General features: G+C 46.4%; 3 protein-coding genes across 11 annotated transcripts in view; 2 read left to right on the top strand and 1 right to left on the bottom strand.

Annotated features, from left to right (window-relative positions):
- Ldb1 (LIM domain binding 1) overlaps positions 1-332 on the bottom strand; it is a 16501-nt gene extending 16169 nt beyond the window's left edge. The window contains exon 1 of one of the 2 annotated variants that reach the window (XM_042689299.1): positions 1-332. This exon is cut by the window's left edge and continues 168 nt beyond it. The gene's annotated coding sequence lies outside the window, so the exon portion shown is untranslated. The other variant, XM_042689300.1, reaches the window with a different exon arrangement.
- A 10993-nt stretch (positions 333-11325) lies between these two features.
- Pprc1 (PPARG related coactivator 1) lies at positions 11326-30607 on the top strand. 5 transcript variants are annotated; one of them, XM_042689480.1, is made up of 15 exons: positions 11326-11483; positions 16492-16680; positions 17492-17638; positions 17755-17847; positions 17979-19820; positions 20526-20811; positions 21927-21980; positions 25279-25336; positions 26123-26193; positions 27087-27810; positions 29148-29282; positions 29385-29451; positions 29568-29689; positions 29911-30062; positions 30349-30607. In XM_042689480.1, exons 1-15 carry the CDS (start codon positions 11331-11333, stop codon positions 30450-30452), a joined length of 4197 nt encoding a protein of 1398 aa, XP_042545414.1. In that variant the 5' UTR covers positions 11326-11330; the 3' UTR covers positions 30453-30607. The 5 variants fall into 5 exon arrangements, with proteins under 5 accessions (XP_042545414.1, XP_042545412.1, XP_042545413.1 ...); XM_042689478.1 differs by having other exon boundaries at positions 17979-20811; positions 26126-26193; XM_042689479.1 differs by having other exon boundaries at positions 17979-20811; positions 29391-29451.
- A 4262-nt stretch (positions 30608-34869) lies between these two features.
- On the top strand, positions 34870-46254 carry Nolc1 (nucleolar and coiled-body phosphoprotein 1). Of its 4 annotated transcripts, none has more exons than XM_042689373.1 (13): positions 34870-35037; positions 37033-37088; positions 37203-37345; positions 38330-38463; positions 39451-39616; positions 41158-41285; positions 41402-41537; positions 41976-42104; positions 42298-42408; positions 42516-43211; positions 43721-43827; positions 44299-44391; positions 44545-46254. In XM_042689373.1, exons 1-13 carry the CDS (start codon positions 34918-34920, stop codon positions 44701-44703), a joined length of 2178 nt encoding a protein of 725 aa, XP_042545307.1. In that variant the 5' UTR covers positions 34870-34917; the 3' UTR covers positions 44704-46254. The 4 variants fall into 4 exon arrangements, with proteins under 4 accessions (XP_042545307.1, XP_042545308.1, XP_042545306.1 ...); XM_042689374.1 differs by having other exon boundaries at positions 37203-37348; positions 39454-39616; XM_042689372.1 differs by having other exon boundaries at positions 34871-35037; positions 37206-37348.
- Positions 46255-68896: the final 22642 nt, after the last annotated feature.

Below are 68896 nucleotides of genomic sequence, written 5' to 3'. Positions count from 1 at the left end.
GTGGCCCCAGGCTGCAGTGAGAGGCCTGTCAGGCGCGGAGCAGACAGGAAGGAAGCCAGGCAGGAAGGCGAGCTGCCTCTGCGTGTGTGCGCGCGGGTGTGCGTCCCCGGGAGTGTGTGTCCGTGTGCGCGCGTGTGCGCGTGCGTGTCTGTGCGCTGCCGCCGCACACCCGCCCCGCCGCCGCCGCTGCCGCCGCCGCCGCCGCCGCCGCTGCTCGTGCCCGCGGTCGCCCTCCAGCAGGCGCCGGCTCTCCAGCCCCCGCCGAGCAGGGCCGGGCTTTATTAATATGCTAATTGCCCTGCTTAGTGGGAGGGGAGAACCGTGTCAAAGTGACCCGGGAGAGCGCGCAGGGAGAGACGGCGTGCGTGCGTGCGTGCGTGCGTGCGTGCGCCGCGCGGCGGGCTGCCGGCGAGGGGCCGGGAGCCATCAGCAGAACAGCTCGCCTGTGACGCAGCTATTAAAAAAAAAGAGACTGAGGCAGAGACCCCAAAATGGGAGGGTGAAGGAGAAGGCGGTGGGAGACGAAATCTGCCACTGAGTGTCTGTGCCCCTGATACTCGGGGTTAGCGAGGTGGAGCGGGAGGAGCCTGGGCCGTGAGGTATTAGGTCTGCGCTCTCGCTCTCTCCCTCCCTCCAGCACCCCCTCCCCCGGAGAAAAAAAAGGACTGTGGACCCCATGCCCTAGCTCTGTGTGTGGAGACCCCAGTCTTACTCTGGAGACCTCGGCTGCATGCTCCATCCACCCTGTGCTTTCTGGGAAAAGCAGCATTTATCCTAAAGCTAGCAAACCCTAGACTCAGACCACTCCTCTGGCTTGCTAAACCAGTTGGGACTGGAGCTAAAAGGGTTAATTTAGCCAAGTCTAACCCTTCCCAGCCTAAGGCCTTGAAACTGCGTTTTGCAGGGAGAGTGGGGGAAGGGGAGGAGGCAACAGATGACCAGTAGGTTGTACTAGGGGTGGCGCGGGGTGGGAGTGGGGGGGCGGGTGTAGAGATACGCAGGACTTCTTGCCAAACACGCTTTCCCTTCCCCCTTTTCTCCTTCCAACCCTGCTTCTTTCACCCACAGTTCTCTACTCTCTTTTGGATACAGACCGGAGAACAGAAAGCAGATGCCTCCAGTGCCCCCTACCTATAGGAACAGAGACCATGGTGGGGGCGGGGGGAGGGGGGGCAGTGTTAGAATCTGTATAGGAAGCATTCTTTCCCCAGGGAGAACTCTCCTAAACCTCCTGGTACTCCTAAGATTCTCCTACCCATTTCCTTAGAGGGGAGGGGCTCATTCCCAACCATTCCTAAATGCCTGGCCCTAGCTGCCTCATAAACAGGAAATACCTAATAAGTGAGAGGAGAGAAAGGGGAGCGGCCTGCAGGAGAGGGAGGCTTGGGGTCCCCAACTTCTAGCTTCTCTTTCTCAAGCTGGGTGGGCTCCTGGTTTAGACTCTTGAGAGCCTGGTCTAATAACCCCTCCCTAGAGCATCTGGTCTAGATTGGATAAGGGGGGGGGCTTCCCTTTGTTACTTTAGGGGGATTGGTTGAGAAGGCTTTTCCTTAACTCAGGCTCTGAGTCTGCACAGCTGGTTTGACCGGCTGGGGGAGATTACAGATGTAGAGGGACCTATAAACTGTTTATGAGACCCCTTTTTCTTCAACTTAGGTCTTTGCTGAGGGGCATAAAAAAGATGGAAGGATGAAGTCTAGACAGTGATAAAAAGGTCTTCCTAGGAATAAGACCTACTCCTCTGTCTTTAGGATGAAGGGAGCTCCACAGTGTGGGTTACTCTACCTTCAGCTCTACCCATCTCCATCTCTACTCTCTTTCAGATACTAGCATTACAGGGAGCAACAGAACTGGTCTGCAACTTGGATACCTAGGTTTGAATCTCAGCTTTCCCCCTTGCTAACTGAATGACCTTGACAATTGATTGCCCGACTCTGAACTTAGCTTTACCCTCTGACATTAATACCTGAAGCTTGATGAGATGCAAACCAGACAATGTATATATACCCAGTTTCCTAGCTCAGTACTCTCCCACACACAGTACTTACAAGATATATTAACATTAGATATATATATTCTGCTTGTTTTGAGGTTGCTATTGTGACTGCCTGGAAAGGACTGGATATGACCTGGTCATATAACTACCTTGACCCACTCCTCCCCCCCCCCTTCTCTAGTGCTGTCTGTGTATTGGCCTTAGCTTTCTGTCACCACTTACCCCTAAGGTCATCCATTCCATACAACTAGCTTGGTCAGATTCCATGATGATCACTGTCACTTGAATGGACCATGAGGATTATAACCTACCCTACGAAAGTTCTTGTGTCCCTTCTAGATTGGCGTTGTGGAATGTGAAAGAAGGCAAAGAAGGAAGAAAAAATAATTCACATTGTTGGTTACTCACTATGTTAGGCCTTTCAAATCTCCAGTTTGTTTCATTCATGAAGACTTTTGGAAGGTGATATTTATTGCTTGCACTGAACAAGCAAGCAGACTGAGGTTCAGTGGTTAGGGATATAGTGCAGGGCATGTATAGCAGATGTGAGACCCTGGGTTTTGTCCCCAGCACCTCAAAACTGAAGTTCACCCAGGCACCTCTGGCTCAGGAGGCTGAGATCTGAAGATTAAGATTTGAGGCAAACAAATCCATGAGACTCTTTTGTTTGTTTGTTTGTTTTTTGGGTTCGGTTGTGGGGCCTGAACTCTGGGCCTGGGCACTGTCCCTCAGCTCTTCAGCTCAGCCCCCATGAGACACTTTATTTCCAATTAGCCCACAAAAAAAACTAGAAAACATTGGGCTGGGAATGTGGCTTATTGGTAGAGTGCTTTCCTAGCGTGCATGAAGTCCTGGGTTCAATTCTTCAGTACCACATAAACAGAAAAAGCTGAAGGTGGCACTGTGGCTCAAGTGCTACCCTTGAGCAAAAGAAGGGGCTGGGAAGGTGACTTAGTGGTAGAGCGCTTGCCTTGCATGCCTGAGGCCCTGCGTTCCATTCCTCAGCACCATATAAGCAAAAAGAAAAAAAGCTGGAAGTGGCACTGTGGCTCAAGTGGTAGAGTGCTAGCCTTGAGCTGAAGAGCTGAAGGACAGTGCCCAGGCCGAGTTCAGGCCCTATGACCAGACCCCAAAAAAAAGCTCAGGGCAGTGCCCAGGCCCTGAGTTCAAGCCCCAGTACTGACAAAAAAAAGAAAAAGAAAGCTGGGCACCGGTGGCTCATGCCTGTAATCCTAGCTACTCAGGAGGCTGAGATCTGAGGATCACGGTTCAAAGCTAGCCCAGGCAGGAAAGTCCTTGAGACTCTTATCTCCAATAAACCACCAGAAAACTGGAAGTGGCACTATAGCTCAAGTGGTAGAGCGCTCGCCTTGAGCTAAAGAGCTGAGGGACAGCGTTCAGGCCCAGAATTCAAGCCCCACGACGGACAAAAAAAAAAAAAGGATGAGTGGATCAAAAAATGTAGTACCAATCCACATGGAATTTTACAGTCATTAGAATAATATGTCATTTGCAGAGAAACAGATGGACCTAGAACAAATCATGTTAAGCGAGGTAAGCCAAGCTCTGAGAGACAAGGGGCCAATGTTTTCTCTGATATGCGGAAGCTAGATCTAAAATATATCAGAAGCCTGATTCTGGTAACTCATGCCTGCCTGTAATCCTAGGTCCAGGGCCAGAGATCTGAGGGTCATGGTTCAAAGCCAGACTGTAAGGTCCGCTCCTGGATGGTGAGCAGACTCCACCCTCCTCGGAGCAAAGTCTCCACCCAGTACCTGCGTTACCTAGGCAACTGGGACACCTGGAAGAGGTCACATCTGCATCCGCTGAGGTCACATCTGAATTTGATGTGGCCACACCTTTCTCCGCCCATACCCTACATAAGGCCTAGCCCAGGCCCAGACTCTCTCTCTTTCTCTCTCTGTTCGTTTCTAGCTCTTGCTCTTCTTTTCTAGCTCTCTCTGCTCTCTCTCTGCTCTAGCTCTTTCCTCTCTCTTTCTCAGCCGCGTGGAGTGCCAACCTTGCCTGGTCCCAGTAGGTCTACTGAATAAACCTCCCCCTTACCTGAATACCACGTGCATGCTGGTGCAGTTTTTACTCGGCTACCTCTTTTTAAAACCTAACACAGACCAAGCAGGAAAATCCCTGTGAGACTCTTATTTCCAAGAAACTACTCAGAAAAGGCAGGAAATGATACTGTGGCTCAGTTGGTAGAGTGCTAGCCTTGAGCACAAAGCAGCTCAGAGACAGCACCCAGGCCATGAGTTCAAGCCCTAGGTCTGGCAAAAGAAAGAAAGGAAAGAAAGAAAAGAAAGAAAGAAAGAAAGAAAGGGTTGGGAAGGTGGCTCAGTGGTAGAGCACTTGCCTTGCATGCATGAGGCCCTGGGTTTGATTCCTCAGCACCACATAAGCAAAAAAGAAAAAAGCCAGAAGTGGCGCTGTGGCTCAAGGGTAGAGCACTAGCCTTGAGCTGAAGAGCTGAGGGCAGCGCCCAGGCCCAGAGTTCAGGCCCCATGACTGGACCCCCCCCCCCCAAAAAAAAAGAAGGAAGGAAGGAGAGAGGAAGAGAGAGAGAGAGAGATTGGGATATGGTAGGGAGGAGTAGAAGGTCTTTAATTTCATAACAATTATAGAAAAAGAGCTTTTGCTGATGTGTGGGGTTTTTAAATTTGTATTTATTTTTGTGCTGGTATGGGTTTTGAACTCAGGGCCTGAGTACTGTCCTTTAGTTTTGGGGGATTTTTGTTGTTGTTGGTTGTGGAGCTTGAACTCAGGGCCTGAGCCTCTTTGTGTTCAAGGCTAGCTCCTTACCTCTGGAGCCACAGTGTCACTTCCAGTTTGAGTGGTTAATTGGAGATAAGAGTCTCACAAGGACTTTTCTGGTGGGCTGGCTTTGAATCGAGATCCTTAGATGTCAGCCTTCTGAGAAGTTAGGATTATAGACCGGAGCCAACAGCGCCCAGCTCCTTTAGCTTTTTTGCTCAAGGCTCGTTTTCCCATTTAAACCACAGCTGGACTTCCAGCTTTTTGGTGATTAATTGGAGATAAGAGTGTCTTGGAGGGCTGGGAAAGTGGCTCAGTGGTAAAGTGCTTACCTTGTATGCTCATGGCCCTGGGTTTGATTCCTCAGCACCACATAAACAGAAAAAGTTGGAAGTGGTGCTGTGGCTAGCCTTGAGCTGAAGAGCTGAGGGACAGCGCCCAGGCCCAGAGTTCAAGCCCCATGACCGACAATAAATAAATAAATAAGATCTCATGGACTTTTCCTCCTGGACTACCTTTGAACCTAGATGTCCTCAGAAATCAGTCTTCTGAGTAGCTAGGATTATGGGATTACTGTATAGACAGGAACTACTACCATACAGTATGCCTTTGGCTTTATATGTGAGATAAAATTCATACAAGATTAACCATTTTATTAGTTTCTCTCTCTCATTACCCCTTTTTTCTTTCTGCTTTTCTCCCTCCCCCTCCCTCCCCTTACTTTCCCCACCTCCTTCCTGGACTGGAGTTTAATTTAAAATCTTACACTTGCTAGGCAGGCACCTTTGATCCACATACTCTTTTTGCTTTAGTTATTTCTCAAATAGGAGCTTGTAAATTTTGTCTAGAACTATACTTCTCTCTTCCCTTCTAGTGGGATAATAAACATGCACACTGGGCTTATTGGTTGAGATGGAGTATTACTGAAGCCCCCCACCCCCATACACATACACTGGCCCCTATCTTCTATTGTCTGAAACCCTGAGCTTCCTAGTTTCTGTCTCTGTTTTTTTTTTTTTGGGGGGGGTCCGGTCTTGGGGTCTAAACTCTGGGCCTGGGCGCTGTCCCTCTTCAGCTCAAGTGGTAGAGGGCTAGCATTCTACCACTTGAGCCACAGTGCCACTTCCAGCTTTTTTCTTTTTGCTTATATGGTCTGAGGAATCAAACCCAGGGCCTCAGGCATGCAAGGCAAGCGCTCTACCACTGAGCCACCTTCCCAGCCCTCTGACTCTGTTTTTGTTTTTTGGTTCTTCAATACGAAACACTGAGATTTATTCTGTAGGCCAGATGGAACTAGAAGTTTGTTTGTTTTTTGCTGGTCCTGGGGCTTGAACTCTGAGCCTGGGTGCTGTCCCTGAAAGCTCCTTTTTGCTCAAGGCTAGCTCTCTACCACTGGAACCACTTCCTCACTTGTGTGGCTTTTTCTGTGATTAATTGGAGATAAGAGTCTCACCTACTTTTCTGCCCAGGCTGGAAATCCTCAGATCTCAGCATCTTGAGTAGCTAGGGTTACAGGTGTGAACAACTGGGACTAGTATTTTTATCTCTGCCTTTATTCTTCTTCCTCAGCCTCCTAAATAAGAGTGTGCTGGGATTACAGGAAAGTATGAGAATTTTTTTTTTTTTTTGCCAGTCATTTTCTGCTGAATCAGCTATCTCTTTCTCCCTCTCCCTCTCCCTCTCCCTCTCTCTCTCTCTCTCTCTCTCTCTCTCTCTCTTTCTCTTTCTCTCTCTCTTTTCCTTCCTTCCTTCTTTCCTGGGGCTTGAAGTCTGGGCCTGGGTGCTGTACCTCAGCTCTTCAGCTCAAAGTGAGCACTCTACCACTTGAGCTACAGTGCTACTTCCAGTTTTCTGGTGTTTTATTGGAGATAAAAGTCTCATGGACTTTCCTGCCTGGGCTGGCTTTGAACCACAATCCTCAGATCTCAACCCCCTGAGTAGCTAGGATTACAGGTGTGAGCCACTGGTGCCTGGCTTAGATTTCTTTTCTTGTTTTCTCTTTCTGTCTTTCCTTTTTTTTTTTTTTTTGCCTAATTTAAACACACAGGTTCATTCTTGTTTAGTTGGTTTGCTCAATTGGTGTTTTACTACTTGAGCCATACCTCCAGTCTGACATTTTGGTTTTTTGTTTTGTTTTGTTTTTTGGTCAGTTGTGGGGCTTGAACTCTGGGCCTGGGTGCTATCCCTGCACTCTACAGCTCAAGGCAAGAACTCTACAGCTTGAGCCACAGCACTACTTCTGGTTTTCTAGTGGTTTATTGGAAATAAGAGTCTCCTGGATGTTCCTGCCTGGGCTGGCCTTGAATTGTGATCCTCAGATTTCAGCCTCCTGAGTAGCTAGGATTATAAGCCTGAGCCACCGGTGCCCGGGCTCAGTCTGAAATGTTATGCTCATTTTGGAGATGGAGTTTCAGACTTTTCTGCCTAGGTTGGCTTTCACCTAAGATCTGAGATCTTTGGATTTTAGCCTACTTTGTAGCTAGGATTATGGGTGTGAGCCACCAGCCCAGCTCTCAACCAATCATTTTAAAGCGATCAAATAGCTTTGGAAGCTCCTCCTCCCATTACTGGAGATAAAACCCAGTTGGTAAGTTCTGTAACCCTGAGGTACATTCCTAATCTTCCAAAAGGGGTAGGCTCTGCTTCTTCTCCTTCTCTTCCTCCTCTTCCTCCTCCTCCTCCTCCTCTTCCTCCTTTTCCCCTTCTATTTTGATGCCAGTCCTGGGGCTTGAACTCAGAGCCTGGGCACTGTTCATGAAGGTTGTTGTTGTTTTTTTTTTGGTCAGTCATGGGGCTTGAACTCTGGATGCTGTCCCTCAGCTCTTCAGCTCAAGGCTAGCTTAGCCACAGCATCATTTCCAACTTTTTCTGCTAATGTGGTACTGAGGAATCAACTCAGGGCTTCATGCACGGCAAGCACTCTACCACCGAGCCACCTTCCCATGCTATGGACCAATGCGCAGCATTCCCAGACCTTCATGAGGTTTTTTACTCAAGGCTAGCACTCTACCACTTGAGCCATACCTCCACTTCTGGATTTTTGTAGTTAATTGGAGATAAGAGTCTCCAATTGGGGCTGGGAATGTGACTTTTGGTAGAGTATTTCCTAGCAATCATGAGGCCCTGGGTTCAATTCCTTAGTACCACATAACATTTTTTAAAAAAAAAAGCCAGTGGCTGGAAAGGTGGCTCAGTGGTAGAGCGCTTGCCTTGCATGCCTGAGGCCCTGGGTTCAATTCCTCAGCACCACATAAGCAAAAGAAAAAAGCCAGGGCTGGGAAGGTGGCTCAGTGGTAGAGCACTTGCCTTGCATGCTCAAGGCCCTGGGTTCGATTCCTCAGCACCACATAAGAAAAAAGCCGGAAGTGGTGCTGTGGCTCAAGTGGTAGAGCGCTAGCCTTGAGCTGAAGAGCTGAGGGACAGCAGCACCCAGGCCCAGAGTTCAGGCCCCATGACCTGACCCCCCCCAAAAAAAAAAAAAAAGCCAGGCGCCTGTTGCTTATCACACCTGAGGATCGTGTTTCAAAGCTAGTCCGGGAAGAAAACTCCGTGAGACTCTTTTATCTCCAATAAAACACCAGAAAACTGGAAGTAGCACTATGGCTTAAGTGGTAGAGTGCTTGCCTTGAGCTGAAGAGCTGAGGGACAGCGCCCTGGCCCAGAGTTCAAGCCCCATGACCGACCAAAAAAAAAAGTTGGCTCCTTGCTGGACACTGGTGACTCACACCTAATCCTAACTACTCAAGAGGCTAAGATCTAAGGCTCATCATTTGAAGCTAGACCTGGCAAGAAAGTCTGCGAGACTTTTTTTTTTTGCTTGGTCAAAGGGTTTGAACTCTGGGCCCGGGTGCTGTCCCTTAGCTCTTCAGTATAAGGAAAGCGCTCTACCGCTTAAGCCACATAACCATTTCTGGTTTTCTGATGGTTAATTGGAGGTAAGAGTCTCACGACTAGCCTGGCACTGGTGGCTCATGCCTGTAATCCTAGCTACTCAAGAGACTGAGATCTGAGGATCGCAGTTCAAAGCCAACCCAGGCAGGAAAGTCCGAGAGACTCTTATCTCCAATAAACCACTAGAAAACCAGAAGTGGCACTGTGGCTCAAGTGGTAGGGTGCTCACCTTGAGCTGAAGAGCGCAGGGACAGTGCCCAAGCACAGAGTTCAAGCCCCATGACTGACCAAAAAAAAAAAAAAAGTCTCACGACTTTCCTGCCCAGGCTGGCTTCGAACTGTGATCCTCAGATCTCAGTCTCCTGAATAACTAGGATTAACAGTTGTGAGCCATCAGTGCCTGGGTTGTCTTCTGTCTTCTTCATGGCTGGTTCTGTGGTCTGGGGAACTTGATGATAGCATAGTGATCAAGCTTGTTTCTCCTGGGAGCACTCTTCAGAGGGTATTTGGGCTGTGTCTGGAGCTGCCGTGTCTTGGGACCCCAGAAGATGGGTAAAGTGCGTATCTTCTTCTTTTTTGTGGCTGTAGATGCCTTCTTATCCTTCAAAGCTAAGCAGGAGGGGCAGTAGCTCCCTTCTATGCTTTGGGTGCCATCTTGGTGAAAAGATTTTTTTTGTTTTTTGTTTTGTCGGTCGTGGGGCTTGAACTCTGGGCCTGGGCACTGTCCCTCAGCTCTTCAGCTCAAGGCGAGCGCTCTACCACTTGAGCTACAGCGCCACTGCCGGTTTTCTGGTGGTTTATTGGAGATAGGAGTCTCACAGTCTCTCCTGCCCGGGCTGGCTTTGAACCTCGATCCTCAGATCTCAGCCTCCTGAGTAGCTAGGATTACAGGCGTGAGCCACCAGCGCCCGGCGATTTTTTTTTTCTTAAAGTTGCTTGTGGGGCTTAAATTCAGGGCCTAGGCACTGTCCCTGAGCTTTTTCTGCTCTATTACTTTAAACCACAGTGCTATTTGTTTTTTGGTGGTTAATTGGATATAAGAATCTCATGAAGACAGGTGCCGGTGGCTCACACCTGCAATCCTAGCTACTCAGGAGGCTGAGATCTGAGGATCACGATTCAAAGCCAGCCTGTGAGACTCTTATCTTCAATAAACCACTAGAAAACCAGAAGTGGCACTATGGCTCAAGCGGTAGAGCACTCTCCTTGAGCTGAAGAGCACAGGGACGGTGCCCAAACCCAGAGTTCAAGCCTCATGGCTGACCAAAAAAAAAACAGAAGAGTCTCATGGACTTTTCTACCCCAGGTGGCTTCAAACTGTGATCCTCAGATAGCCTCCCTAGTAGCTAGGATTACAAGCATGAGCCATCCCCACCTAAGCCATAGTTTTTCTTCATGTTTGAAAATGGTGGGGATTAACCTAGAGTCTCACAGGTGACAAGCTGGGCAAGCAGGCTGCCACTGAATTACATCTCCAGCACACTTTTTGTGGGTTTATTTTATTTTTTTTGTTGGTCATTGGGCTTGAACTCTGGGCTTGGGCGCTGTCCTGCGCTCTTCAGCTCAAGGAGAGCGTTCTACCGCTTGAGCCAGAGCACCACTTCCGGTTTTCTAGTGATTTATTGGAGATAAGAGTCTCATGGACTTTCCTGCCAGGGCTGGCTTTGAACCTCGATCCTCAGATCTCAGCCTCCTGAGTAGCTAGGATTACAGGTGTGAGCCATTGGCTCCCGGCTTTCTTTTATTTTTTAAAAGTAGGTATCAGGCCTTGAACTCAAGGTTACTGCTCTACTACTTGAGCCAAAGCTCCATGTATGGCTTTTTGGTGATGAATAGAGATGAGTATTACAGACTTTCCTGCCGGGGCTGGGTTTGAAACTTGATCTCAGCCTCGTGAATAGCTAGGATTTACATGTGTGAGTACCAGGCGCCTGTCTATGGAGTGGAATATTGAAACTCTATCACAAAAACAGAACAAGAGAGGCTGGGAATGTGGCTTAGTGGTAGAGTGCTTGCCTAGTATGCATGAAATCCTGGGTTCGATTCCTCAGTACCACATAAACAGAAAAAGCCAGAAGTGGAGCTGTGGCTCAGGTGGTAGAGTGCTAGCTTTGGGCAAATAGAAAGAAGCCCAGGGACGGTGCCCAGGCTTTGAATTCAAGCCCTAGGACTGGCAAAAGACAAAACAAAACAAAAACCAGAACAAGAGTAACTTGTAGCAAGTCCAGCAGTGTGGAATTACGTGGAAGTTAGTGCTGGTCTGCAAGTGTCCACTAGAGGGTACTGTTTCAAAACAGAGGCCCTTGTGAAATGAAGTGAATGGAATGTACTGCAGGTGGAACGTCAGACTGAGGGCGTTCCAACAGCTGGATGAATGAACGAAAATAAACAAATGCTAACCGTCCTTCTCATTACTAAGATCTCTTCAATTTTGGTCTCCTTGTGTAACAAAAATTAAGCACTTAAAATATGCCTAGAAAGTGTGCTACCTGGCTTTCTTTAAGAGACTACGACTCCCAGGATCTCTTGCGCGACACTCGGGCTCTCTTCTCGAATGTCACTCGGGCTTCTGGGATTCGTAGTCTTGCAGTGTCCTTCGGGAGTTGTAGTTCGCTTCCCACAATCGGCAGGGCGAGGCGGCGCCTGCGATTAGAGCAGCGCTGGGCGTTCAGGGGCCAAGATGGCGGCGCGCCGGGGCCGGAGAGACGGAGTCGTGCTGCCCCCGACTGGGGGCCCCGGCCCTGACCCCGGCGGCGGAGTCCGCGGAAGCGGTTGGGGGAGTCGGAGCCAAGCACCGTATGGCACGGCGGGCACCGTCAGCGGTGGAGAGCAGGTGAGAGGTTGTCGGGCGGCCCGCGGCTGGCAGCAAAGCGGCGTGTGCCGGGCGGTGACACGTGGACGCCACGGGAAAGGGAGGAAGCACTTGGGAGTCGATGCTTGATGGCCGCGGGAGTCAGGTTGGACCGGGTAGACCTCAACCGTTTTGGGGGGCTATGCTGGCAGAGACAGGATTCCTACAGCTGTGCCTGGGCAAGCCGGCGGGACCGAAGCGGGCATCGGAAACGTGTTCCTCATTTGGGGGGGCCGGGGACCCGGCATTGGAGTCGAAGGCCAGGTCCTTTCTCTAAGGATGCCGCTCCGGGCTCCACCAGCCCAGCGCCGCAGTTCCTTTTTCGGAACACGTGGGTTGGGGGGGGCAGAGCGATTTTCCCGGGAGAACTTGTCTGTCTCCCCTCCCCCTCGAGGCGGCGGGGAGACCCACGTGGGTTGGGCTCCGGGCGGAGAGGGGGGCGCAGGGCGCGGGTCCACGTGGGGGCGGGGAAAGGGGTGTCCACGTGGCTCCCGGCCCAGGCTGGCGGGCATCTACTATCCACGCCGGAGCCGCACTGCCGGGAACTGGGTGTGTCTCAGCCGGTCCCGCCATCTCTGGCCTGTGCTGGGGGCCCCTGGCCAGAAAGGAAGGTAAAGGCTGCCCAGAGCCTTTGAACTTTTTTCCCCGGTCTGCATCGCTTTTTGACAGCGGGTGGTAGACTTTCCAGATGTTCGTGAAGTCTCTTCCCTGTAATGGATGGCAGGGTGTGATGGGAGAATTGAGTCTGTAGGGCTGTGGAGGAGTGAGCCTGACCGGCTTGGGGTGGGTTGTGACTCACTGGCACTGGCGTTTAGGTTGCCTCCCGTTCTGCCTTCTTTCTCATTTGTGATTCAGGGGTGTGGGGAGTTGTCAACGTAATCCTAGGACAAGCTTAAGAAAAGGAGAGGTGCCTCTGTCACTTTTTTCTCTAGCATCTCTTTGGAGGAGGCAGCTAAGGCCTGCTTTTGTGAATTGATACAGAAACCAGGATGTTCTAAATTTAATGTTCTCTGGAATTTTTTGCTGGGGATGGGAGAGGTTGGAAGAATTTGAGAACTCTTCAACATTGGTTGAACATTTATTGGATGAGGGAGAATTCTTTTGGTCACGGTTTTCTTGGTCTTTAATTCTCCACACTTGCAAAGTGTTAAAGCCCCACTCTTTAGTAAAACGTTTCTAAAAGTTCCCACCCATATTGGCCGTGGACAAGAATTAAACTGTTTCTTTTCTCTCTTAAGCAATTTAGCTGGGTTCTTCACTTCATTTTTCTATCTAGGTGGGAGTTGGGTTGTGTGTATGCTACCTGGTAATATGTTCAAACAGCTATTCTATGTTTGTTTTTTCTCAGAGGAAAATGGTTTCTGGAATATGAATTTGGAATTGATCACTTTCTTACCTTTTCAGAGATTGGGCTAGTGGGCTTTTCCTTTAGGGCAGAGGCAATAGGGATCCAAGATCCAAAGTAATATTTTCTATGTACTGAGATACATAAGTTTAGGCACAGAATAATATGATCATTGCCCTCTAGGATTTATTTTTATTTACTTTTTTGCCGGTTGTGGGTCTTGAACTCTGGGCCTGGGCACTGTCCCTGAGCTCTTCAGTTCATGGCTAGTGCTCTACCAGTTGAGCCACAGTGCCAATTTTTTGGTGGTTAATTGGAGATAAGAGTCTCAAGGACTTTTCCTGCCCCGCTTCTAACCTCAATCCTCAGATCTCAGACTCCTGAGTAGCTAGGATTACAGGTGTGAGCCACTGGTACTCTCTAGGATCTTAGGTTTTAGTCAAGACAGGTAGATACTGTGCATGAACAAAAGGAAAGTGAACGGTATTTAGGATTACTGCCAGCAGTAGTAATCTATTTTGAAGGGTATGGGAGGGAACATTTTTGTAGGTGTGTGCTAGTCCTGGGACTTGAACTCAGGACATGGGTGCTGTTCCTCAGCTTTGTTGCTCAAGGCTAGTGTTCTACCACTTGAGTCACAGATCCACTTATGGCTTATTGTAGTTAATTGGAGATTAGGTTCCCGCCAGGGCTGGCTTCCAACCATGCTCTCCAGATCTCTGCCTTCTGAGTAGCTAGGATTACAAGTATGAGCCACCTGTGCCCCAGCATTTTAATTTCTTTTTAAAGCTTACATTAGTTATACAGGAGATTTCATTGTTACCTTCTCAAACATGTTTACAATGTATTCCAGTCAATTTCACCCTAACACTCACCCTAGCGCCCCCCCACCCGTTCCAGGAATGACATTTTAAGCTGAGAAAGCTGAATGTGGTGTGAAAAAACTTTCATCAGAGGCAATGGTGTGAAGGGTGAGAAGAACATGGCTTATTGGAGGAACGAAGAGACCTATATATCAGGAATGGGAGAGAAAAAGCTGAAGACCAGGACCCCTGTAATCCACATTAAGGGGTTTAATGCTAAGTGCAGTAAGATGCTACTGATGATATTTACAAAGGTCTCAGGAAGTGATTATTAATACATAAAAAAAGTTTCTGGCTGTTTTTTTTGTTGGGTATTCATGGGGCTTGAGCCACATCTCCAGGCCAGTTTTCACCCCAGGCTGGAGGAACAAGATTGATGTGGGAAAGTCAGTTGGGAGGGTGTTGAAGCTAGGAAGTATGCTGATGGCTGGTCCTGTTTGGGTAATTTTGGTCAACTGGGAAGTATGCTGTTTGAGGGATGGGTGTTTATATAAGAAAAGGTGTCTTTCTGGGGGCCTGCCATTACCTCCTGAGAGTGGAGATGAATGATTTGTAGAGCTGGTCATTGTCTTAAGATTCTGTGCTAGTAGCTGGGGCTCTAGTAGGGAGGAGGCAGGGCAGGGTTAGTTGCAGGCATCTTGCTCACCTGCGTCTATTTGCTGAGCCAAGTACTATTCAACTTCTGGTTGTAATTACAGGCTTGTAAAGATTTGGGAGGGGTTAGTGCTTGAAACCTGCTGCCTTTCACTTCATCTCTGGATCTGGTCTCCTTAAATGTTCCTAGTTTTTTTTCCCCCATGGGCTCCAGAACTCCCCAACTTTTTTCGGAAGAAGAGGGGAATAGGTCTTTTTCTTTTGGAGGAAGTGAAGTGCTTAATTTCCCCTTGCTGAAGAAGAGTCTGTCTTTTCTGTGTTTGATCTTGTCCTCAGGCCTTTGGACCATGTTTCTAATAGTGGAGATAGTCAAGACTGTAGCTTCACCAATACCACTTTTGGCCCCTGCCTATAGTTATGACAAGTCTGAGTGGGCCCTACCTCATGACAAGGCTAAGGATGTTGCTACCTCTCAGAGGAATGAGGAATTGGGGCTTCTCCATCTATAGAATCAAGTCTCCTCATTGGCTCTCACCAGATGGAGGTGGGAGAAGGGACCATTCCCTTGGGATTGGGGATTTAGCTCAATAGAGTATGCTCAGAGTGAACAGGGTCCTGGGTTCAATCCCCCAGTACCAGAAAAGTGTGAAATGAATGAATACTGTGTGTAGGGCAATTGAGAAGTATAAGCACATTTAAACTCTTGGGAGTCTGGAAGAATATAAGCTAATAGAATCTAAAGGATTATTTACCCTGAAGGAACATGAAATTCAATTTTAGAAGATATGCAAAAAAAATGTCATGGGGTTAGTGGAATAGGATGAGATTGTCAGAAAAGTGAACAAAAAAATGTGATGTGGTATGAAGACAGATCGACATGGTCTGGGAAAGCCTGAGGTATCTTCTAGAGGAAGGTAGGATTTGAACTCAATAGCAAACTGAGACCTAAGAGAGGTTTGACTTAGGTCATCAGGTTGTGGTAGCTGAGTTGTCTCGGCAGCTTATCTGTCTAGTATATGTCCCTCAGCCAGATCCTCTCTCCACTGCCAGCACATGTCTTCTGAGTAATATTTTTTTTTTTTTTTTTGGTCGGTCGTGGGGCTTGAACTCTGGGCCTGGGTGCTGTTTCTCAGCTCTTCAGCTCAAGGCGAGCGCTCTACCACTTGAGCTACAGCGCCACTTCCAGTTTTCTGGTGGTTTATTGGAGATAGGAGTCTCATGGTCTCTCCTGCCCGGGCTGGCTTTGAACCCCAATCCTCAGATCTCAGCCTCCTGAGTAGTTAGGATTATAGGCGTCAGCCACCAGCGCCCGGCTTCTGAGTAATAATTTAAAATTTATTTTTGAGATAGGACCTTGCTGTGTGCAGCCCAGGCTGGCCTTGAGTCTTAAGGCTCCTGGTAATATAGTTATGTGCTACCATACTTGAGCTAGTTTTGGTCTTTTTTTTTTTTTGTCAGTCATAAGACTTGAACTCTGGGCCTGAATGCTGTCCTTCAGCCCAAGGCTAATACTTTACCACTGCGCCACTTCCGGTTTTCTGAGATAAGAGTCTCACAGACTTTCCTGCCCTGGCAGGCTTTGAACCTTGATCCTCAGATCTCAGCCTCCTGAGTAGCTAGGATTACAGGTGTGAGCCACTGGGTGTCCAGCTAGTTTTGGTCTTTATCATGTTTATTTTTTTTCTCCCCAGTTTCATAATCTCCTTTGGTTCTATCTGTTTGTGAATGGAAATTAAACTCTTGCGCAGAATGCCGTGTTGGTTAGGAGTTTTTTTTTCCTCCCGGTTGTAGGACTTGAACTCTGGACCTGAGCCCTGTCCCATAGCTCTTCAGCTCAAAGCTAGCGCTCTATTACTTGAGCCACAAAACCACATCTGGTTTTCTGGTGGTAAATTGGAAATAAAGAGTCTCACTGATGTTCCTGCCTGGGCTGGCCTTGAACCTTGATCCTCACATCTCAGCTAGGATTACAGGCGTGAGCTACCATTGCCTGGCTTTTACTTAAGACTTTTTGCTCTTGGGTTGTACTTATTGCTGCCTGGCTAGCCCAGAGGTTTAGTGATGGTGGCTAAGTTTGGATTTATTTGTTGTTAGTGGTTAGGGTTTGAGTATCTGGTTTATGGAGCATATCTATCAATTAGCTTCATTCTATAGGAACCTTTTTTGACCTTTTCCTTTTTTGCCCCAGGTATTGCTGCATGATGAGGGGGGTGATTCTGGCTTTGTCAATCTGTCAAGGCTGGGCCCGTCTCTGAGGGAGAAAGATCTGGAAATGGAGGATCTGATACTGCAGGATGAGACACTACTGGAGACCATGCAGAGCTACATGGATGCCTCCCTCATTTCCCTCATTGAGGATTTTGGGAGCCTTGGAGAGGTGAGTTGAGGCTAAATTTGGGGCTACATTGTAGGCAGAAGTTCTGCATTTAAGGCTTTACCTTAGAGTTGTTTTAGGCATGGCTCTGTTATGGAAGATCCTTGATTTGGTGCCTGATCTGATTAAAGTATATATATCTTTCATTGTGTCTAGATGGGAGTTAGCTACAAGTTGCCAGATTATGGCCCAAGTAATGAATCATTAGGCTAGCTAGGACTGTGCCCTAAGGCCTTTCCTCTTATCTAAGCCTTTGATCTATGTGTCCTGAGGGTTCTGATCTGTTTTTAAGCCAAATTCCACTCTAGTCAAGAATTGTTTGCCTAGCATCTTACATCTTACCTGAAGTTGGGTAATGTGTGTGAAACCCAAGCTTAAGATCTGTTAGCTCTGGAGAGTTTGTGGATGGTAAATGAGATTGGAACCCATGTCTCCTATTTGTTTTTTTTTTTTTCTCTCTCTCTTTTTTTTGGGGGGGGGGTGTCAGTTGTGGGTCTTGAACTCTGGGCCTGGGTGCTGTCACTTGAGCCCCAGCACCACTTCCGGTTTTCTGAGTGGTTTATTGGAGTCTCACGGACTTTCCTGCCCTGGCTGGCTTTGAACTGTAATTCTGAGATCTCAGCCTCTTGAGTAACTAGAATTACAGGCATGAGCCACCAGTGCCCGGCTTACCTCCTGGTTTTTTGATCCCTCTTTTTGGCAAATTAAGCTGAATGAAGCTTGGAAGGTAGGTTCTCTTAACATCTCAGCAACTTAGTTCACTTTACATTATTAGAGATGTTGGTAGGAACTTCCTGTTGTCTTTCTGGAACAGAGCAGGTTATCTCTGGAGGACCAGAATGAAATGTCACTGCTCACAGCTCTGACGGAGATCTTGGACAATGCAGATTCTGAGAACCTGTCTCCGTTTGACAGCATTCCTGATTCGGAGCTACTTGTGTCACCTCGGGAGGGCTCCTCTGTGAGTGTGGGGCCAGGGGGAGGGACATGTGGCTGGCACAAAGGTTATAACTACATCTGTGGCCTGTTCATGTATCTCTGAAGCACAAATTGATTTCAGATCTCTTTCCCTCTTAGTTGCACAAGCTGCTCACACTCTCTCGGACACCCCCAGAACGTGACCTTATCACCCCAGTTGACTCACTGGGACCTGGCACAGGCAGTAGTAGAGTGAGTGGGGTAGGCCTGACCCAGGGACTCTTGAGGGAATTCACAGGTGGGGGGAGGGTATGTGAGGACTGGTCTGGAAAGAGTTCCCATAGAAAATTCTTCCTGAGTCTTTCTTGTCTTCTCTCCTGCAGGTTGAAATGTCTCTTACAGACTCTTCTTGGGACTTTTCCCCACCTTCCTTCCTGGAGACCTCTTCCCCTAAACTGCCCAGCTGGAGACCTGCAAGATCAAGACCACGTTGGGGCCAGTCCCCTCTTCCCCAACAGCGCAGTGATGGAGAGGAAGAAGAAGAGGTCGCCAGTATTAGTGGCCAGGTGCTTGCTAGGGAACTTGATAGTTCTGTGAGCAGTACCACAGACTTTCCCATGCACCTGGCCTGCCCTGAGGAGGAAGAGAAATCAACAGCAGTAAAGGCAGCAGTGCCAGTACCTGGTGATGAGAGCATCTCCTCCTTGAGTGAGCTGGTGCGGGCAATGCACCCGTACTGCCTACCCAACTTCACCCACCTGGCATCACTGGAGGATGAGCTTCAGGAGCAGCCAGATGATTTAACACTGCCGGAGGGTTGTGTGGTTCTTGAGATTGTTGGCCAGGCAGCCACAGCTGGTGATGATCTGGAGATCCCAGTTGTAGTTCGGCAGATCCCTGCTGGACCCCAGTCTGTGCTCTTGGATGACTCACTGGAGGCTACTCCTGCCTTGCAGCTGATCATGCCCACTTTGGAGTCAGAGACAGAGGCTGCTGTGCCCAAGTTAGATACTTGCCCTGAGAAAGAGGGGCTCTTGCTGGACTCAGCCTCTGTATTGGAGCCCAGGGAGGTCATAGAGCCAATGATACCCAAAGGGCCTTCAAACCCACCTGTCAAGGCAGTTCTGGGTTCCCAGAGAGTTCCCAGAAAGAGCAGGAAGAAGAAGAGCAAGGAGCAGCCACCAGCCTCTATGGAAGGTTATACCAGAAGGCTGAGGTCATCCTCCCGTGGGCAGACTACAGTAGCTACAGAAGTGACCTCTCAGGCAAGTGGCTTGCAGAAACAGCCTCAGGAGGAACTTCAGAGAAAAGCTGGGCCTCCCCAGGGCAGGGGGAAACCAAGGGCTTGGGCTCGGGCCTGGGCAGTGGCATTGGAGAAGCCTGGCTCTGAGAACTTGGAGAGAAATGCTGGACAAGGCAGTCCTCCTCAAGAAGATTCTCCAGATCTTTGCTCCAAGGTGGTCGATCCTAATCAACCTAGCCCTGTGCCAACCCATAGCTCCCTGGTTGACTCTGTTCAAGCTGACCCCATGCCAGTTGACTCTGCGGAAGCCAATCCCACTGCAGTTGATCCCAATGTAACTGATCCTGTAGCTGGTGATCCAGCACCAGCCAGTTCAGAGCTGGTTGACCCTCTCCCAGCTGACCCAGTGCTGACTGGCCCAATCCTGGCTGACTCATCGGAGACAGCAGCTGACCCTGTAGTGGTTGTTCCCATCTCAGACAACTTGCCACCAGTTGACCCTGTGCTAGTTAAGTCCAGACCAACTGACCCCAGACGAGGTGCAGCAGCATCAATTCAAGGGAGTTCAGCTTCCCATCTCCTAGACTCAGAGTCTTTAGACCCTCCAAAGATCATTGTCCCTGAAGTCAAGGAGGTTGTAGGTCCTGTGAAGGTAGAAAGTACTAGCAATACCACAACCCAGGAAGCTAGACCTCGGCCTCTCAGCCTTTCTGAGTATCGGCGACGAAGGCAACAACGACAAGCAGAGGCAGAAGAGAAGAGTTCCCAGCCCCCAGCTGGGAAGTGGCCCAGCCTCCCAGAGACCCCTACAGGGCTGGCAGACATCCCTTGTCTTATTCCACCAGCCCCAGCCAAGAAGACAGCTCCTCAGAGAAGCCCTGAAGCTCCCCCAGAGGTTTGCTTTGTGCCCGTGGCTCCCAGCTCTTCTCCTAGTCCTGAGCCATCTGCAAGCAAACCCATGGCCTCAACTTCCACTGAACAGGTGCCATCCCAAGAGATGCCACTGCCAGCAAGACCTCCCCTTCCTGTGCAGTCTGCGTCTCCTGTTGGGCCCATGCCTCCCACAATGCCCACTCCTTTGCCTTTCCCCCCTAGTGGGCTGGGCATGCCCCCTATGCTGCCCCTTCCCTCAAGTGGGCATGGGATCCCCAGTCTGCCCCCACCTCCCTTGCAGCCTCCTGCACTTCCAGTGTCTATGAGACCCATGCCACCTGATCCCTTTACTCACTATGCCCCTGTGCCACCCTGGCCTTGTTACCCTCCTGTGTCCCCTTCTGGTTATCCTTGCCTGCCTCCTCCACCATCGGTGCCCTTAGTGTCTGGTGCTCCTGGTGCCTATGCTGTGCCCCCCACTTGCAATGTGCCTTGGGTACCTCCACCTGCACCAGTCTCACCTTACGGCTCCAGCTGTACTTATGGGCCCATGGGATGGGGCCCAGGACTACAACACCCTCCATTCTGGTCTGCTGTTCCCCCACCTCCTTTGCCCCCAGCCTCTGTTGGGAGAGCTGTTCCCCCACCTAAGGTAGAGCACAGTGGCATTCCAGCCAGCCCTTCTGAAAATGTACTTCCTGTGCCGATGGTTCCTCCCCTCAATCTTGAGTCAACCAATCCCATAGCTCCACAAATAGAACCCACCATGGTTGAGGTCAAGCCAGTGCCTGCATCTCCCCCTCTGAAACACCAGGTATCCTCCCTGGTGCAAAGCTCCCAGATCAAGACTCCATCTCTGCCTGCTGAGGGTGTAGCTGTTGAGGAACCTACATCAGAGAGGCTAAAGCCTGAGGCCCAGGAGACCAGGCCCAAGGAGAAGCCCCCCTCTCCTGCTATCAAGGCTGTTCCCATAACAAGGCACAACACTGTCCCCAAATTGCCTGCTGTCCACCCAGCTCGTCTAAAGAAGCTGTCCTTCCTGCCTACTCCATGTGCCCAGGGTCCTGAGGATGTGGTACAGGCTTTCATCAGTGAGATTGGTGAGCTTGGGTTTAAATCCTTTGTGCTTTTTTTTGGCTGGTCCTGAGGCTTGAACTTGGGGCCTGTGCTCTGTCTCTGAGCCTCTCTGCTCAAGGCTAGTGCTTTACCACTTGAGCCACAGCGCCACTTCGTCTTTTTCTGTTCATGTGGTACTGAGGAATTGAACCCAGGGCTTTATGCATTCATGAATGGTAGGCAAGCGCTCCACCACTAAGCATATTCCCAGCCCTCCTTTCTGCTTTGTAAGTGCTGCACATGTACCACATAGGGGCATATAAAGGCAAACTGGTGATTTGGAGGCTTCCAGAGACCTGTGTACTCATTTTGTATGTGTGTTCTCTCTCTCTCTCTCTCTGTAGTCAGTTTATATGTGTACACACACACACACACACACACACACACACACACACACACACACACACACACACACACACACACACACACACACACACACACAGAGCCTGGGCACTGTCCTTGAGCTTTTTTTGCTCAAGATTATTGCTCTTATTACTGCATGCCACAGCTCCACTTCTGGTTTTCTGGTGGTTAATTGGAGATAAGAGTCTCGGGGACTTTTCTGCCCATGCTGGCTTTGAACTAGGATCCTCAGCTCCCAGCCTCCCAAGTAGCTGTGACCTACCAGTGCCCAGTTTAGGGTTTTTTTTGTTTTTTTTTTTTGCCAGTCATGGGGCCTGAGCTCTGGGCCTGGGCGCTGTCCCTCAGCTCTTCAGCTCAAGGCTAGCACTCTACCACTTGAGCCACAGTGCCACTTGTGGCTTTTTCTGCTTATGTGGTGCTGAGGAATCGAACCCAGGGCATCATGCATGCAAGGCAAGCACTCTACCACTGAGCCACTTTCCCAGCCCTAGGGTTTTTGTTTTTTTTTAATTCAGAGCCTGGGCACTGTCCATGAGCTGCTTTTGCTGAAGGCTAGCACTCTACCACTTGAGACACAGCCCCACTTCTGATTTTTCTGTGTACGTGGTACTGAGGAGTTGAATCCAGGGCTTCATTCATGCTAGGCAAACACTCTTATCACTACTAAGCCACATTCCCAGCCCCTTAGGGTTGTTTTTTAATGCTCTTTTTAATGCTCTGTTGTTTACTTCTATAGGAATTGAAGCATCAGACCTGTCCAGTCTGTTGGAGCAATTTGAGAAATCAGAAGGTGAGAAAACTTGGGTGGTTCATTTACCGAAAAGCACATTCACACTTTTTTGGTAGTATTTGGGATTAAAGCAAGGCTTCTCACATACATAGCTGTATACTTTAGTTATGACTCCCCTCCCCTCTCCTCCCTCCTTCCCCCCTCTCTCTGTTTTTCTTTTTTATTCTTTATTTTTAGGCTAGTACTGGGGGTTTAACTAAGGACCTAGGTGCTGTCCCTGAGCTTTTTTTTGTTTTGTTTTGTTTTTGGGTCCGGTCGTGGGGCCTGAACTCTGGGCCTGGGCACTGTCCCTCAGCTCTTCAGCTCAAGGCTAGCACTCTACCACTTGAGCCACAGCACCACTTCCAGCTTTTTTCTTTTTGCTTATGTGGTACTGAGGAATTGAACCCAGGGCCTCAGGCATGCAAGGCAAGCGCACTACCACTGAGCCAACTTCCCAGCCCCGTCCCTGAGCTTTTTTGCTTAAGACTAGCATTCTATCACTTGAGCTGCAGCTCCACTTCGGGCTTTTGGGTGATTAATTACAGATAAGAGTCTAATGGACTTTCCTGCTGGGTTGTCTTGAACTGTGTTCCTCATATCCTCCTGAGTAGCTAGGCTTTTTTTTGGCTAGTCCTAGGGTTTGAACTCAGGGCCTGGGCACTGTCCCTGGGCTTCTTTGCGTAAGGCTTTCTACCACTTGAGCTACAGCACCACTTCTGGCTTTTTCTGTTTACGTGGCACTGAGGAATAGAACCCAGAGCTTCATGCATGTGAGGCAAACACTTTACCACTAAGCCACATTCCCCCTCTTCCCCCCTCCTCCCCCCCATAGAGTCTAGGATAAATAAGGGAAAGTGAGGAAAATAAAAATAAGAGTTTAGGGAACTTTGCCTGGCTTCTCTTGAACTCTCCATTCTCCTCTGCCTCTTGAGTAGCTAAGGTATGAACCACCACTATGCATGGATAGCTTTTTGTTTTTTTTAACTACTAAGGAGTGGGCTGGGAATGTGCCTTAGTGGTAGAGTGCTTGACTAGCATGCATGAAGCCCTGAGTTCGATTCCTCAGTACCACATACATAGAAAAAGCCAGAGGTGGCGCTGTGGCTCAAGTGGTAGAGTACTACCCTTGAGTACAGAGAGGCTCAGGGACAGTGCCCAGGCCCTGAGTTCAAGCCCCAAGACTGGCAAAAAAAAAATGTACTATGGATTGAGCTCAAGTATCAGTTACATGAATTAGTTCTTTGCCCTTTTTTGTTACTTCCTTTTGTTGATAACTTCCTTTAAGATCAGCCTTGTAGTTGCTTTAGTTGTAGTACAGGGGAGACCTCTGATTGGTATTGAGAGACAAAACTTCACCTGTGATGGGCTTAAAGTAGGCCTGTTTAGCAAATTCAAGGCCTGAATTCAAATCCCAGTACTGCCAAAAAAAAGGTTTACCTGTGACATTAAACTCAGGATAATGGTGCTATATCTTCCAAATACTAGAAGACAGTGAGGAGGTACATTTATGTTGGGATTGTCTAGGAACAGTTTTGAAGAGGGAAATGCTTCTCAAACTGAGCCTTCAAAGACAAGATTTAGAGAAAGAGTGTAGTAAACAACAGGAGAGGAGATATAAAAATGATTGTATATGATATACTTGGAAGGCAAATACGTAGGTTAGTTTTCTCAAGATAAGGCATAGATTGGAGACTGGTGGCTCTTGCCTGTAATCCTAGCTACTCAGGAGGCTGACATCGAGGAACTTATTTCAAAACCAACCTAGGCAAGAAAGTCCATGAGACTTTTCCAACCACTTAACCACCAAAGAGCCAGAAGTAGAGGTGTGGCTCAAGTAGTAGAGTGCCAAACGTGAGTGAAAAAGCTAAGCGAGAGCTGGGCGCGGGTGGCTCACGCCTGTAATCCTAGCTGCTCAGGAGGCTGACATCTGAGGATCGCGGTTCAAAGCCAGCCCGGGCAGGAGAGACCGTGAGACTCCTATCTCCAATAAACCACCAGAAAACCAGAAGTGGCGCTGTAGCTCAAGTGGTAGAGCGCTCGCCTGAGCTGAAGAGCTGAGGGACAGCGCCCAGGCCCAGAGTTCAAGCCCCACGGCTGACCAAAAAAAAAAGCTAAGCGAGAGTTGGGAGCTCGAGGGGTTGGGAGGGAAAAAGCTAGGAGAAAATGAGAAGGGTGACACTGTTCAAAAAGAAGAAAAATGTGCTTATTACCCGACGTATGTAACTAACCCCTCTGTACGTCACCTTTACAATTAAAAAAAAAGCTGGGGCTGGGAAGGTGGCTCAGTGGTAGAGTGCTTGCCTCACATGCATGAGGCCTTAGGTTCTACTCAGTACCACATAAGCAGAAAAAGCTGGAAGTGGCGCTGTGGCTCAAGTGGTAGAGCATTAGCCTTAAGCTGAAGAGCTGAGGGACAGCACCCAGGCCCAGAGTTCAAGCCCTGTGACTGACCCCCCCTCCCAAAGAAAAAGAAAAAACTATGCGAGACCACTAAAAGCAAGAGTATAAGGCCATGAGTTCAAGCCCCAGTACTGGCACACACAAAAAGAACCAATAAGATGCGGGGCCATCGGTGGCTCACGCCTATAATCCTAGCTACTCTGGAGGCTGAGATCTGAGGATCCTGGATCAAAGCCAATCCGGGCAGGAAAGTCCGTGAGACTCTTACCTCCAATAAACCATCAGGAAACCAGAAGTGGCGCTGTGGCTCAAGTGGTAGAGCACTAGCCTTGAGCTGAAGAGCTGAGGGACAGCGCCCAGGCCTAGAGTTCAGGCCCCACGACCAACAACAACAAAAAAGAACCAATAAGGCATAGCTGTAGATGCTGTATGTAGTCTGTGTCCTGTTATTAAGGAGTTTATGGGTTAATTGAGATAAATCTGCAGAAAGGAAGCCTGAGTTCTTATCAGGTATCTATGCTCTATAAGTGAGCACAAAATAGGCTATGGGTTAAGACTATTTCAGTGGTAGTGCCTATGCTTAATATGTGCGAGGCCCTGGGTTCATTCTCAAGCACCACAAAAGTTAAACAGTGGGCTGTGAAACTAGGAAGTTATTTAGCTAGGCAGGTCATGTAGAAGTTTTAATACTAGGCTTATAAGTTTATCTCTATCTCAGATTTCAGTATGTTCTGAGAAGAGACAATATTAAACATGGTAATTGGCTTCTCCCAGAAGTCTGGATCTCTCTTGGCAGTCCAACAGGGAATATGTAGGCAAAGTAGATTTTCCTCCTTTGGATCTCAAAGCAAGCCTTTCTGTGCCACCTAGTCTTGAACATCTGGTTGAGCTTTTAACTAGTTTGGTTTTTTTGCAGCCAAAAAGGAGTGTCCGCTCCCAGCTCCTGCTGACAGCTTGGCTGTAGGAAACTCAGGGTAAGTATGGAGATGTGAGTGAGTTACCCTACAGCTATTGGTCAGCAGCCAGCCGGTGCTCCCAGGACTGTCAACTAGATACGTCTATTTCAGGAATGTTCCATTACCTCTAGAGTCTTTCCCTATTTTCCCATCCCCTGTTCCTCCCCTCACTGTCAGGTAGTGCCCTGGGTGATGAGGAGGGAGGGTGTGTATTGCCCTCCAACTGGTTCCAGTTAGAGATTCCAAATACTGTGGAGGTGCCTTTGACCTTTTGTCAAACCATACCTTTAGGGATTTCTTTTCTCCTTTAGCAGACTTTAAGCTTGTTCAATGCTGGTGACAGGGTGACTTTAAAATAGGGGGAAATTTTAATGATTCAGGGTTTTCCTGACTCCTTAGAGGACACAGGTATCTTGGGCCTCTTTTTTTCCTGGCCTTCAAAATATGAGAGGCCTTTTTCATTCTTTGTGTATAACATCCCTTCCCTCCCCCCCCTTCCCCCCATGTGCCAAAAGCATGTTCTTGTCTACATTGGTTGGTTTCAGTTTGGTTGGAGGTGGGTAGGCAAAGCTCCTGAGTTGAAGGAGGGTGGTGGGTATTGGTCAAACCGGCTTACCTCATTAGTGAGCAGAGCTGAGTTGAGACCCCAGTCACTAAAGCTATTTTGTGCTAGGGGGAGATGATGGGGCACTTCTAGACTTCCATATTTCTCAGCATACAACCTTCTCCCATTGCTTTGTGAGGAAAGCAGGTACACACAATAATGAGGCAATGAACCAGGCTCTCCCTTTTCCCCCCCACCAGCAGCATTGACACTCCCCAGGAGAAGAGGCCCCTAGACCGGTTACAAGCCCCTGAACTGGCCAACGTGGCAGGTGGGTTCAGGTTGGGTAATTCTGGCTATTTGTACAGCAAGTGCTGTGTAGACAGTGAGCCTAGAGATCAGTCTCCACCCTTGAGGTGCTCACAGTCTAGGGAGCAGATGTAAAAACAAGGGGACATGTTGAATATTATTAAATATTAGAAGTGAGTGTTAAGCCTGTGTTGCAGTGAAATCTGAAGTTTATTCTCTAATCTGAGTTTTGAGAAAAATCCCTGATATCAATCAGGTGGTAGATTGAGGGGATAGGACATTCTAGGTGAATGGTATAGCTTGAATGGACTGAGGAAATAACCATCCTATGTTTTGGGCATGTGAATAGCTTGGTTTGGCTGGAGTGTAGTGGCTGATGAAGGTGGTGGGTAGACTGAAACAAAAGGCAAAGCTAAAGTAACGAGGATATCTAGTTAGGGGAGCTTGAATGCCATGTTAAGCTGTTTGGATTTTACTTGTATATTGAAGAAGCAATTGGAAAAGCTTTTTCATGTTAATTTTTGTATGGGCTGTCAAGCAGGAATGTAAAGGTGGTGAGGTGTGAAGCTAGAAGAGAAGTTCATTTCATGAGTGTAATAGGCAAGATGCAAACAGTACTGAGTAGGAGGGCGGGGCTCAGAATGCACAGCATGGTAGACCAGATTGGATCTAGACACTAATGGATTAGGTAGCCAGGAAAATGGGTTTAGGAGGTCCCTAGCTAGTTGGATTTCTATGCTGGCCCTCAGGCTGGGACCAAGGGAGAAATAAGAGTTAAAACAGTGGGAGAAGGTGGGCTGTTGACCAAGCCTGGTGAACTTTGTGAGAAGGTCTCCTGAGCCTAGATACACAGTATTTAGAAGTACAGAATTGGATCTCACCCTGCTATCTCCATCCTGCCTCCCCCCTCAACAGGGCTCACCCCTCCAGCTACCCCTCCCCACCAGTTATGGAAGCCCCTGGCTGCTGTCTCTCTGCTGGCCAAAGCCAAATCTCCTAAGTCCACCGCCCAGGAGGGAACCCCGAAGCCTGAAGGAGTTACAGAGGCCAAACATCCAGCTGTAGCCTGCCTGCAAGAAGGGGTCCATGGCCCTAGTCCAGTCCATGTGGGCTCTGGGGACCATGACTATTGTGTCCGAAGCAGGACACCTCCCAAAAAGATGCCTGCCCTAGTCATTCCAGAGGTGGGCTCCCGATGGAACGTCAAACGCCATCAGGACATCACTATCAAACCTGTTCTGTCCCTGGGCCCAGCCACTCCCTTCCCAAGCACAACTGCCTCCCAGGAACCACTTGATCACAGGACTAGCAATGAGCAGGCAGATCCCTCGGCATCTTGCCTTGACCCATCTGCCTTGCTGTCTCCTGAGGCCTCACCCTGCCGGAATGAAATGAACACTAGAATTCCCCCTGAGCCCTCAGCCAAGCAGCGGTCAGTGCGCTGTTACCGAAAAGCCTGCAGGTCAGCCAGTCCCCCAAGCTGTGGCTGGCAGGGCCGTCGTGGCTGCAGCAGCCGTTCTGTCAGCTCTGGGTCCAACCTGACCAGCGAAGCATCTTCCTCATCCTCATCGGCGTCTTCCTCATCCCGGTCCCGGTCCCGGTCCAGGTCCCTGTCCCCCCCCCACAAGAGGTGGCGAAGGTGAGCTATGATGGCTTGTTAGATCCTCCCATTTAGGAAGTTTATATATTTTATTCTGTGCTTTATTTTGTAAGCTTTTCCACATACCAAAACAAGAAAGCCTCAACAAGAAAAGGAACAAAAACTTGCACATTGATGAGTATTTTGATGTACTAAGGTTTTGTTTCTTTGACTTTTGCCTCTTCCCCTTCTGTGGACTTTGAAGGAGGCGAATTATGAGACTATTCCCTGTTAGAATTTGGAGTATTCCTAAGGTCTGCTTCCATAGCTGGGCCTTAGGGAGACTGTTACAGTTTGATCTGGATTCTGTTGCTTTCTTCGTATACTGTTTCCAGTCATCATATGTGATATTTTCTTGGTGGTTGGTTGAACAGTTCTTCCGTTAATCATCTTGATTAAAGTATCTGGGCAGTTCTTTGGGGCCTCATCTGTTTCCTGGTAGTATGTTTTTTGTTTTCTCAGAAACCTGTTTTCCCATTTATTTAGCAAGGTTATCAAGTGTTTTGGCAGTGATGCCAAGCTCAGAAATGGCTTCTTGGCTATGGATCTGTCACGATCACCTCCCTTTGTGCCATAGTCACAGAAATAGAGCAGTTGTAACTAGAAACCCAGCACCATAGAAACTAAACCTGAGCACCAGTATGAACATACCTGTAATCCTAGCTACTCAGGAGGCTGAGATCTGAGGATCAAGGTTTGAAGCCAACTTGGGCAACCAAAGTCCATGAGACTCCTTAGCTCCAATTAAGCACCAAAAAACTGGAAGTAGAGCTGTGGCTCCACAGCTCAAGGCTAGTACCCAGGCTCTGAGTTCAAGCCCCAGGATTGGAATGGAAACAAAATAAAGAAAAGAAACTGGTTGTAGAACTAAGGTCCAACCCTTTATTTCCATTTACTTTTCTATTTTCTGGTTTGTTAAGTGTTTTTAATTATTTCCCTCCCTCTGCTTATTTTCCTTTTCGTGTGTGTGTGTGTGTGTGTGTGTGTGTGTGTGTGTGTGTGTGTGTGTTGACTTGTAGTCCAGTAGTCTGGAACTTTTGCTCTTCCTGCTTTAGCCTCCCTAGTGCTAGGATTACAGGTGAGTACCACCATGTAGCTATCTAAGTTTTTAGTGGTACATTTGAAAAATGTCAGCCAAAACACTCCAAAGCATTCCATATCTATCTAAAGACCTACAAAAGACCTGTTTGTTTATATGTGAAAATGTTTTGGAGCTCTTCTCTGCTTTGGTTCTGAGCTTCCTGATGGGGTAGCAATGGCTGCGTTGGGCCTGGGTAAGGTAAGGAGTGTATATATGCACTACTCTTACCATACTCACATGCCTTTTAATTCTCTAGGTCTAGCTGCAGTTCTTCTGGACGTTCTAGAAGATGCTCTTCTTCTTCTTCCTCCTCTTCCTCCTCTTCCTCATCCAGTTCCCGAAGCCGATCTCGCTCCCCATCCCCTCGCCGGAGAAGTGACAGGAGACGGTGGTGAGCATGAACATTCCAGAGGCTGTGCATCTGGGATGCAAATACCTGACAGTTCTGAGTCACGTTGTGTCTAGGGGATTGATTACATATCTCTCTTGTCAGGTACAGTGCTTATCGTTCACATGACCATTACCAAAGGCAGAGAGTTCTGCAGAAGGAGCGGGCAATAGTGAGTAGAAGAACAGGTTATAGGAGGAGGGGCTTACCCTGATCCACAAACTGAGAGTCATTTTCACTTGCAGCCCTTGGCTTACAAGCATCACTTTTCTTTAATATCCAACATAGGAAGAAAGAAGGGTGGTCTTCATTGGGAAGATACCTGGCCGCATGACTAGGTCAGAGCTGAAGCAGAGGTTTTCTGTTTTTGGAGAGATTGAGGAGTGTACCATCCACTTCCGTGTCCAAGGGTAAGCTTCAGTCCCAAGGTCAGGATGGCTGATCTATTGGTGCCACTCACCTACCTTTTTTTTTTTTTTTTTTTTTCCATCCTTACTCTACTGTGCTGAGCAATGTGGGGCAACTTCATTTCTACAATCAGGGTTGGCCATTAGAGTTAAGAGGAACCACTTCTGTTCCCCGGGGTGTTTTCTCCATGACTTGTACCCAAATGGCTCACCTTTCCTACCAGTGACAACTATGGCTTCGTCACTTACCGCTATGCTGAGGAGGCATTTGCAGCTATTGAGAGTGGCCACAAGTTGCGGCAGGCTGATGAGCAACCTTTTGATCTTTGCTTTGGTGGCCGCAGACAGTTCTGCAAGAGGAGTTATTCTGATCTTGGTGAGTGAATGGAGGAGGACCTGAGGCTTGGGTATACTTTTCTCCTAAGAAGAGTTCCTCTTTGACAGTGGGGCTAGGCAGACTTTTCATCTGAGGTGCAAAGAACCCTAAGGGGTGGGATAAGAGGAAATGTGGGCTCTTCCATATCACTTTTAACTTAAATCAGGATAATTTAGCTCTACCCATTGTTTGGATGGGAGATGACTGGCTTTTTGAGAACACTATTAGTGGGGATATGTTTTCAGAGACCTTGATGGTTTTTTTTTGTCCCTCTCTACCTTTGTAGACTCCAACCGGGAAGATTTTGACCCTGCTCCTGTAAAGAGCAAATTTGATTCTCTTGACTTTGACACATTGTTGAAACAGGCCCAGAAGAACCTCCGGAGGTAACCCTGGGCCCTCTCAAACTACCCACCCCCTTTCTTTGGAGGTGTCCAACCTCTTCCATCCCCCCCTCCCCTACTCTAGGGGAGAGAGCTGCTAGCGAGGAGATGACTTTTATAAGAAATGGAAAAAAAGTGAAATAAAAAATGTGTTAAATCAGATTTTTTTAAAGGGTATTTGTTTTTTTTTATAATAGGTATTGAAACAAGTTCAATTGCATTCCTATGATGGTTGGGGCTGAGGGAACATCTAAGTCACTATGCAGACTAATAAATATGAACTAGAGAGAACTCGTGTTATTGTACTTCTTTTTTGTAGTGCTCGCGCCAAACGTATTCACTATTCTATGAACACAATCCACGTACATGCCTACTTCTATTAGGCTTCTAGTGCTTCTAATTAGGTCCAAAATCCTACTGGATTTAAAAGTTGGTTCCTCAGGTACATTGTCTGAAATAAGTCAACTTAGTATAGTGCTGCTCAGACTTGAAGACATTTTAGTTGTAGTTGTTTAGGGGTGTCTGTGTATGTATGTATGTCTCTCTCATCTCCTCCCCCTCTCTCTTCTCCCTCTCCACAGCTCCATCATCCTCTTCCCTCCCTACCTCTCTCCTCTCCTCTCGCCTCTATCTCCCCTCCCTTCTTATTTATTGTGCCCACTGGAGCTTGAACTCAGGGCCTTGCTTAGCTTTTTTTGGGGGGGGAAGGGGTTGGTTGTGGGGTTTGAACTCTGGGCTGGATGCTGTCCCCGAGCTCTTCACTCAAGGCTAGCGCTGTACCACATGAGCCACAGCACCACTTTGGTTTTCTGGTGGTTAATTGGAGATAAGAGTCTTAGGACTTTCCTGCCTGGGCTGTCTTAGAACTGCGATCTTCAGGTTTGAGCCTCCTGAGTAGTTAGGATTACCGGTGTGAGCCACCGGTGCCTGGTCAACTATTTTTGCTCATAGCTGAGGCCCTACCATTTGAGCCATTTTTTTCTGGCTTGCTGATTAATTGGAAGTAAAAGTCTTTCTGACTTAATTTGTCTGGGCTAGCTTTGAACCTTGATCTTTAGAGTTCAGCCTCTTTTGTTTTTTTTTTTTTTTTTTGGTCGGTCGTGGGGCTTGAACTCTGGGCCTGGGCACTGTCCCCAGCTCTTCAGCTCAAGGCAAACGCTCTACCACTTGAGCTACAGTGCCACTTCCGGTTTTCTGGTGGTTTATTGGAGATGAGTCTCATGGTCTCTCCTGCACGGGCTGGCTTTGAATCGTGATCCTCAGATCTTACCCTCCTGAGTAGCTAGGATTACAGGCATGAGCCGCCAGCGCCCGGCGAGTTCAGCCTCTTTTTTTTTTTTATTTTATTATTTTTTTTTGTCGGTCGTGGGGCTTGAACTCTTGGCCTGGGCACTGTCCCTCAGCTCTTCAGCTCAAGGCGAGCGCTCTACCACTTAAGCTACAGCGCCACTTCCAGTTTTCTGGTGGTTTATTGGAGATGGGAGTCTCACGGCCTCTCCTGCCCGGGCTGCTTTGAACCGCGATCCTCAGATCTCAGCCTCCTGAGTAGCTAGGATTACAGGCGTGAGCCACAGCGCCCGGCGAATTTAGCCTCTTGAATAGCTAACATGAACCCCTGGCACCCAGCTTGGAGATTTCTTGTTTTGTTAGTTAGTATTGGGGATTGAAGGAATCTAGGATTTAGGCATTCATTCTGGATAGACACTCTTATTGAGTTAATCTCTAGCCCCTTTGTTTTGTTTTTTTTTTGTTTGTTTTTTTTGGTCTGGTCGTGGGGCCTGAACTCTGGGCCTGGGAGCTGTCCTTCAGCTCAAGGCTAGCGCTCTACCACTTGAGCCACAGTGCCACTTCTGGCTTTTTTCTTTTTGCTTATGTGGTGCTGAGGAATCGAACCCAGGGCCTCATGCATGCAAGGCAAGCACTCTAACACTGAGCCACCTTCCCAACCCCTAGCCCCTTTGTTTTTGAGACAGGGTTGATGCTGAGTTGTTCAAGGATCTTCTAGCCTGGCTTCAAACTGGCATCTCAGCCTCCTGAGTAGCTAGAATTAAGCTTAATTTGAACACAATACTCGTCATGCAGCAGATGCTTTCTTTTAATTTTTTTTTAAATTTTTTTTTGGGGGGGGGGGTCGGTTGTGGGGCTTGAACTCTGGGCCTGGGTGCTGTCCCTCAGCTCTTCAGCTCAAGGCGAGTGCTCTACCACTTGAGCTACAGCGCCACTTCCGGTTTTCTGGTGGTTATTGGAGATAGGAGTCTCACAGTCTTTCCTGTCCGGGCTGGCTTTGAACCGTGATCCTCAGATCTCAGCCTCCTGAGTAGCTAGGATTACAGGCGTGAGCCACCAGCGCCTGGCTCTTTTAATTTTTTTTTAATGCTAGGGTTTGAATTCTGGACCTGGTTGGTGGCAGACACTTTTGTTTTTTGTTTTTTGTTTTTTTGGGGGTCCGGTCGTGGGGCCTGAGCGCTGTTCCTCAGCTCTTCAGCTCAAGGCTAGCGCTCTACCACTTGAGCCACAGCGCCACTTCCGGCTTTTTTCTTTTTGCTTATGTGGTGCTGAGGAATCGAACTCAGGGCCTCAGGCATGCAAGGCAAGCGCTCTACTACTGAGCCACCTTCCCAGCCCCATTGTGGGTGGGTTTTAAAGGGGCAAGCCACACACAGGTGGCAGTGTATATGATAAGATAGCAAGCAGGTTTACAGAAGCAAAACTAGCAGTGATCACAAGGCAAAAGTTTTATTTCCAGGCTCCCCCTTTGTTTCATTCCCGATAAGGGTTGGTTTAGCTGACATTTACCAAAACATTCTGAACTTAGTACATCCAAAGTCAAACTACTTTCCAGGTTTCTTGGTGCTTTCTGAGTTTCACTGTTATTTACCACACTTGTCTAAGTCCCTAATTTTCTCTTGAGTCTACTTCTGAGAAGTTCCTTTAATAATTAACCTGGAGGGGCTGGGAAGGTGGCTCAGTGGTAGAGTGCTTGCCTTGCATGCATGAGGCCCTGGGTTCGATTCCTCAGCACTACACAAGCAGAAAAAAGCCAGAAGTGGTGCTGTGGCTCAAGTGGTAGAGTGCTAGCCTTGAGCTGAAGAGCTGAGGGACAGTACCCAGGCCCAGAGTTCAAGGCCCATGGCTGGCAAAAAAAAAAAAAACCTGGAGTTTCTACAAAGAGGTTCTGACCTTAATACTTGTCCAATCCTTACAGTATGTGTTGGCAGTACAAATGAGAAGTTACTAGAAAATAGATTTACAAAATGATGGATGATATTAATTGGAGTACGCTTGAGAACCTGCAGACTTACTGGCTACTAAGCTCTGGGGTGAAGCACTCCTCTCCCAAGGGTGAGGGCTCAGGGGATAGTAAGTTCCCTGCATCAAGAGGGACTGTGGCCAGACAAGAGGCAGGACTTGCCAGTGAATGCCCTCATTTGGTGGTGGGGGCACCTTAGTCAGCACCCTCCCTCCTTGACAGGTGGCAACTTTAGTATCCACTGTAGTAAAAGTGGGAGTCTGGAAGCTGGGATAGTATTGGAGAAAGTCTCCCTATGTTGGAGTGAATATAGAGGAAAGGTGGGAAGGAAGCCAGCAGCGTGTAAATGTACGCAGTCAGACCTCATTGAGGCCACAAGAGGTGACAATATGGCTGGACACCCTCCACCCAGTACTTATTTATTCTGGAATCCTAATCAGCTGGGATATAGCAAGTTGCTACTGTGCAAAAACTTTCTAAGCTGGGCTGGGAAGGTGGCTCAATGGTAGAGCGCTTGCCTTGCATGCTCGAGGCCCTGGGTTCGATTCCTCAGCACCACATAAGCAAAAAGAAAAAAGCCGGAAGTGGCGCTGTGGCTCAAGTGGTAGAGCGCTAGCCTTGAGCTGAAGAGCTGAGGGACAGCGCCCAGGCCCAGAGTTCAGGCCCCACGACCGGACCCCCCCCCCAAAAAAAAAAAAAACTTTATGAGCCAGGTGTCATGCCTATAATCCTAGCTACTCAGGCTGAAAGCTGAGGATCAATATTCGAAGCCAGCCCAGGCAGGAAAAGTCCGTGATCTAGATACTCCAGTTAACGAGAAAAAAGCAAAAGTGGAGCTATGGCTCAAAATGGTAGAGCACTGCCTTGGGCAGAAGAGCTCAAGGGCAGCGCACAGGCCCTGATTATAAACCACTGTACCAGCACCAAAAAAACGTGTTTGTAACAAAGACGCGCGGGGAAGTCGCAAGTTTTCCCGCCACGGCGGGGGCGTGGCGATTGACGTCAGCGCTCCGCCTCCGCAAAGTGGCGGCCGGTGGGCTCCGCCCTTGCCTATATGGCAACCCGCATGAGACCGGAAAGAGCTTGCCGGCTCCGCTCAGACCCTGTTAACAGCACGAGATCGGAAGGCCGCGTGAAGACCCGCCCCTTCCGCTACGTGAATGCGACTGACTTCCTGAGTCGTGCTGCGTCCGCGACGGTAGTGACGCGTGTTGCCGGGAGCATGGCGGACGCCGGTTTGCGCCGCGTGGTTCCCAGCGATCTTTATCCCCTTGTACTCGGCTTTCTGCGCGATAACCAGCTTTCGGAGGTGGCAAATAAGTTCGCCAAAGCGACAGGCGCTGTAAGTCCTGGATTGGTATGGTAGGCTGGGGTGGCAAGGCCTCAGGCCGTGTCTTGCTTCGGTATCCGAGTGGAGTCTTGGGGTCGGCCGGCCCAATGTCTACGAGGCCCATTGTTCTGAACTGTCGGGGATGACTATCCGCGGTGAGCAAAGTCTGGGGCCTCGGCGCCTCTTGCCTCACCGGATCCGACCTGGTAGCGCCGAGTCTTGTTTTCTCTGCTGTAGTGGCGGCGGCGTGCTACCCGCGTGGCGCAGATCACGTGCTACCAGTGTGCGGTGAGGAGCAAGAATATATAATGTAGCAATCCCAGTGGAGCTTAATTTTGTTGCCCAGAAACCCCGGAAAGAGTGACACACAACTGTTACTTTAGTTACAGCAATTTAGGATGTTTCAAAGAAACACTTTTCTTGTAATGGCAAAATGACCAAGAAAGTGAAAAGTGTTATCTATAGGAAAAGTCACTTGGGTGGTAGGTCTTTACGGTGTTAAGAGTAAAAATGGTAGATTTCTTCTTTATAATAGAATGAGGTTGCACAAGGAGAGGATCCAGCCAGCATCCTAAAGGATTCAATCTAGGACAGCTTGCCATATGATCTCACATAATTACCTTTTTTTTTTTTGCCAATCCTAGGCTTAAACTCAGGGCCTGGGCTCTCTATTGAACCTCTCTCCAAGGCTAGTGCTCTGCCACTTGAGCCACAACATCACTTCAGCATTGTCTTGTTTTTGTGGTGCTGAGGAATGGAACCCAGGACTTCATGCATGCTAGGCAAGCACTCCACCACTAAGCCACATTCCTGGCCCTTATTTATTTTTTTTGAGACAGTGTATTGTGCTGTGTAGACTAGGCTGCTGTCAAAGTCACAGTCCTGGCTTCAGTTCACACCTCTGTTCCTCAGCCTGACAATTTGATATATTTCCCAGACTAGTTTCAAACTCTTGATCCTCTTGTCTCAGCCTTCCAAGTTGCTGAGATTGCATGTGCCACTGCTCCTTGCTCCAGAAAAGCAATTCTTTTCTGTGTACATATCAGTTTAGGATTTGTTTTTGTTTTTTAGCTTGCCTACAGGTTTTTGTGTGTTTTGTTTTTGTTTTTGGTGCTACTCCTGGGGCTTGAACTCAGGACCTTGGTGCTGTCCCTGAGCTTCTTTTGCTCACAGGTAGTGCCCTCACAGCTCCACTTCTGGCTCCCTCCCCCCTCAGATTAACATAATTTTATTAAAAAGTTTATCAGACCAGCCTGTGGCTCACGCCTGTAATCCTAGCTACTCCGGAGGCTGAGATCTGAGGATCATGGTTCAGGGAAGTCCATGAGACTCTTTATCTCCAATAAACCACTCAGAAAACCAGAAGTGGTGATTTGGCTCAAGAGGTAGACTGCTAGCCTTGAGCTGAAGAGCTGAGGGACAGCTCCCAAGCCCAGAGTTCAAACCCCACAACTGACCAAAAAAAAAAAAAAAAAAGTGGGGCTGGAAGGTGGCTCAGTGGTAGAGAGCTTGCCTTGCATGTATGAGGCCCTGGGTTCGATTCCTAAGCACCACATAAGCAGAAAAAAGCCAGAAGTGGCACTGTGGCTCAAGTGGTAGAGTGCTAGCCTTGAGCTGAAGAGCTGAGGGACAGCACCCTGGCCCAGAGATCAGCCTCAAGACCAGCAAAAAAGGAAAAAAAAAGTTCCTTCAAATTTTGTAAGTTTAACTGGCACCAGTGGTTCACACTTGTAACCTACTCAGGGAGGGTGAGTTTTTTTTCAATACGTTACCCACCCCTACCCCCAGCCCCCCCCCCACCCAAAAAAAAAAAAAGGCAAGAGTAGAGCTATGGCCCAAGTGGTAGAGTGTTAGCCTTGAGCAAAAAGCTCAGGGACAGAGCCCAAGCCTGAATTCAAGCCAAATGGTTCAAACCCCCCCCCCCCCCCCCAAAAAAAAAAAATTAGGTTTATACCTGCTTAGTCACACTTAATGAAAGATTAATGCCCCCCCCCTTCTTTTCTGCAGACACAGCAGGATGCCAATGCTTCTTCCCTCTTGGACATCTATAGCTTCTGGCTCAAGTAAGCCTCCCCTATCCCAGTTGGGCTATTTTCTTCCTCCAGGTGGGCTGGGCTGTCTGTGTTCCTTATTTGAGAAGGTCCCAGTTCCCCAGAAGTTAGCCTAATTTACATCAGCAGGTCTGCCAAGGCCCCAAAGCGGAAGTTACAGACAAATGGGCCAGTGACTAAGAAGGCTAAGAAGACCTCATCCAGTGACAGCAGTGAGGACAGCAGCGAGGAGGAGGAGGAAAAAGCTCAAGGCTCTCCACCTAAGAAAGGTGGTAAGGAAGGGCAAGAGGATTGGATATGGTGATTCTCGGGTTTGAATATGCCACCTGCCCAGACTTTTTATTGGTTGGTCGTGGAGCTTGAACTCTGGGCCTGGGTGCTGCCCCTCAGCTCTTCAGCTCAAGGCTAGCACTCTACCACTTGAGTGCTCTATATAATTTTTTTTTTTTTTTTTGTCGGTTGTGGGGCTTGAACTCTGGGCCTGGGCGTTGTCCCTCAGCTCTTCAACTCAAGGCGAGTGCTCTACCACTTGAGCTACAGCGCCACTTAGCACTCTACCACTTGAGACACAGTGACACTTCTGGTTTTTTTATGGTTAATTAGAGATGAGTCTGATGAGTCTCATGGACTTTCCTTCCCAGGCTGGCTTTGAACCTTGTTCCTCAGATCTCAGCCTCCTGAATAGCTAGGATTACAAGTGTGAGCCACCAGTGCATAGCTTAAAAAAAAAAATTCTACTGCTCGGGTTTAAACTCGGGGCCGGAGCATTCTCCTTTAGCTTTTTTGTCATGGCTGGTGCTCTACCACTTCAGCTTCTCCTTGACTTCCAGCTATTTGCTGGTTAATTGGAGAAAGAGTCTCACAGACTTGCAGGGTGCCAGTGACTCGCCTGTAATCCTAGCTACTCAGGAGGCTGAGATCGGAGGAACGAAGTTCAAAGCCAGCCTGGGCAGGAAAGTCCATGAGACCCTTATTTCTAGGGTTAACTTCTTTTCCCCAATAAACTACTAAGAAAAAGCTGGAAGTGGCACTGTGCCTCAAGTGGTAGAGCACTAATCTTGAACAAAGAGAGGTTCAGGGACAGAGCCCAGGCCCTTCCCCCCCAAAAAAAAGTCTCAAACTTTTCTTGGGCTGGCTTTCAACTGCTATCCTTAGATCTCAGCGTCCTGAGTAGTTAGTATTACAGGTGTGAGTCAGTGGTACTGGGCTTTACATGTTTGATTCTTACTGGGAATTGTGCTTTTTTTTTTTAGTTGTAGTTACTAAGCGGGCCAGTCTGCCTCAGCATCCTGGAAAGGCTGCAGCCAAAGCTTCAGAAAGCAGCAGCAGTGAAGAATCTAGTGATGAAGAGGAGGAAGAGGAGGATAACAAGAAAAAGCCTGTCCAGGTTTGTAGTGCTGGAAAGAGAGGTGGCTGTTAAGGGTTAGAAAGGAAGAAACCTAAAGTTACCTTCTAGCTATGGTCAAGGGGTGATGATAGCTGTTCAGTAGTCAATTATAGGAAATAAAACTTAGGAATTTTCATGGAGATATAGAAATTTGAGGTCTGGGAAGACTGTGTGAAGCTTCATATCTAAAGGAATTCATCCCCTCTACTTTGAGAGGTTTGGATCCCCCTCCCCCAATCTTGGGGCTTGAACAGTGGGCCTGGATGCCGTCCTTGTGCTTTTCTGCTGAAGGCTAGGGCTTTAGCACATGGAGCCACAATATCACTTGATTTTCTGGTGATTAATGGGAGATAAGAGTCTTGAAGAGTTTCCTGCCTGGCAGGCTTGACCACAGTCCTCAGATCTCAGTCTCCTGAGTAGCTAGGATTACAAGTGTGAGCCATCAGCACCCTGCTGGAGGTTTAAATTCTTTAGGGGTACTGTTTAGGACTCTAAAACCAAGTGTTTTGTTGGGAGTTGTTGACGGGCCATGGTAGGAAGAGGGCCAATATATCAAGTGGCTGAATTTCTTGTTTCTTATGATAAATATTTTACTTTTGCCATGTTTTGTCCTATTTGGGTTTCAATCACCTGTAATGCCCCACTAGGCCCCTAAAGAATACAAGGAGCCCAGAATGCCTTTTGGGTATCTTGAAACTTGCTGATTCCATTTTTAAAAAAATTTTGTTTTAGGGGCTGGGAAGGTGGCTCAGTGGTAGAGCGCATGCCTTGCATGCCAGAGGCCCTGGGTTCGATTCCTCAGCACCACATAAGCAAAAAGAAAAAAGAGCCGGAAGTGGCGCTGTGGCTCAAGTGGTAGAGCGCTAGCCTTGAGCTGAAGAGCTGAGGGACAGCGCCCAGGCCCAGAGTTCAGGCCCCATGACCGGACCCAAAAAAAAAATTTTTTTTTGTTTTAAAATAGTTGTTTTTAATATTTGTTTTAAACAGAAGGGAGTTAAACCTCAAGCCAAGGCAGCGAAAGTTCCTCCTAAGAAGACTCAGAGCTCTGAGTCTGATTCTGATTCAAGCTCAGAGGATGAGACACCAAAGAACCAGAAGCCAAAGACCACACCTAAGACAGCTAAAGCTCAGCCTAAATCTCCAGGCAAACCAGGTATTTCTGATCTTCAGAGAATAGGTTAGCATCATATCATTTTTGGACTGCTGTTCAACTTGCTCATTAGGCACGAGGAGGAAATGGTAGTTTATTGAACCAACAGTTTGGGATATTTATTTTAGTCAGTTGTGGGGCTTGACCTCTGGGCCTGGGCGTTGTCCCTCAGCTCTTCAGCTCAAGGCCAGCACTTTACCACTTGAGCCACAGCTTCACTTCTGTTTTTTGGGTAGTTAATTGGAAATAAGAGTTTCATGGACTGGGCTGGGAAGGTTGCTCAGTAGTAGAGTGCTTGCCTTGCATGCATGAGGCCCTGGGTTTGATTCCTCAGCACCCCATAAGCAGAAAAGGTTGGAAGTGGTGCTGTGGCTCAAGTGATAGAGCACTAGCCTTGAGCTGAAGAGCTGAGGGACAGTGCCCAGGTCCATAGTTCAGGCACCATGACTGGCCAAAAAAAAGAGTTTCATAGACTTTCCTGCTGGCTTTGAATTGCATTCTTCATATCTCAGCTTCCAGAGTAGTGTCCTTTTTTGTTTCTTTTTTTTAAGGAACACTTTCAATAAGTGACAGGATTATACAGTTAGATAAGATAATTGTCATTGCGGCAAGTAAAATAACATTGAGACTGGATATTGCTGTGTAGCCCAGGCTAACCTTTAATTTATAGATTATACATAAATACAGTCATACTCAACCTAAAAGTAGCTAGTTTTTCTTTGTCTTTGTGTGTGTGTGTGTGCAAGTGCTCCATTCTGGGACTTGAACTCATGGCCTGGGTGCTGTCCTTCAGTTCTTTTGCTCAGTTCTTTTGCTCAAGCTACCGCTTGAGCCACACCTCCACTTCTGGCTGTGTGTGTGTCTGGGTGGGGGTGGAGGGGCAGTTTGTGGGGCTTGAACTCTGGGGGCCTGGGCACTATCCTTGAGCTGAAGAACTCTTTACCACTTCAGCCACAGCTTCATTTTTGGCCTTTTTGTGGTTAATTTAACATCAGTCTCTTGTACTTTCTTACCCAGGATAGTTCCTGGCTTTGAATTGTGATCTTCAGATCTCAGTCTCCTGAGTAGCTAGAATTTCAGGCTGAGGCACTGGCACTGTGCTTAGGTTGTTGCTGAGATAAGGTCTTGCTGACTTTGCCAAACCTGACCTCAAACTCAAAATGTTTCTATCTCTACCTCTAAAGTACAAAAAATACCACCTTGTACCATTCTGTACCTTCGTACCATAGGACAAATGAGAGAGATTTCGTTTTCCTGCTGTCATTGTGATGATTGGAGTTATTTATGACCTATTAGAACATCAATAAATACAGGTTGATGAGAAAGACCTCAGACAAGAGAATATTTAAATGATTTGTGGTATTGTTTTTAGATAGTAGCAGTTTGATAGGAAACTCATTCTTTATTCTAAATAACCATGGTATTCTTCTTTATGGGTTGCTCAGTAGCTGAAATGGGTAGATTCAAATTCTGTGTTAGTAGTAAGATTTTCATGGTCCTCTAATTTGTCTTAATTCTACTTATGCTGTTTCTTTTTTTCATAGGTCTGCCTGCTCAAGCAGCACCTAAAGTAGCCAATGGCAAAGCAGCCAGCAGCAGCAGCAGCAGTAGCAGCAGCAGCAGCAGCGATGACTCAGAAGAGGAGAAGACAGTAGTAGCAGTCTCCAAAAAGGTCTGGGCCATAGCCTCTGTCAGGGATAGAAGCATATAATGTGTGTATCTCCATTCCCTAGCTGGATTGTCTAGGTCACCATTTTCTGTTGATAGTCAACTTTTTCTCCAATGCAGACTGTACCTAAAAAGCAAGTGGTGCCTAAGACTACAGTGAAAGCAAGTGTCACGCCTACCCAGGAGAGTTCTAGCAGTGAAGAGTCCTCTAGTGAAGAGGAAGAGCAGCAGACAAAACCCTTGAAGAAAAAACCAGGTGATTGGACATGAGGAGTCAAGCTGCCTGACTTCTTCATAGAGCTGCTTGCTTGTTCTCATGATGTAACAACTAGCTTCTCCCAGCATGAGGAATCTAGGAGCGCAGGGAGGAAGCAATAGTGGATGACCTCTACAAATAAGTGAATTATTGTCACCTTTACCATGTTTTTTTTGGTTAGAAGTGAGTTAGTAGTTCTAGTCCACACTCGAGAGAATTCTGATTCTACAAACAGCATCGAGGAAGTTTATATACTCTGTGTGTTTTTCTGGGGTCAAACACGGCTTTGTGTATGCTTCACAAGTACTGATCTTCTGAGCTATATTGTGAATTGTGTCTGTGTTTAAGAGTACAGTTAGGAGCCATTGGCTGTGTGTGTGTGTATGTGTGTGTGTATTTGTATTTGTGAAAAATATTTGTGTGTGTGTGTTTAAATAGGTCCATACAGTTCAGTTCCACCGCCTTCTGCTCCCCCACCAAAGAAGTCCTTGGGAACTCAGCCTCCCAAGAAAGTCATGGAGCAGAAACAGCCCGCAGAGAGCAGTGAAGACAGCAGTGAGGAGTCTGGTGAGTTCCAAGGATGCAGTTTACCCCTAACTGTCACTCTGGAGGAGGGTGTGTGGGATAAAAGAGAAATCTTCTATCTCTCCACTGCTTTTGGCTTAAGACAGGGCTAAGACATTGTGTCTGCATTCTTTCTGTGGCTCTCCTAGTTGGGTTGGGATTCTGGACTCAGAGTAATGCCACAGATTCTCTCTAGATTCAAGTTCCGAGGAAGAAAAGAAGCCTCCAGCTAAGCCTGTCGTCTCCAAAGCAGCTCCTGCTAAACCTCCAACAAAGAAGGCAGCAGAGAGCTCTTCAGACAGCTCAGGTAAGGCATACACAGGCCTTCAGGGCAATGGAAAAGTTTCTCCCTTTGGCAGCTGCTCCAGGGTTTTCCTGATTCTTGAAGCTGTTTGTTCTGTCTGTTCTGTCTAGATTCTGACAGCTCTGAGGATGAAGCTCCTGGGAAACCAATCAGTACCACCAAGAATTCCTTAAGTAAACTAGCTGTTACTCCCAAGCCAGCTACAACTAAGTCAGCTTCGGCCAAGCCAACTGCAGCCAAAACAGCTGTAGGCAAAGCTGCTGCAGCTCCTAAGCAACCTGCAGGCCAGAAGCCTCTGACCCGAAAAGCTGACAGCAGCTCTAGTGAGGAGGAGAGCAGCTCCAGTGAGGAGGAGAGGACAAAGAAGACTGGGACTACCCCTAAGCCTCTGCCTGCCAAAGCAGTAGTATCCTCTCTGCCTGCCAAACAAGTTCCTCCGGGTAATGGAGACAGCAGCTCTGAATCAGACAGCTCCAGCAGTGGTGAGGAAGAGGAGAAGGTGACACCTAAATCTTCAGTTAAGAAGACAGCAGGAGGTGGAACCCCTGCCAAGCCAGGATCTGCCAAGACAGCCCCTACTAAGCCAGCCCCTGCCAAGAAAGTGGCTGCTGAAAGTAGCAGCAGCTCTTCCTCAGATGATTCCAGTGAAGAGGAAGAAGAGAAGCCCAAGAGCAAGAGCACTCCAAAATCACAAGCACCCAAAGCCAATGGCACCGTAGCAGTGACTGCTCAGAATGGAAAAGCAGGCAAGGACAGTGAGGAAGAGGAGGGAGAGAAAAAGGCAGCATTGTCAGTGTCCAAGCCAGGTCTGTATACTGAACACTTAACCCTCTGGTTTTGTTCCCCAACACTGTATGGGATAGACTCTTGGGGAATGCAGTAGACAAAGGAGACCCACCCCTAGGCAGGGAACCCAAGAAGAACAGAAAATTGGTCTGTGTGTGTGTGTGTGTGTGTGTGTACACGTGTGTTTACAGGTGTGTACTGGGACTTGAATTTAAGGCCTTGAGTTCTCAGATTTTTTTTTGCTCCTGGCTGGTGCTTACCTTTTGAGCCACACCCATAGTGGAGCATTTGTTGGAGAGGAAGTTTCAGAATTTGCTGCCTTGGGCAGCTTCAAACCAAGATCATCAGATTTGAGGCATCTGAGTAACCTGATCCACTGACTCCTGCCTGACTTGCTTTTTAAGGCAGTGGTTCAATATGAAGCCTAGCAGGCTTTGAATTCTCAGTCCTCTTGACACATCCTCCTGAGAGCTAGTGTTATAGGTGTTTAACATCATACCTGGCTTCTATGTCTGGCTTTGTTTTGTAGGTTCAGGAAAGAAGCGGAAGCAGAATGAGGCAACTAAGGATTCAGAGACTCCTCAAGCCAAGAAGATTAAGATCCAGACTCCTAACACATTTCCAAAAAGGAAGAAAGTATGTTTTATGTTCTCAGGAGGTAGCCCTTTAAAACAAAAGAAAAATTTAGGAGTTGGAACATGTTCAAATGGTAGAGTGCCTGCCTACCAAGCACCAGGCCCTGAGTTCAACCACAGTAGTAACCCCCTCCTCCCCCCAAACATAAAAAATGATAGGGGCTGGGAAGGTGGGTCAGTGGTTGAGTGCTTGCCTTGCATACATGAGGCCCTGGGTTCAATTCCTCAGCACCACATATATAGAAAAGGCTGAAGTGGCACTGTAGCTCAAGTGGTAGAGTGCTAGCCTTGAGCTGAAGAGCTCAGGGACAGTGCCCAGGCCTAGAGTTCAAGCCCCATGACTGACAAAAAAAGGCAGAAGAAAATGAAAATTTTAGGTTCATTATGACGCCTTGGCCAGACCTGATACCCTACATTTGTCACTGAGATATGAAGTGACTACAATATCTTTATTTCCTACTTCATTCTCTAGGGAGAAAAAAGGGCATCTTCACCATTCCGACGGGTGAGGGAGGAGGAAATTGAGGTGGATTCACGAGTGGCAGACAACTCATTTGATGCTAAGGTGAGAAAAAGAAGATATCTGCCATTTCTTTGGTGGTGGGGCTGGGAGATGCCAGGGTTGGTTCAGGATGTCTTGAGCATGAAATAGAAAGATAAGGTGACAAGACCCTCTCTGGCATTGTCCTTGTGTATTAACTGCACTTTTCCTTACTAGCGAGGTGCAGCTGGAGACTGGGGTGAACGAGCCAATCAGGTTCTGAAGTTCACCAAAGGCAAATCCTTTCGGCATGAGAAAACCAAGAAGAAGCGGGGCAGCTACCGGGGAGGCTCCATCTCTGTTCAGGTCAATTCTATTAAGTTCGACAGCGAGTGACCTAAGGCCACCCATTGCAAAGCAAGGGTGATGAGGGAGGCCACTCACCTGTGGTGGACCTAGGAACTCTGCTCCATTAGTGGAAAGTATTGGTATGAACAGAAGTTCAGAGTAGGTCCTAAGACTTTGCAACATAACATTCTCTTCGGTCCTTTTTTATGTTCCAAGTTTTGTACAGATTTGAGTGTCAAGGACATGCTAAGAAGAATGTTGTTTTTTAAGAATCTGTTCTAGTTGTCATTCTCTTCTTCCTGTTCTGTGAAAGTCCTCATACTGAGAAATTTGTATATTTTATATTAAATAATTTCTTATTAATTTTTGTTGTGATTTTCAGAGGTGGGCTCCCACACATAAAATTTAAGCAATTAAATAAGACAGTAAATAATCCCATATAAAATTTTATAATTAGGAGATTCTTCCTGCGTGAATGCACATGTCTATATTTTATCCCTCTTTTCAAAGCCCTGGTGAGAGACAATTTTAAAGACTGGTTAACGTATGTGTTTATATCTGTTAAGCATGCACTATCATCCTCATTTGAGTATGGGACTAAAGTTTTCAGCCAGCATGGACCTACAACTTCGGGATAAAAGTCACTGTTTTTGTAACATTTTGCCCTGTAAAATGCAGGTAATTTGAGTGTGTGGAAGTCATGGGTCAGACTGAATATTTCATTTTCTGCAGTTTTGTCAGTGTTACATAATGTTTGCAGTACATCTTTCGTCTTTCATTTGAAAGCAAACATTAGTACTGTTCAAAGGCATTTTTCAGTGACTTGACATGCTAGTGGTATACTGAGGAGAGGATTGAATCTTTTGTTGTATATATGATCCAGAACAAAATCAATTGATTTTTTTTTTGTGAAAAGTGCATTTCACTTAGTATTTATCTGTTGGTAGCAGTGATGACACAAAATTGATGAATTCCTTCTACCTGGTTGGGTATCACTGACAAGAATGTAGGGAAAAGAACTGTACTGTAATTAAATCCCTGATCCTTAGTAGGAATTAGATTGGTTGTATTAGGTGAATTCATTGGTAACCTCTATGTGTTAGTAGAGGTAGAAAGAATTTTACAAAATGTAAAATTTCAGTAGAGTTCAATTAGGAGAGCATTCTAATAGGATTACTGCGTTTTTAAGTTAGCACTGGGAACTAATCATGGGCTCCCCCTTCAGAAGCCTAACTAACAGTGAAATAACAATAAACAGCAGGGCTGGGGATAGCTCAGTGGTAGTATGCTTGCCTGGTGTCTTTGTGAGGTTCTCTGAATTAGACATCTGACTATTAAGCTTAGCCAGAGCAAAGGAGAGGAAAGAGACTAGTTTTCGAGAGCATGGGCTGTCCCTGTATGTGGAAGTATAGGTCTTAAGAGCTTCCCCTAGTTTGGATTCCACACTTCTAAATAACCCTTATAAAACCTGGTTCTTTGTGTAACTACCTTGAGGAGGAAAAGCACCCTTCATGCTGAGCTGACCTACGTGTTTCAGTCTGCATGGTAAAAGTTTTAACATCTGATTACAAAATAATAAACAAACTGGTTTATCATGTGTGTTGGGAATTTATTATTATTTTATTTTTAGCTTTTTAATTTTTTTTTTTTTTTTTGTCAGTTGTGGGGCTTGGACTCTGGGCCTGGGTGCTGTCCCTCAGCTCTTCAGCTCAAGGTGAACGAGCACTCTACCACTTGAGCCACAGCACCACTTCTGATTTTCTGGTGGTTAATTGGAGATAAGAGTCTCATGGTCTTGAAGCCTGGGCTGGCTTTGAACTGTGATACTCAGATTTTAGCCTCCTGAGTAGCTTGGATTACAGGCATGAGCCACCGATACCCAGCTGGAAATTTTATTATTGAGTGTGACCTGGAACAGGTTGGGTGCCAAGAGAGGGCCATGGTCCAGACCTGCCTGTACATTTGCTACGGAAACTTCCAGGGTACCCACTTGTTGCCTCTTCCTCACATGTCCAAACTTTGTTCTAGGTAGGATATTAATACATAATTTAGAGTTTAGCAAAATGGTCATGAGCCAAATCTAACTAATGGTTTTTGGCTACAGTTTAGGTTTTTTTTTTTGGTGCTGGTCCTGGGGTTTCTTGAATTCAGGGCCTGGATGCTGGTCCCTGAGACTTGCTCAAGGCTTGGTCTCTACCATTTGAGCCATATCCGTTTTGACTTTGTGGTGTTAATTGGAGATAAAGTCTGATGTACTTTTCTGCCTTGGGTGGGCTAGCTTTGGACCAGGATCTTCAGATCTCAGCCTCCTGAGTAGCTAGGATTACAAGTGTAAGCTACCAGCACCCAGGTGTAAGAAAGGTTTTTAAAGTTTTGTGTGTGTGTGTCAGAGGCTTTGCAAATGGTCTACAAAGCCCAAAGTACTTTACATATGGCCTATGTATGGCCTTTTACGAGATATTCTGTCAAACCCAATAATTACAAACCTTAGACTATGTGATTCCTTGCACCAGAATTATCTAAGGAATCTAGAAACATTGACACATGGAGGTCCATCCCCAAACTTGTTGAGTCAAGCTGGTGCTCTGTATTGCAGTAAAGTGTTAGGAGTTTGTAACAATCCCCAATTCGCCTAATGAGCAGCACAAGTTGAAAACCTCTTAAGTACTTAAAAAGATGGCACTTTGAAGCTGAGCATGGTGTCATATGTCCCTTCCTCCTGTGCTCATACCTTTAATCCTAGCTACTTGGGGTTCAGAATGTGAGTATCAGCTGAAGGCCAGTCTGGACAAGAAAGGTTTGAGACTCCTTTCTTAAACCATAACTGGCACTGGTGATATCTATCATCCTAGAGATGTAGGAGGGTATCAGGAGGATTGAGGTGTCAGGTCAGCATAGCAGAGAAAGCTGATCCTGGCAGTGACCTGTCATCCCAGTTAAGCATAGATCAGCTGGGTCACGGTGGCTTATGCCTATAATCTTAGCTACTCAGGAGGCTGAGAACTGAGGATCACAGTTCAAAGCCAGACCAGGCAAGAAAATCCCTGAGATTCTTATCTCCAATTAACAACCAGAAAACCGGAAGTGGCACTGTGGCTCAAGTGGTCTCCTTGAGCTGCAGAGCTCAGGAATAGTGCCCAGAGTACAATCCCCACAACTGACCACCACCACCACCACCCCCAAAAAAACAAAACAAAACAGCATAGATCAGCTAGACACCAGTGGCTTATGCCAGAAATCCTAGGTACTAATGCAGCAGAGATCTAAGGATCACAGTTCAGAGCCAGCCCAAGCACAAAAGTCTTATCAGTCTCATCTCCAATGAAGTACAAAATAAAAAACTGGAAGTAGAGTTGGGTGCCAGTGGCTCATGCCTGTAATCTTAGCTACTTGAGACTCTTCCTTAGCTATTTGAGACTCTTATCTCCAATAAACCACTAGAAAACTAGAAGTGGCATGGTGGTTCAAGTGGTAGAGCACTAGTCATGAGCTGAAGAGGGCAGGGACAGTGCCCAAGCCCAGAGTTCAAGCCCCAGGGCCGACCAAAAAAAAAGCTGGAAATGGAACTGTTCCTCATGTGGTAGAGCACTAGCCTTTGGGCAAGAAAGATGAGGTACAATACTGAAGCCCTGAGTTCAAGCCCAAGACTGGCACCAAAAAAAAAAAAAGTGGCATCAAATCCAGAGCCATGAGCCTGCTAAGTAAAAGGCTCTACCATTGACCTATCCTCTAAGACAGACTATAATTTGTAATTTCAGCAACAATTTATGGAAATGACTTTGCTTTCTCAATGGCTAACACTACCAAATTCATCTTTGCTGCTTGAGAATACTATCATTTTGTTTTGTGTGTTATGATAAAACATTAAGTATATATTACCTTAGCTATTTTTTCCTTTTTTCTTTTAACTCTTTATTGTTAAGATGCTATAGAGGAGTTACAGCTACATGAGAAAGGTAATATGCTTCTTGTCAAACATTGTTACCCCTTCCTTTGTTTTTCCCTCCCACACACATCTTTTCCCCCCAAGTTGTAAACTTTCATTTCCAACATAATGTCTTGTATCATTGTTGCAATTGGTCATCCTGTGTCCTTGTTTCAGCATATTAGATAAACGTATATACAAGATGCAGGGTACCAAAATCAAATACAGTGACAACAGAGGATATTCCATAGGGGGAAGAACATACAAAAGAAACAAAAAGGGCTGGGAAGGTGGCTCAGTGGTAGAGCGCTTGCCTTGCATGCATGAGGCCCTGGGTTCAATTCCTCAGCACCACATAAGCAGAAAAAGCCGAAAGTGGCGCTGTGGCTCAAGTGGTAGAGGGCTAACCTTGAGCTGAAGAGCTGAGGGACAATGCCTAGGCCCAGAGTTCAGGCCCACAACCGACCAAAAAAAAAAAAAAAAAGAAACAAAACACATTGTGCATTAAAAATAATAACAAAAACCTCTTGTGTTCCTATCTTGGGGTTATTTTCGTTTAGCATCATCTTTTTTTTTTATTGCGAAAATACTGTACAGAGGGGTTACAATTACAAGGGCAAGATAATGAGTACATTTCTTATCAAGCATTGTAGGCTCCTCCTTTGTTTCCCCTTCCCATCCCTTCTCATTCTCCCCTCGCCCCCCAGCATCATCTTTTATGATTATATGTACATAGCTTTTTGAGCTTTTCTGTTCATCTGATAAGATTATCCTAGACCTATACTAATTAATTGCAAATAAGGGAAACCATGGGACCTATATTTCTTTGGGTCTGGTTTACTTAGTATAATTTTTTCCAAGTCTCTTTCCATTTCCTAACAAACGGGGTGGTGTCAATCTTTTTGATGGAAGCATAGAAAAAAAAATGGAACACTTCATGAATTTGTGTGCATCCTTGCACAGAGGCCATGCTTTTTAGTATATGTACTGCCAAAGTGAGTACTTTTTTTTGTTGTTGGTCATAGGATTTGAACTCGGCCTGGGCACTATCCCTGAGCTCTTCAGCTCAAGGCAAACGCTCTACCACTTGAGCCTCAGTACCACTTCTGGTTTTCTGATAGTTAATTGGAAATAAGAGTCTCGGGGCTGGGAAGGTGGCTCAGTGGTAGAGTGCTTGCCTTGCATGTGTGAGGCCCTGGATTCCATTCCTCAGCACCACGTAAGCAAAAAGAAAAAAGCTGGAAGTGGCACTGTGGCTCAAGTGGTAGAGTGCTATCCTTGAGCTGAAGAGCTGAGGGACAGCGCCCAAGCCCAGAGTTCAGGCCCCATGACCAGACCCCCCCAAAAAAGAAAAAAAGAGTCTCATGACCTTTCCTGCCTGGGCTGGCTTTTAACCATGATTCTTAGATTTCAGCCTCCTGAGTAGCTAGGATTACAGGCATGAGTCACTAGCACCTGGCAGGAAAACATTTCTAACTGGCCAAGTTTTAGATCTGCCTGGACACCTGTTTAAGATGTCTGATGTTACTGAAGAAGCCAGTAGATGACGCTCTTGTCTACTGTAGAAAACTTGATCAGACTATTTGGACTAATTCCACAAGTTAGTTGAATGGACTCCAGAAGTTCACAGCAAGAGAACCCACTCCCGGATGTATCTGGAGCTCTTTACAGAGGGTGAACCTATCTATTTGAGCTTCTGGAATAAATGTGATCCAGGCCCTGGAAGGTAGCTGCAGGAGATACGGAGCCTCCTAACCCTCCCAGGGTGAAAATACAAAGAAGAAAAAGGAAGTAATTATAGTGAAGGGAGAATACTGGCTGCTTTTTAGGGGAAAGGAGAGTCATGACTAGGCAGATCAGCTTCAGTGAAATGAGCAGTATATTCTGCTTTGAGTCCAGTTGTGATTGAATAGTTTATTAAGGCTTTTTGTTCCAGTCCTGGAGCTCAATTTCAAGACCTAGGCACTGTTGCTAAGCTGTTTGTTTTGCTTTGGTCGGTTATGGGGCTTGAACTCAGCCTGGGTGTTGTCCCTCAGCTCTTCAGCTCAAGGCAAGCACTTTACCACTTGAGCCACAGCTCCATATCTGGTTTTCTGATGGTTTAGTGGAGGTAAGAGTCACATAGACTTTCCTGCTGGGCTGGTTTTGAACCGTTATCTTCAGATCTCAGCCTCCTTAGTAGCTAAGAATACAGGCATGAGCCATCAGTGCTCAGCTGTTACCCAACTGTTTTGTTCAAGTCTAGTGCTCTAACACTTCCAACTCTTTTAGGTGGTTAATTGGAGATGAGAATCTCATGGACTTTCCTGCCAAGGCTGGTTTTGAACTCAAACCTCAGATCTCAGCATCCTGACTAGCTAGGATTTTGGTATGCGCTATTGGGTGTCCAGCTTCCCTGCCCTCCCTGCCTTTTTTTGGGGGGGGGGGTCTGGTTGTGGGGTCTGAACTCTGGGCCTGGGCACTGTCCCTCAGCTCTTCCGCTCAAGGCTAGCGCTCTACCATTTGAGCCACAGCGCCACTTCCGGCTTTTTTCTTTTTGCTTATGTGGTGTTGAGGAATTGAACCTAGGGCCTCAGGCATGCAAGGCAAGCGCTCTACCACTGAGCCACCTTCCCAGTCCTCCCAGCCTTTTTTTTTTTAATTTAATTTTATTTTTTTTTGTGAACATACTGTACAGAGGGGTTACAATTTCATGGGCAGGATAATGCGTACATTTCTTATCAAGCATTGCAGCCTCCTCCTTTGTTTACCCTTCACATCCCTTCCCTACCTCCCCCTACCACCCCCCAATCCTCCCCCCACACACACACCAACGTTGTAAGGCTCGTTTTCGACATGACCTTGTACTTCTCATTGTTGCAACAGGTCCACCTGTATCCTTAAATGACTTGTTTTTCCCCATCTCCTCCACAAGTTATACTGACATCAAATATAGTGAAAGCAGGGGTTATACTGTGGGGCCAGCCTTTTTTTTTTTAAGTGTGTGTTATACTAGGGTTTGAACTCAGGTCCTTGTGCTTGCTAGTCATGTATTCTTGCTAAACTCCAGCCTTCTTTGCACTGGTTATTTCTGAGATAGAATCTCACGTCTTGTTCTGTACATGTCCTGTCCTGGCATTTGACCTATTTTAGACTTTTTTTGGGGGGGGGAGGAGGTCATGGGGCCTGAACTCTGGTCCTGGGTGCTGTCCCTCAGCTCTTCAGCTCAAGGCTAGTGCTCTACTTCTTCAGCCATAGCTCCACTTCCGGCTTTTTCTGCTCATGTGGTACTGAGGAATCGAACCCATGGCCTCATGCATGTAAGGCAAGTACTTTACCACTGAGCCACCTTCCCAGCCTCTTATTTTAGACTTCTGAGCTGTTTTAGCTGGATGACAGGCTCATAACACCATGCCCAGCTTCCATTGAGATGGAGTCTCATGGATATTTATTTTACCTGTCCTGGATCTTGAACTCAGAGCTTGGGTTCCATCCCTGAGCCTCTCTGTGCTCAAGGCTAGCGCTCTACCACTTCAGGTACAGCGTCACTTCTGGCCTTTTCTGTATATATGATATTAAGGAATTGAACCCAGGGCTTCATGCATGCTAGGTAAGCACTCTACTACTAAGCAACATTACTCGCCCTTTCATAGATTATTCTGCCTAGGCTGGCCTTGAGCTACAATCCTTTTGTTCTCAATCCCTTAAGTAACTAGGATTATAGACATGAGCCACTGGCATGACAATGGTGGACAGCTGTAATTGTGCAACCTACAGATTATAGCACCTGATACAGTTTTATGCTTGTATTTGACAAAACCACTTTTTTCTTAGGTGGGGCTGTGCTTCTTCGGGACTGGTGAGATAGGGAGAGAAATGTAGAAGAGAAAGGTGGAGAGATGGAACAAAAGCTTTTCCTTGGGGCTGGGAAGATAACTCAGTGGTAGAGCGCTTGCCTTGCATGCCTGAGGCCCTGGGTTCGATTCCTCAGCACCACATAAGCAAAAAGAAAAAAGCTGGAAGTGGCGCTGTGGCTCAAGTGGTAGAGAGCTGAGGAACAGCGCCCAGGCCCAGAGTTCAGGCCCCACGACCGGACCAAAAAAAAAAAAAAAAAGCTTTTCCTTTGGAGTGGGGGAGGAAATACAAGAACAGAGGAAAGGGTGACATGGCTGCCATTGGTCTTGAGGCGTCCCTAAGGAGAACTCCAGGCTTCTGGAAGGATCCTCATGACTTCTAGGAAGGTAGTCTCAGAAGCACTGAGGATGTGTCTGTAGGTGTCAGAGTTACTTCAGGTCAATAAAGTGCCTGGGTGGTTCAAGAAAGTTTCTTTTAAAAAAAAAAAATTCTGGGGCTGGGAATGTGGCTCAGTGGTAGAGTGCTTGCCTTGCATGCATGAGGCCCTGGGTTCGATTCCTCAGCACCACATAAGCAGAAAAAGCTGGAAGTGGTGCTATGGCTCAAATGGTAGAGCACTAGCCTTGAGCTGAAGAGCTGAGGGACAGCGCCCAGGCACAGAGTTCAGGCACCATGACTGGCAAAAAAAAAAAAAAAAGAAAAAAAAAATTCTTTATCTACATCCTGTTGTGTGGAAGATAACAACACAGTAGAAAGGAGCACAGGGTCTTATATTTCTTGTTGTTATTAATTTGGGTCTTTTTTGTGCTGGGCACTGAACCTTGCTGCATAGCTGTGCTATTCGTGATCTGCCACAGCCTGTCTTTCAGGTGCAGGTCCACTACTTGAGCCATGTGCTAGACAGCTGTGCTGGAGCAACCTACCCAGCTTGCAAAAGCCAGGATGGACAAAGAGAACCCCGCTCCGATGGCTGATTGCTGCATCTGATGACTGAGATAGTGGCCATTGTTCTGCACTCACTGTTGCAGCAGCCTTACCAGTCACCTAAAGTGACTTCCAGGGGCTCCAAAGTTGCTGGTGTCCTTTCCGTCCTTTCCTCTCTTTACTTTTTTTTTTTTTTTTTTTTGATGCTATTCCTGGGGCTTGAACTCAGGGCCTACGCACTATCCCTGAGTTTTGTGCTCAAGTCTAGAGTTCTAGCACTTTTTGCCACAGTACCTTTTCTGGCTTTTTTTTTTTTTTTTTTTTCCAGTCCTGGAGCTTTTACTCTGGGCCCTGGGCACTTGTCCATCAGCTCTTCATCTCAAGGCCAGTGCTCTACCACTTGAGCCACAGTGCCACTTCTAGTTTTCTGGTGGCTAAGAGTCTCATAGGCTTTCCTGTCCAGGCTGGCTTTGAACTGTGATCCTCATATCTCAGCCTCGAGTAGCTAGGATTACAGGTGTGAGCCACTAGTATCCAGCACTTGAGATAATCTTAACTTTACCCTTCATGCTGATTCTTCATACAGATTCAGAAACAGCCCATAGTTATTTTATGTTTGTTTTGACGTAGGATCTGACAATGTTGCTCAGACTACGCATGAGCTCCTAGGCTAAAGCCGTCCTCCTTCCTTGGCCTCACAAGTAGCTCGGGCTATAGGTGTACCTGGCTAAACTACTTTTTTTTTTAATGTGTATGTGGTAATAGAAATCAAATTCTGGGCTTTCTGTATGTTGAACTAGCATGATCCTAAAACCACATCCTTAGCTAGGCACCAGTGGCTCACACCTGTAATCCTAGCTACTCAGGAGGCTAAGATCTAAGGATCATGGTTCAAAGCCAGCCTGGGCAGGAAAGTCTGTGAAACTCTTATCTCCAATAAGCCACCAGAAAACTGCAAGTGGCGCTGTAGCTCAAGTGGTAGAGCGCTAGCCTTGAGCTGAAGAGCTGAGGGACAGTACTCAGGTCCAGAGTCCAAGCCCCACAACCGACAAAAAACACCACATCCTTGTACACATTTAAAAACTAAAACTAATAAATACACAATAACAATGAGAGTTCTGAGAAAATCATAGAATCTGATTTCCAGGTTATCACGTTAGTTCCAAGTGTCCAGTTTTCAGCAAAAAAAAAAAAACACAAGTCATATAAAGAAACTTGAATGTAAGGCTTATTCAAAGGAAAAAGAATTTAAAAGCTGTCCTTGAAAAATATCTAATGGGGGGCAGGGAGTGTGACTTAGTGGTAAAGTGCTTGCCTAGCATGCATGAAGCCCTGGGTTCAATACCTCAATACCACATAAACAGAAAAAGCTAGAAGTGGCACTGTGGCTTAAGTGGCAGAGTGTTAGCCTTGAGCAAAAGAAGCTCAGAGACAGTGCTCAGGCCCTGAGTTCAAGCCACAGGACTGGCAAAAAAATTTTTTTAAAGCCAGCTGTCAGTGGCTCATGCCTGTAATCCTAGCTACAAAGGAGGCTGAGATCTGAGGATCCTAGTTCAAAGTCAGCCCGGGCAGAAAAAGTCCTTGAGACTCTTATCTCCAATAAACCACTCAGAAAACGGGAAGTGGCACTGTGGCTTAAGTGGTAGAGTGCTAGCCTTGAGTTGAGGATCTGAGGGACAGTGCCCAGACCCAGAGTTCAAGCCCTAGACCAACCAAAAACAAAAAACACCTAATGGCAGATAAGGTAGACAAAGACTTTAAATGTCTGCCCTAAAGACAGCTCAAAGACCTTAAAGCAGATGAAGAGAAAGTTAAGAAAATGATAAAGAAATAAAAAGTCGGGGACTGGGAAGGTGGCTCAGTTGTAGAGTGCTTGCCTTGAATGTATGAGGCCTTGGGTTTGATTCCTCAGCACCACATAGCAGAAAAACCAGAAGTGGCGCTGTGGCTCAAGTGGTAGAGTGCTAACCTTGAGCTGGAGAGCTGAGGGACAGCACCTAGGCTGAGAGTTCAAGCCCCAAGACCTACAAAAAAAAAAAAGCATGATTTTAGGCTAGGGATGTGACAAATTGGTAGAATGCTTGCCTAGTGTTTGTGAGGGTTTGAGTTTGTTAGCACCAGAGTAAAGAAACAAAGAAACAGTGAGCCGGGGGCCGGTAGCTCACACTTGTAATCCTAGCTATTCAGGAGGCTGAGATCTGAGGATCACGGTTCAAAGCCAGCCTGGGCCAGAAAGTCTGTGAGACTCTTCAATAAACCACTAGAAAACTGGAAGTGGCTTTGTGTTTCAAGAGGTAGAGCACTCACCTTGAGCTGAAGAGCTGAGGGACAGTGTCCAGGCCCAGAGTTTAAGCCCCACAACCGACCAAAAACAAAACAAAACCAAATAAAGCTTTACTTGTAAAGCATGTGAACAGAGGCAGAGGCATGGGTGGCTGAGGACAGTGGTAGAAAACTTGCCTAACATTCATTCGTGAGGACTCAGCAGTATGAAAAAAGAACTGGAAGTATGGGTATGTGGAAATTGTAGAAGTTTTGCTTGTATTTACAGCATGCTTTTAATAAAAACATAGCATTCTGGGTAGACTGAAAGCTGCCATTGTTCATCTGTGGCTTGAGTTAGACAATTGACTTAGGAATTAGGATGATGCTATTGTTACTGCTCCATTACTCACACTATTTCTCATGTTATTCGTGTGTGTGTGTGTGTGTGTGTGTGTGTGTGTGTTTTCCAGTCCTGAGGCTTGAACTCAGCTACTGGATGTTTTCTCTGAGCTTCTTTTGCTCAAGGCTAGCACTCTACCACTTGAGTCACAGTGCCACTTCTGGCCTTTTCTGTTTATGTGGTACTGAGGAATCATGCTAGGCAAGCACTGTACTACTAAGCCACATGTTAGGTAGTTATGAGTGAATAATTGTAAGAAACTGTATATGTTAGGCTGGGAAGGTGGCTCAGTGGTAGAGCGCTTGCCTTGCATGCCTGAGGCCCTGGGTTCGATTCCTCAGCACCATATAAGCAAAAAGAAAAAAGCTGGAAGTGGCGCTGTGGCTTAAGTGGTAGAGTGCTAGCCTTGAGCTGAAGAGCTGAAGGACAGTGCCCAGGCCCAGAGTTCAGGCCCCATGACCAGACCCCAAAAAAAATTAAAAAAAAAAAAAGTGAACATATTTTTACCAGCTTGGTGCAGGAGTCTGATACCTGTAATCCTAGGTACTCAGGAGGCTAAGATCTGAGGATTGCAGTTCAAAGTCAGCCCAGGCAAGAAACTGTGAGACTTTAATCTCCAATAAACTACTTTAAAAAAAAAAAAAAAAAGGCAGAAGTGGCTCTGTGGCTCAAGTGGTAGAGTGCTGGGCTTGAGCAAAAGAACCTCAGAGAAAATGCCCAGTAGCTGAGTTCAAGCCCCAGGATTGGCAAAAACCAAAACCAAAACCAAAAAACCTTTTCCATATGACCAAGCAATCCCATTCTTACATATTTACTCAAGAGCAACTGGGAATGTATGGCCACATAATGAGCAATATGCTAATTTTCATGACATCACTATTTATGAAAGGCTTAAATTGGAAACAACTCAAAATTTCTTGCAACTGGAAATGAATGAACAATTGCTTTATTATGGAAAAACTTCTCTGCATGAAGATGAATGTAACAAGGGGCTGGGAAGGTGGCTCAGTGGTAGAGCACCTGCCTTGCATGCCTGAGGCCCTGGGTTCGATTCCTCAGCACCACATAAGCAAAAAGAAAAAAGCCGGAAGTGGTGCTGTGGCTCAAGTGGTAGAGCACTAGCATTGAACTGAAGAGCTGAGGGACGGAGCCCAGGCCCAGAGTTTAGGCCCCACAACTGGACCCAAGAAAAAAAGAAAGAAAGAAAGAAAATGAATGTAACACTTTTTTACCACATGGATGAACCTCAAAATCTTTATGTGAAATAAAAGAGTCAAACATGAAAGAATCCACTTTTATGAAATTCTAGACAAAAGCTAAACTTAGCAATCAGGTTAGTTGCTCAAGCTAGATGTCAGGTGAGGCGAATCAACTATATTGGGACAAGAGAAAACATTGAATGTGCCTAGACACCCGCGGCTCCTGCCTGTAATCCTAGCTACTCAGGAGACAGATCGGATCTCAGTTCAAAGCCAGCTGGGGCAGGAAAGTCCCTGAGGGACTGGGTGCTGTCCCTCAGCTGTTCAGCTCTCACAGGAGCCATAGTGCCACTTCCAGCTTTTTTTTTCTGCTTATGTGGTGCTGAGGAATGAACCCAGGGCCTCAGGCATGCAAGGCAAGCGCTCTACCACTGAGCCACCTTCCCAGCCCCTCCCTGAGACTCTTATCTCCAATTAACCACAACTGACAAAAAAAGAAAAGAAAACTTGGAATTTGATAGAAACATCTGGTTTGATGACGGAGAAAGGACTATGTAATTCAGTCTGGGCTTAGAACTGTTCCTTTATTTTTTATTATTTTTTTATTTTATTTTGTGGGGGTCCGGTCGTGGGGCTTGAACTCTGGGCCTGGGCGCTGTCCCTCAGCTCTTCAGCTCAGGGCTAGCGCTCTTCCACTTTAGCCACAGCGCCACTTCCGGCTTCCTTTACTTTTTAAAATTAGTGTACATTAGGTATTGAATAGCTAATGGGAAGATTTCATTGTCACATTTCCACTCATGTATACAATGTATTTCAATGAACCCTCTATTCCCTTCCATAACCCTCTCTTACCTCCTAGGTTTGAATATTTAATCCTCTTGCCTTAACCTCCACATGCTGTGATACAGGCCTCTGTTACCACAGCCTGAGAAACATTTTATTTATTAATTGTGATGATTAATAATAGTATACAGTTGCCAAAGTTTATCAAATCATACAACGAAATGGAATAGTTTCATTTTATGAAAATTATACTTCAATATAGTTAAGGGAAAATTAATTTTCAAAGAAAAAGGATAAGGCTACTTTATGAGTATTGACCTGACAGCTCCCAGGGGATATCATAATAGCTGGTTTTTATTTTGTTCTTGTTGGTCCTGGGCTTCAACTCTGGGCCTGGGGCACTGTCTCTGAGCTTCTTTTTGCTCAAGGCTAGCACTCTACCACTTGAGCCACAGTACCACTTATGGCTTTTTCTGTTTATGAGGTACTGAGGAATCAAACCCAAGGTTCATGCATGCAAGGCAAGCACTCTACCACTAAGCCACATTCCCAGCTGGTATTTTTATAGGGGAAAAAAAAACTCAGTATCTGTAATCACATAGACTATATGGGTGAGTGGTAAGAGGGCGTTGGGGCCAATGATTAGAAAGAGTATTGTGAGTGGGATATCAAACTTGCATAGAATTTTTCTGGGTACACATATTACCTACTTATGTATAAATGACTAAAATAAAATCACACTTGCATAAAAATTAAATTAACTGATGGGCTTTGGTGGCTTATGCCTGTAATCCTAGCTACTCAGGAGGCTGAGATCTGAGGATAGTGATTCAAAGCCAGCCTGGGCAGGAAAGTCCATAAGACTTTTTTTTTTTTTTTGTCAGTCGTGGGGCTTGAACTCTGGGCCTGGGCACTGTCCCTCAGCTCTTCATCTCAAGGCGAGGGCTTTATTGCTTGAGCCACAGCACCACTTCTGGTTTTCTATTGGTTTATTAGAGATAAGAGTCTCATGGACTTTCCTTGCCCGGGCTGGCTTTGAACCGCGATCCTAAGATCTCAGCCTCCTGAGTAGCTAGGATTACAGGCGTGAGCCACCGGTGCCCGGCTCCATGAGTCTCTTATCTCCAATTAACCACCAGAAAACCAGAAGTGGTGCTGTGACTCAAGTGGTAGAACACTAGCCTTGAGCTGAAGAGCTGAGGGACAGTGCCCAGACCCCAAGTTCAAGCCCCATGACCGACAAAAAATTAAAAATATTTTAAAAAATCAAGTTAACTTAGATGCAGGCATGCAGAACCTTAAACAGAGGGAAATAGAGAGAAATAACCTTTATTATGACTCACATTCAGTGGAGTATATTGTACCAGTCATGACAACATAGTGGGTTTTTTTGTTTTTTGTTATTTTCTTTGTCGGTCATGGAGCTTGAACTTTGGGCCTGAGCACTATCCCTCAGCTCTTCAGCTCAGGGTAAGTGCTCTACCACTTTAGCCACTATGCCACTTCAGGTTTTCTGAGTGCTTTATTGGAGATAAGAGTCTCACGGACGGAAGTGGCGCCATAGCTCAAGTGGTAGAGCGCTCGCAATGACTTGAGCTGAGGGACAACGCCCAGGCCCAGAGTTCAAGCCCCACGACCAACAAAAAAAAAAAACAAAAACTATATAGAGCATTCAGAACCTCGGCGATTTAAGAGTCTCACGGACTTTCCTACCTGGCTGGCTTTGAACTGCAATCCTCAGATCTCAGCCTCCTGAGTAGCTATGTTTACAGGCATGAGCCACCAGCACCCAGCCATAATGGTATTTTGTAAATCTAGTAGTAGACCTGGGTTGTAGCTCAATGGTCAAGTGTTTGCCTAGTATATGAGATCCTGGGTTTAATCCTCAGCACCACACACACACACACAGAGGAAAAAGAAAAAAGAAAATTACTGGGGACTGGTGGCTCACACCTGTAATCCTAGCTACTCAGGAGGCTGAGATCTGAGGAGTGTGGTTCAAAGCCATCCAGGGCGGGAAAGTCCATGAGACTATTACCTACAATTAATCACCAAAAAAGCTGGAAGTACAGCTGTGGCTCAACTGGTAGAATGCTTGAGCACTAAAGCTCAAGGATAGTGCATACATCCTGAGTTCAAGCCTCAGGGTTGGCACCAAGATAAATGAAGAAAGAAACAAACCAATAAAATCTAGTAGCAAATGATGACAACATCTAGCAGTTGGGCTATGAGCCAGACTTTGGTTAGGAGCTTAACAATAAGGTGATGAAGCATACAGTAAGATGGTATAAGATCTTTGTCCTAGATCACACAATACTGACCTACTTACTTTCTTCTAATCCATTACTGTGTCCTTGCACTATGGAAGAAAGTGGGTAGGTCAATGTTCTTGTGGGAGTAAAGCCATTGTGACAAGAAAGAAAAGATTGTACTATTGTGCTGGCCACACCCATTCCAGGAGCTTTACTGAGACAGGCTGGCTGAAGCAACTAGAGGCCCTACAGGATAGGTCCAGTAATCAAGATTTAAGGTTCATATTGGAATTACATCCTAACCAGATTGAACCAAAGGGGGAAATAAGTCAAGCAGAACCTGAAGAGTTAAAGCCTTTGAAGGGCTGGGAAGGAGGCTCAGCGGTGGAGCGCTTTCCTTGCATGCATGAGGCCCTGGGTTCGATTCCTCAGCACCACATAAGCAAAAAGAAAAAAGCCGGAAGTGGCGCTGTGGCTCCAGTGGTAGAGCGCAAGCCTTGAGCTGAAGAGCTGAGGGACAGGCCCCATGACCCGACCCCAGCCAAAAAAAAAAAGGCCTTGGAAGTGTGGTAATACCTCCATGATAATCTGCCTCAGCAGAGATGTGGAGTTTGATGTGTATCTTTCACTATGTAGTAGGAGGAAGTGACTTCAACAAGAAGAGGGGAAATGGGGAAGTAGTTGGAGAGGTGTAATTACGTGGGGGAAGGGTTATTTTGGGAAAAATCTCCCTTCAGTTACTGTAAAGGAATATGGTTTCAGGGAAGGAACAGATGGACAGTTGCTGACATAAGTTATGGTTGCCTCATAAACCTTGAGGTCTAAGTGACTCCATGGTCTGCTTTATCTCCATATCACCTACTTGGGAGACTGAGCCAATACAAGACACTATGTCAGTTCTGACATTTCACCCAGTTGGTCAGACTTGTATTCCAGGATCATTTCCAAGAGCCTCTAGTTCTACTTCTTTGGGGTACCTGTTTTCTATTTCTTTGTTGGAAACCAGTCAACTTCTTCCTGTCTGCCTCCTGCATATCTGAAAGATTAGAAAAGAGTCAATTCTGTTCCCAAGATAGAAATAGATAGTAGGGGCTGAGAAGGTGGCTCAGCGGTAGAGGGCTTGCCTTGCATGCATGAGGCCCTGGGTTCGATTCCTCAGCACCACATAAGCAAAAAGAAAAAAGCCAGAAGTGGCGCTGTGGCTCAAGTGGCAGAGCGCTAGCCTTGAGCTGAAGAGCTGAGGGACAGTGCCCAGGCCCAGAGTTCAGGCCCCACGACTGGACCAAAAAAAAAAGAAGAAATAGATAGTATCTGCAATTATATTGCTCTGGAACTTGAGAGGGCTGAGTTCTGCTGTGATTGGTTGTTATGACCCTGAATCCTGTGGGCATTTTGTTTGTTTTTAGGCTCTTTCTTGTGTTCCCCAATTTATAAGAACTTTTCTAAGAGCCAGATGCCATGTATGTCTCATCATCTAATCTATGGAAACCTCAGGACTTTAGTAACATCTGTTCCTTACTCCATTATGTCCCCCTGGCCTAAGGCACGTTAATTGATAGCACACTCATCCTAGGTGATTTGAGGAAAGCCTCAACTATGCAATGAATGAACTAGTGAAGGGAAAGACAGATATATTTCATAAAGGGCCAACTTTTCCATGAGGACAAGTAGAGAAAGAGAACCATTACCGGGATGCAGAAACAGAAAGACCTTGGGGGAAAATCTTAAAGGAAACTAGGTCTCACACCTTGATGATTGGGAGCCAGGAAATCTGCTAATCTCATTCTTTTTTTAATCCACTCATTATTGCTACATTGGCCGAACTCACATAGAATTTATAGGGCCTAGATGTTGTAGTGAGTCAACACAAATGCATAGGGAAGGATGGAGTGCGTCTGCAAGGTAATGGAGTACCATCTTATTTGGTTTTTTGTTTTTGTTTTCTGTTATTTTGAGACAAGATATCTCTAGGTAGCTAAGGCTAAACTCAAATTTGAGATTTTTCCTGCCTCAGCCTTCTGAATGTTGAGATTACAGATATGTGCCACCACATCAGGCTTGATGTTCATCTTCAACCTGAATAACTTATTTATTCTTTTTTTACTTTTGTTTTCTAATCTTTTCTTCCTTCTTCTTCCCCTTCTTCCACCCATCCACCTTTCTCTTCACTCCCTCCTTTCTTCCTTCCTTTCTCCCTCCTTCCCTTCCTTCCTTCCTTCCCTCCTTCCTTCCTTTCTTCCTTCTTCCCTCCCTCCCTCCCTCCTTTCCTTTTTTGACAGGGCCTCACTATGTAGCCTAGGTTGGTATCAAACTTTTTTTTTTGGTCGGTCGTGGGGCTTGAACTCTGGGCTTGGGCGCTGTGCCTGCACTCTTCAGCTCAAGGCGAGCGCTCTACCGCTTGAGCCACAGCACCACTTCCAGTTTTCTGGTGGTTTATTGGAGATAAGACTTTCATGCCCGGGCTGGCTTTGAACCGTGATCCTCAGATCTCAGCCTCCTGAGTAGATAGGATTTCAGGCATGAGCCACCGGCATCCGGCTGGTATCAAACTTTTTATTCTCCTGCCTCAGCCTTTTGAGGGATAGAACTGTAGGCGTACACTACCATGATTTATGTGTATGTATGTGTATTTGTATGTGCGTGCATGTGTGTGGGTGTGTGTGGTGCTGAGGATTGAATCCAGGGCCTCATACACATAAGGCAGATGTATCCTACTTTCCCAGACATCACTACTATGTATTCTCAAAACATTTTCATAATCTGAACAAAATCCTTACCCATTAAGTAACAATTAGTCATTGCACTTTCCTTCAGCTCCTGGTAACCTGTAGCCTACTTTCTGTGGTTTGCCTATTCTAGATATTTCATGATAAGTTCTCACTATGATATTTGTCCTTTTGTTTCTGTTCCCGCCTCCCCCCACCCACACACTGACTATTAGTTTTAAGGTTCATCTCTGTTGGGGAATGTATCAGAACTTCATTCTTTTATGTGGCTAATATAACATGGTATGTACATACCATATTGTGTTTATCCACTTGTTATTAGCACTTGAGTTGTTTGTGCTTTTGGCTGTTGTGAGCAAGGATGCTGTGAACATTTAGCTAAAGTAACTGACTCTGTTTATGAATTTACTTTATTGAGTCAGATGGTAATTAATTCTATGTTAAATTCCAAAAAAACTCCAAAATAGTCTTCTAAAAATGTAAACAAGCTGGCACTAGTGGCTCACGACTGTAATCACTGATATCTGAGGATCACATCACAGTTCAAAGCCAGCCCAGGCTGGAAAGTCACTGAAAGACTTATCTCCAGCTGGGTGCCAGTGGCTTGTGCCTGTAATCCTAGCTACTCAGGAGGCTGAGATTTGAGGATCACGGTTCAAAGCCAGCCTGGGCAGGAAAGTGCATGAAACTGTCTCTAATAACTACCAGAAAACCGGAAGTAGTGCTGTGACTCAGGTGTCAGAGAGCTCAAGGTGCCTTGAGCTGAAGAGCTGAGGGACAGCACCCAGGTCCAGAGTTCAAGCTCCAAGACCGACAAAAAGAAAAAAAGAAAAGAAAGACTTATCTCCAATTAATCATAGAGAAAAACTGAAAGTGGTGTAGTGGCTCAAGTGATAGAGTGCTACCCTTGAGCAAAAAGAAGCTCAAGAGCCAGGCAACACCCAACAATGACTCAATTCACATTTGAATGTTCCCATGGAACATTCTCCGAATAGATCATGTCATAGTAAACACAAAGAACCAAGCAAATAAAGAGGATTGGCATAATTCCTTGTATCCTTCCTGACCACAGTGGAATCAAACTAGTTATCAACAACAAAACAAACTGCAGAAATCACTCAAACACCTGGAAGCTGAATAATACTCTACTGAATAACACCTGGGGCACTGAAGAAATTAGAAAGTTCTTACAATTCAATGAAAATGAAAATACAATGTACAAGTTGTTATGTCGAAAGCAAACTTTACAACTTTGATGGGGGTGGGAGATGGGAAGGGATGGGAAGGGGAAACAAAGGAGGAGGCAACAATGCTTGATAAGAAATGTACTCATTATCTTGTTCATATAATTGTAACGCCTCTGTATGGTATTTTCACAATAAAAAAAAGAAAATACAGGGCTGGGAAGATGGCTCAGTGGTAGAGTGCTTGCCTCACATGCATGAAGCTCTGGGTTCAATTCCTCAGTACCACATAAACAGAAAAAGCCAGAAGTGTTCAAGAGGAAGTGTACTCATTACCTCACTCATGTAACTGTAACCCTCTGTATAGTATCTTTACAATAAAAAAAAAAAAAAAAGTATCTGGAAAAAAAAAAAAAGAAAAAAGAAAAAGCCAGAAGTGGCGCTGTGGCTCAGGTGGTAGAGTGCTAGCCTTGAGCAAAAAGAAGCTCAGGGACAGTGCCCAGGCCCTGAGTTCAAGCCCCAGGACTGGGGAAAAAAATGAAAAAAAAAAAAAAAAAGACACGAAAAAACCTATAGTCACTAAAAAAGAAAGACCTAGCAAAAATGTGTGATTTTTTTTTTTTTTGGTCAGTCCTGGGGCTTGAACTCGGCCTGGGCACTGTCTGTCAGCTCTTCAGCTCAAGGCTAGTGCTCTACCTCTTGAGCCACAGCGCCACTTCTGGTTTTCTAGTGGTTTATTGGAGATAAGTCTTAGGGACTTTCCTGCCCAGGCTGGCTTTGGACTGCAGTCCTCAGATCTCAGCCTCCCGCCACTTCTGGCTTTTTTCTTTTTGCTTATGTGGTGCTGAGGAATCGAGCCCAGGGCCTCAGGCATGCAAGGCAAGCGCTCTACCGCTGAGCCACCTTCCCAGCCCTCTTTTTTTTTTTTATTGTGAAAAAACTGTACAGAGGGGTTACAATTACATGGGCAAGATAATGAGTACATTTCTTATCAAGCATTGTAGCCTCCTCCTTTGTTTCCCCTTCCCATCCCTTCCAAGCCTCCCCCCCCCATCCTCTCCCTACCCCCTCTGCTTTTTCTCTTTATGTGGTACTGAGGAATCAAACCTAGGGCTTCATGCATGCTAGGCAAGCCACATTCCCAACCCATTGATTTTTTTTTTTTTGGCCAGTCCTGAGGTTTGAACTCAGGGCCTGGGCACTGTCCCTGAGCTTCTTTAGCTTAAGGCTAGTACTCCACAGCACCACTTCTGGCTTTTTCTGTGTATATGGTACTGGGGACTCAAGCCCAGGGCTTCATGCATGCAAGGTAAACACTCTACTACTGAGCCACATTCCCAGCCTTGACTTTGCAGCCTCAGCTGACCTTGAACTCACATTGTTATCAACTCTTCCCTGCTAGCCTCCAACTAAAGATCATCCTGTCTTGTTTCAAAATGATAGGATTACTTGTGTATGCCCAGAGTTGTTCTTCAGCACCAAAAGGAAAAAGAAAAAAAAACATTTAAATTTAGACATGTTAATCATTTTTTTAGTTTTGAACATTTATGGACTATAAAAAATATTTTTAAATTTTATCATCCAGATGGGCACTGTGGCTCATGTCTTTAATAATACCTACTGTGGCGGCTGAGTTCTGAGGATCATAGTTTGAAGCCAGCCCAATCTAAAAGATTCTTGTCTCCAGTTAACCACTAAAAAGTTGGAAGTGGAGCTGTGACTCAAGTGGTAGAGCGCTAACCTTGAGCAAAAAAGCTAAGGTACAGTGCCCAGGATCCGAGTCAAGCCCCGGATCAGAGCGTGTGTGTGCGCGCACACACACACACAAATTCATAATCCAGAAATAAATGATTAACATTTTGGTACATCTAATCTTCATTTTCTACATAGTTCATCAATGTTTATTTCTGCACAAACTGTAAGCATTTTTTCGTCTATGGAGTCACACTATATTATTATAGGCTACATTGCTTAAACTTAACATTATTATCTTTTTTCTTTTTTTTCTTTGTTTTCTTTCTTTCTTTTTTTTTTTTGTCGGTCATGGGGCCTGAACTCTGGGCACTGTCCCTCAACTCTTCAGCTCAAGACTAGTGTTCTACCACTTGAGCCACAGCACCATTTCGGGCCTATTCTATTTATGTGGTGCTGAGGAATCCATGCATGCGAGGCAAGCACACTACCATTGAGCCACCTTCCCAGCCCTTAACATTATATCTTAATCATTTCCTATGTCATTAGAAGCATTATTGCCTGGTGTGGTATTGTGCATACATCAGTAATCCTAGTTACTTAGGAGGCTGAGATCTGAGGATCGAAGTTTGAAGTCAGTCAAGAGAAAGAAAATTTGTGAGTCTCTTATTTCCAGTTAATCACCAAAAAATCAGAAGTGGTGCTGTGGCTGAAGTGGTAAGAGTGACAGCCTTGAGCAAAAAACTAAGGGATAGTTCCCAGGCTCTGAGTTCAAGCCCCAGTATTTTTGCATACACACACACACACACACACACACACACATGAAAAGTGATGTCAACATATTAGAATGCAAGATATCACTTTCTGTGTGTTTTTAATTTTCTATTTATTTTATTTTACCTTATTCATATATTTACTTAATCACTTACTGTACTGGGATTTTAACTCAGTGCCTCATACTTGCTAGACAAGCACTCTACTGCTTGAGCCATGTCCTCAATCCTTTTGTCTTTAGGTTGTCTTTCAAATATGGCTTCATGATAACTTTGTCCAGTCTGTCTTCAAACCATGATCCTCCTGGGATTATAGTTGCATCACCACTTTTTTTTTTGGTCAGTCATGGGGCCTGAACTCTGGGCCTGGGCACTGTCCCTGAGATCTTCAGCTCAAGGCTAGTGATCTACCACTTGAGCCACAGCACCACTTCCGGCTTTTTCTGCTTATGTGGTGCTGAGGAATTGAACCCAGGCCCTCATGCATGCAAGGCAAGCACTCTACAACTGAGCTACCTTCCTCACCTTTTTTTGTTTGTTGTGGGGCTTGAACTCTGGCCTGGGCACTGTCCCTAAGCTCGTCAGCTCAAGTCTAGTGCTCTACCACTTGAGCCACAGCACCACTTCCAGTTTTCTGGTAGTTTATTGGAGATAACAGTCTCATGGACTTTTCTGCCCAGGCTGGCTTTGAACAGTGATCCTCAGATCTCAGCCTAAGTAGCTAGGATTACAGGTGTGAGCCACCGGTGCCCGGCCACTTTTTTCTTTTTTGAGGTTCTAATTATCAAGCCTAAGGCTTTAGACATGCTAAGCAAATACTCTCCAATTTGAACCACATTCTGAGTCCTTTTGTTTATATTTGAGAAAATATCTTGCTATATTGCCTAAGCTAGCCTCAAACTCTTGGACTCAAGTGATCTTCCTACTTCAGCTTTCTGAGCAACTGTTACTACATACCCACCCCATTAACTGACTTACATTTTCTTATTTTCCCCTCACCTTCAATCTTTAGGGACACTATTGCTTTTATAAAATTGTGGTAGTAGAGTAGATATTGTTTTCCTTTCATATGAAATGTATAAAATAATTTTATAAAATAATTAAATTTTGGAAGTGGCGCTGTAGCTCAAGTGGTAGCGCGCTCGCCTTGAGCTGAAGAGCTGAGGGACAGCGCCCAGGCCCAGAGTTCAAGCCCCACGACCGACAAAAAAAAAAAAAAGAAAATAATTAAATTTCCTTAAATACTACGTTTTTTTTTTAAATTGTTATTATAAAGGTGATATATAGCTGGGCGCCAGTGGCTCTTGCCTGTAAGTTTAGCTACTCAGGAGGCTGAGATCTGAAGATTATGGTTCAAAGCCAAGTCGGGCAGGAAAGTCCGTGAGCCTCTTATCTCCAATAAACCACTGGAAAACAAGAAGTGGCATTGTGGCTCTAGTGGTAGAGTGCTTGCCTTAAGCTGAAGAGCACAGAGACAGTGCCCAGGCCCAGAGTTCAAGTCCATGACCAAAAAAAAAAGTGATGTACAAAGGGGTTACTATTATATAAGTCAGCTAAAGAGTACATTTCTTTTTTTTTTTTTAGTAAGATTATTTTTGTTTGTTTGTTTGTTTTAACTGTATTTTTTGTGTCTTTTCTTTTTTGGTACTGGGGATCAAACCCAGGACGTTGCACTTGCTAGGCAAACGCTTTGCCACTGAGCTACATCCCAGCCCTAGTAAGGTTTTTTTTATTGTGAAAATACTGTACAGAGGGGTTACAGTTACATGAACAAGGTAATAAGTACATTTTTTTTTGGGGGGAGGGGGGGCCGGTCGTGGGGCCTGAACTCTGGGCCTGGGCGCTGTCCCTCAGCTCTTCAGCTCAAGGCTAGCGCTCTACCACTTGAGCCACAGCGCCACTTCTGGCTTTTTTCTTTTTGCTTATGTGGTGCTGAGGAATCGAACCCAGGGCCTCATACATGCTAGGCAAGCGCTCTACCACTGAGCCACCTTCCCAGCCCTAATAAGTACATTTCTTATCAAGCATTGTTGCCCCCTCCTTTGTTTTTCCCCTACCACCCCTTCTTCCCCCCTCCTCAATTACACTCCCCACCCCACCCCCGCCTAAATTGTAAAGTTTGTTTTTCAACATAATGTCTTGTACATCTCATTGTTGCAATGGGTCAACCTGTATCCCTAGTTAAATATTTTGCTTTTCCCTTCCCCTCCCCAATTTATACCAAAATCAAATACAGTGAAAACAGGGGTTATAACATGGGGGGTGGGGGAGGACATACAAAGCA

Source organism: Dipodomys spectabilis, unplaced genomic scaffold (genome assembly GCF_019054845.1).
Source record: "Dipodomys spectabilis isolate Male_0828 unplaced genomic scaffold, ASM1905484v1 ptg000125l, whole genome shotgun sequence".
Classification (NCBI taxonomy): Eukaryota; Metazoa; Chordata; class Mammalia; order Rodentia; family Heteromyidae; genus Dipodomys; species Dipodomys spectabilis.
The sequence above is the reverse complement of the archived record's forward strand: the minus strand, read 5'-3'. Positions and strand labels throughout refer to the sequence as shown.

Excerpts from the sequence above, each read along its gene's own strand:
- Pprc1 (XM_042689477.1), top strand. The coding sequence starts at position 11,331 with ATGGCGGCGCGCCGGGGCCGGAGAGACGGAGTCGTGCTGCCCCCGACT. Across the intron at positions 26,194-27,086 it reads TGAACTGGCCAACGTGGCAG|GGCTCACCCCTCCAGCTACC; the intron begins GTGGGTTCAGGT and ends CCCCCTCAACAG. Across the intron at positions 30,063-30,348 it reads GAGGAGTTATTCTGATCTTG|ACTCCAACCGGGAAGATTTT; the intron begins GTGAGTGAATGG and ends CTACCTTTGTAG.
- Nolc1 (XM_042689371.1), top strand. The coding sequence starts at position 34,918 with ATGGCGGACGCCGGTTTGCGCCGCGTGGTTCCCAGCGATCTTTATCCC. Across the intron at positions 37,349-38,329 it reads CTCTCCACCTAAGAAAGGTG|TTGTAGTTACTAAGCGGGCC; the intron begins GTAAGGAAGGGC and ends TTTTTTTTTTAG. Across the intron at positions 41,286-41,401 it reads TAGTAGCAGTCTCCAAAAAG|ACTGTACCTAAAAAGCAAGT; the intron begins GTCTGGGCCATA and ends TCTCCAATGCAG.